Source organism: Peromyscus leucopus, chromosome 4 (assembly GCF_004664715.2).
Source record: "Peromyscus leucopus breed LL Stock chromosome 4, UCI_PerLeu_2.1, whole genome shotgun sequence".
Lineage (NCBI taxonomy): Eukaryota > Metazoa > Chordata > Mammalia > Rodentia > Cricetidae > Peromyscus > Peromyscus leucopus.
Genome location: NC_051066.1, coordinates 51,304,756 through 51,376,844, shown reverse-complemented (window position 1 = coordinate 51,376,844; position 72,089 = coordinate 51,304,756).

Genomic DNA, 72,089 nt, shown 5'->3' with positions numbered 1-72,089 from the left:
GAAGTGTGGGCATTTTATTCTTAAGAAGAATGCTTGACTGTGATAATCACAAATGTTTCCCTGAAGATATTTAGATTTTGTTCAGTGACTTTCATTTTGTTAGATGGCAGGATCCCAATTATTTAAGTGGTTGGCATCCTTGTTTGTAAGGCTGCCTAGGATGAAAGCTTGCTTACTCATTAGGAATAAAACAGGACCATGCCAACACCCCAAAGTGCTTATCATTCCATGGCATTTCTTATATGATTTTTTATTAGAATGGTATTTTACTTATGACAAGAGTACATCAGGTCTTCAGCTACATAAAGTACATTTCCTGTTTTCCTTTCCCAGCTCAGTTTTCTTACTTTTTTTACAGCTGATCTTGTACCTCATTGAGATAGTTTCCCAACTGGATAGTCACAGGCATTTCAGATGCAGTCTAGTTACACCCAAATCCACCATCTTCTCCTCCAAACTTTCCCCCACCATGTAATGAGTTACACAAGCCACAAAATAACCCTGAACATCATCTTTGATTCCTCATTCTGGTCTTCAGGACAACAGATCAGTCAGCCGAGTGAACTCAACTTTCCTTTACCAGAACCCTTTGCACCTTCTCTGTCTTAAGACATCATCATTCCCCCTGGATTACTGAACCTGGTCACCTGGAGTTCACAGATGCATCCACACTGGACATTGCTGCTGTGTGTCACCTCCCCATTCCTCCCCACTTAGAAATCTAGGTTGAAATTGTCCATATGCTTAGCGGGACTGTTGACACTTCCTCTTTGGCATGTTCCTATTGCCCAGCATGCTCCATCAATCACATCTATTGAGTGTGCATAATGTGAAAGAACCACTCTCTTAGGGCTAGTAATGTGTAAAACGTTGTGATCTCTGCTCCAGGACATCTAAACAATCTAGATGGCTTTTGTGGCAGGTGTGTGGGAATGGGAATGGAAGGACTATCATGCCTCAGCCACCAAAGTAGCATTCCTACACTCACACTCTTGTTAGAGAAAATATAAAAAGAGCTAATAGCTTTTGAAAACTCCCCAATTGTAATGCCTCCCACACAATAGTATTCTCCAACATAAATTTTGGTCTTTGAAATCAGGATCTCAACAGAAGGTTGCCTTTGACTTCAATGAACATCCAAAGGCCAGTCCTAATACTCAAATTGTTTCATCTGTGTTCTGAGGTCTGGTGTTTATAACTCTCCACCTCATATTACTTCCTCCTTGACGTTATGAGGACTTAGTAATACAGATGTGCTAGAGCAGGATTCTGGGTTACCTCTTGCATAATTCCATCCTTCCTAGATACCTTTACTGTAACAGTGGATTTTCCTAATGGAGCACACACACACCACCAGGTTTTTGGTAGTGTCTCTTCCAGATGGTTTCCAAGTCATTAGTGAGTATCCCAACCCCAACGTCATGAGATCTACATTGCCTCTCCTGCACCCCACTGCCTTCAGACCCTTCCCTGTCCACTCTGTACCCAGGATTCCAGGAGTGAGACAGCAGCATTCCCAGTAAACAAGAACAGATAACTCAGACAGAATCTGCACAGCAAATCGGCTCTCAGCACCTGGTTCAGTTCTTTTAATGAAGCCCCTTTTCTCTCCATGATACGGCTCCATTAGACACTGAGAAGCTGGAGTATGTAAAATATTTTGTTTATCTGGCCTTTCTCAGAGGTACTGTCTGTCATCGTAGATGTCTGCAGTAAATATAGCAATGGCATCACTGGGTGTGTGAAGCGATTAGATTTACGAGGCACATAAACTGCAAAGCTTCTAATAACCATAATTCCTTACTTCAATCATAATACCAGCATTAGTGTCATGTTTTCCAGAGGATTTTATGTTTCTAAAAATATCTTAATTGTGGTTACCATCTTTACCCTGTAATTCCTTTAATTTGAAAGTGAAAGGCTGTGCCAGAGATGCAGCTGGAGAAACAGCCCCCACCCCAACACCCGCATTGTCTATGTGGGTAGCAGGCAAGATTGATTGCCCATCTTGCAGGTTTTGCAATTAAATTAGATAAATTTTTCTTGGAAAAAAAGAGGGTTCACACTAATAAGAAACAACTGATGGCCAAGTCAAATGTGGGGGTGGGGAGTGAAGGGAAGAACCTTTGTTCCCCCCCTTCTTCCCCTCCCCGCTTCTTCCCCTCCCCCCTCTTCCTCTCCTCCCCTGCCTATGCCCAGGGTGATTCTGCCTGAATGCGTCTCACATCTTGTCCTAACCATTGGCATTATTTGAAAAGCCTTTGGAAAGATGCCAACTACCAGACAATTTTCCTTTTGACCCTTATCCCAAATGTTAGTTCAGGTGCTTGAGATAGGATGCTTGGCTTGTGGAATTTCTCTGACTTTTAAGGATAAAAGGAAGACAATTCCCTGTGAGTCAGTGCACACACACACACACACAGACACACACACAGAGAGAGAGAGAGAGAGAGAGAGAGAGAGAGAGAGAGAGAGAGAGAGAGAGAGAGAGAGAGATGAGAAAGAGGGAGAGGCTCAGAGGAAAAGTCTATTGGCATTAGTCTGCACAAGAATTTGTCCTTGGGCCCCACTGTTTACAATGCAACTTGTTTAGGTTACTGCAAGAACTACTGGGGTTAAATGGATGTTTTATTGTATCTGTTTTAGAATTGGAGATACTTGAAGTACCCTAGTGTGGTGATATTGAGTCCCCCAATATATTGTGCACCCTAATAAACTTATCTGGGATCAGAGAACAGAACAGCCACTAGATAGACATAGAGGCCAGAAAATGGTGGCACACACGCCTTTAATCCTAGCTTTCTGGAGGCAGAGATCCATCTGGATCTCTTTGAGTTCAAGGCCACACTGGAAAAAACCAGGCATGATGACACACATCTTTAATTCCAGCACTTGAGAGCTCATGTCTTGCTTGGAAAAGACACATGTCTTTAATCCCGGGAAATGATGGCAGGAAGCAGAAAGGTATATAAGGCTTGAGGACCAGGAACTAGAAGCTTTTTAAGCTTTTAAACTTTTAAGCTTTTAGGTTTTGAGCAGCACAGTTCAGCTGAGAGCCATTCAAATGAGGACTCAGAGGCTTCCAGTCTGAGGAAATAGGATCAGCTGAGAAGTTATCGAGGTGAGGTTAGTTCTGCTGTGGCTTGTTCTGCTTCTCCGATCTTTACCCCAATATCTGCCTCCGGGTTTGTTTTTATTAAATAAGACCATTTAAGATTTGTGCTACACCCCAGCGTTAGCCACTAGAAGAGGATTGTAAAAGAACATCACTGAATTTACAGCCATGACAGACAGACGATATGGTAGACCCTAGCTAAAGACAGAGAAGAAGGGGGAACTTCCCTAAGGGATGTTTCTTAGTGAATATTAAAAAATGGTTCTTGTTTATTCTTTGAGAATATCCTACTATTTTTATCATATTCTTTCCCCTCCAACTCTGCTCAGATCTTCCGCCATCTCCCTGACCACCCAACCTCAGGTTCTTGCTCTCTCTTAGAAAATGAAACCCACAAAGATACATGGAGTCCCATTTGCATTGGCTAACTACAACTGAGCATGGATGGAGCCTGTCCTGGAGCGTGGTGGATGTAGCCAGCGTCACTTCATTAGAGAAAACTGATTGTTTTCTTTACCAGCAGCTACCAATTGCTAGTAGTTGCTTAGACAGTGGTGGGTCTTCCTGCCCACTTTCTCTCCCCAGTGCCCCAGCTTGAACCTGTGAAGGTCTTGTGCATGCTGCCATAGCCTCTGTGAGTTCACATGTCTAACAGCCCATCGTGTGTAGAAAACATTGTTTCCTTGAAGCCACCCATCACCACTTCTGGTTCTTAGAATCTCTCTTTCCCACTACTGAGTATTTTTTTTTAAAACACTGCCCTGGGAATAGACACAGATGTAAGCTTAGCACAGAACACACAAGTGATAGAGCTCTGTAAGGTCTGCACATGGTTCCATCCTGTGATGAGCACCACGGTTAGCAGCTTTGCTCATCGCTGCAGATTCTTTTCTATTCACATCCAAATATAATACTTCCCAGAAATATAATTGTGCTACACGTGCTATTTGTGGGCAGCTTTTTAACCCAATATATTGTGGACGCTCTTCTGGAGGAGGAAATCCACATTTGTCTCAACCTATTTAATGCTTCTTTGGCATTCTATAGTAGAGTTGGAGCCTAGGCTACTTAACTGCTCCTGTACTGATTTAAAAGGTCTTTAGTATTTTGTTCTTTCAAAGAATAAATGTTTCTAAGGACATCTTGGCCATATATCTTCAGATGCTCATGATCATATTTTGCTGGACAGATTCTTAAAAACTGATATTAAAAGTTGTATTAACTACTGGACAGATCAATAGGTATTGGGAATTGTTTTTTTTTTTTTTAACTGTGTGACACTTTTCAGTTTTCCCAATAATAAATGAAAGAACTATTCCTATAGTGCAGTGTGGGCGCCAGCCATTGCCTCTAAGGCAAACCTAGGGTTCAGATGAGGCACTTTCATTCTCTTCATTTGCTGTTTCTCAAGTCAATCATGTCATTGACCTTTTTTTTCCGTATAGGTATATGTGTTCTTTGCTTTTTCCTATTAGAGTTTTTTCTTTTCTATAAAAAATATAAGGCAAGTGTTACATTATTATGTTTGTATTAGATGTTGGAAATAATTTTCTAAAAGTATTGCACTGTTTCTTATTGTATGATATGCTCTATCTTATATAAATTATAATTTTGGTAAAATCCTGAAGTCTTTTTGCACATAATGGTAAATATATTTTCCTTATTTATTTCTATTATTTGTTTTTTGAGATATTTAATAACTCATTGTGCTGTTTGGGTGGTTTACTAGTACACAAGAAATTAACTTGGAAAGGGATGACTATGAGGCAATGGTGTCTAAGGACACACAGGGCAGCTGCTCTTATGAACTCACAGTGGCTGTGACAGCATGGGTGAGATCCACGTGTAGTAGAATATTGTAAGGTGTGTTACTTTTGTTTATGTTGCATTTGTTTAACTCTGTGAAGCTGTGTTACTGGGCCTGTCTAAAACACCTGATGGTCTAATAAAGAACTGGCCAATAGCAAGGCAGGAGAAAGGATAGGCAGGGCTGGTAGGCAGAGAGTATACATAGAAGGAGAAATCTGGGAGAGGGAGCTAAGATCTAGAAGCAGCCAGAGAAGGAGGAGGACTCCAGGGGCCAGCCACCCAGACACCCAGCAAAGCCATGAATAAGAGTAAGATACCGAAGTAAGAGAACAGGAAAAGCCCAAGGCAAAAGGTAGAGAAGATAAGTTAAGGAAAGCTGACTAGAAACTAAGCAAGCTAAGGTTGGGCATTCATAAGTAAGAAAAAGCCTCCGTGAATGAATTTATTTGGGAGCTGAGTGGCAGACCCCCAAAAGAGCCAAAAAAAAAAAAAAAAAAAAAACCCAACACACCCATGCATGCGCATACCAGCCCACGTCCCAACATAGAAAGGGGAAGTGGGCACAAAGACTCCCCGCCAACTGCAGAGCTGCTGGCAATTGACAGCTGCTGGGGCAGGGGAGTCTGTTCTCTTAGGAGTGTGGCCTCTGTTAAGTTACCACGTTCAGTGGAAGACCCCACACCCAAGAATATATGGGCAGCACACATTTTCTATGGGTTCAAAAAAGGACATAAAGTTGGATGGCGAGGGAACAGGGCTGGGTCTAGAGGAGTCGGGGAATGGCCCGACTGTGCTCAAAGCACGTGGTACAAAATTCTCAAAGAGCTAATGTGTGTTGTAGAAAAGAATTTAACTTCTCTCCAAATGTGTGTTAATGACATCTGCAATATTTAACAAGCCAGCTCTCTTTTCCTTATTAATTTTAAATGCTTTATTTAGAAATCGCAGAATACCTGTATTCTCATGGGTCTATTCCTTCCCTCTCTGTTCCATAGATCTAGCCATGCCATATTATATTGGTTTAGAGACAGTTCCTATAAAACACATTTGAATCTGGTAGTGGTCGTGCAAATTTTCTTCAGAATATATTTATTTTTCAGCAATGTCTCAAGTATCCTAATCATCTGTTCTTTCAGATTAACACAATTATCAATTTTTAAGAATTGATGGAATTAAATATTATGAATGTATCGTTTTCTTTGAGAATTGTCGTTTTGGTGTGTCTTGCTGAGTGTGTTGAGTGTGCTCACTGCTCTTCTCAAATGTCATAAAAACATATAGATAGTAGACATATAGATAATGTGGGCTAAGAATGGCTTTCCAGACTAGTTAGGCAATGACAGAAAAGTCAATATAAACTATCAGAAATCAGAAAGGGTTGCAGACAGAGGGAAGAAAGTATGTACTGTATATGGAAGGTAAGTGTGTACAGAGAATGTGAGACCATGAGCATGGCTGATTGAAGTGCAGGATAAAGACATTGGTTTGTTACCGACTGAGCAGAGAAAGGCAGGAGACAGGGTCTGGGGTGGATTTCAGTCTCATTTTTGAAGGAATGGGGCTAAGGTAGAGTGTGAGCTTGGGAATATAGAGTCTAGCTATGTCTAGACTGCTTGGATAGAAAGATTTTGAAGTCACTCAGCACAGAGGGAAATAAGGTCCAGGTAAGGGGAAAATGGTAAGACCAGCAAATAAGGAAACTCAAACCATAGCTGATGTAATTCCAGCATTTGTGATGTCCAGACAGAATTATCCCTTGAGTTTGACACCTGAGTGAGTTCAAGGCCAGCCTGGGCTACATAGCAAAATCCTGTCTTAAACAACGAAACAAAATAAAAATAAAATGTTCAGACCAGAAACCAGGGTAGAGAGCTCTGGAAAGGAGAAGGGGCTACTAAAGACAGAAGTTTAGTTAGAAACGTTACTGGCCATGAGGACCTTGTCAAATGCCTTTGCCATCTTCCAGCCTCCTTACATACCATTTTCTGGAGCCTTCTGCAAGGTATTCATGTGTATATGGTACAATTGTGTAAATCCTAGAAATACCTGATACAACCAAAGCTTGGCTGCTCACTCACCTTCTTGGATGAGGTGGAACTGGAATAGATAAAAACGGATGTATCCTTCCATCTTCAAGCAATTCCATATATATAGAAAGCACAGAACAGAAAAAGCTTACTTTCTGAGACCTGGAACACTCTACTTTAAACCCAGTGGGGTTCTCCTGTCACCCCTTGTCTTTTGTACAAATGTGGACCAAACTGGGCTTTGCTGCACTGAGTCTTAGAGGTCTTACTTGGTACCCAAACTAAGGAAGATGAACTGCTGAAGCTGTGGACTTCCTTAAGTAACAACCCAAGACTGACATTAAAGCATGTGGACATTGTTGGTGGAATTCTACAGTCCTGAGATTCAAGGCCACAGAAACCTGTCACCTTGAGAGAGAATTGCTTAACTTTCTGGAAGGTTTTCAGAAAGTGTAAAACAGAGCAGCCATGCTTCCTTTGCTGTTCTTTCCATATAGGGATTTTTTTTTTTTTGAGATATATGGTAGGGGCCAGGTGTACAGGTAGAATGCAAAATGCTATTTCCATGGAAGTTGTTATTGTATTATGTCACTATGCTCTCAGGGACAACATGCATAGAAGCATGTTGGCCAATTGAAGTATGATCATACATGATGTGGAAGGGTAGCATAAGACAAGCATGGTAAGGCTAGGATCTTATGCTAGCCGTCTTAGTAGCACAACCCAGGTAGGGATTTTCTGTGTGTGTGTGTGTGTGTGTGTGTGTGTGTGTGTGTGTGTGTGTGTTTCAATAGGAATGGTGCCCATCAGCACAACATACAAGATCATGGCTAGGAACTCTAAATGTGTGTCACCTGGTGGTCCCCGTGGCAGGGTTGCATCTGAAGAGCATGCCCTTTCATGCTTGCAATGCTGGAGGTAGAGGGGAACATTGGTTAAACATAAAAACAACCCTCAACTTGGGGAATTCTCCAGGCAGCTTTGTCACAGCTGTGTTGTGCAAACCTTTGGGAAAAGGCTGAAAACACTAGGAAAAGCCTGGTTCTGGCTGGTACCCAAAGGCACGCACCCCATAAACTGTGTCAGCACCCCATAAACATGCCACTTTTAATGGCAAGTGCATGTCCCTATTCACCACCACCGTTTATTCTACCACAAAGTCTCCAAGAACTTGGTTTCCAGAATTCCTTTTATCTTAACCATTAAACCAGCCTTGGAGAGATATTGGGGTCAGCTGTCCTGGACCTGAGTCATAGCTCCCCTGACCTCACCTGAGCAGTAATCTAACTAGCGACAAAGACTGTTGAGTAATGAGAACAGCCTTGTGGCAGGCTTCCTGATGGGCCAGCCATATTCGGAAAGCTAAACCCATCAATCGTCCAATAATGGTTTATGAATGTTCACTGTGGAATAGGAGCACTCTAAAACATCTGCTATGGTGAGATAATGAACATGGGTAGGTGCCTGGGAGTGGGAAGGTATATTAAAGAGACACGCAGGAAGACAGTCACATGGCCAAGCATTCACACAAAATGTCAAGAGAGATGCTGTGTGATTTTATCAGGAAGACCAAAGAGGGGATGAGACTAGCATGGGAAACCTGACTGAATCAAATAGTAACTTACCTGGTCCCCAAGAAAACAGAACAAACAAAGAAAAGAAAAGAAGGCTCTTTCAGAGTCGGAAGACCCACTTCCCATTCCAGGTCAAAGAGTCTTGTGCTCTGAGGCTCCCATGGCTATAAGGAGAAGGGTCGCCAACAGGAAAGCCCGAGAGGAACAGAGCTATAGTTGTAATTGCCACGAGGGGACAGGAAGTCAGAGCATGTATGGGCTATTCCAGCCCAAAGTGAACACAAGGCTCTAGAGGGAGACAGTCAGCAGGTGTGAGGTTGGAGATAACAGACTCATCAGCCAGTTTTGAGAAGTCATGGAAGACGAAAAGGTGTCAAAGATTGCAGGAAAAGTCTGTCTTAATTTTGACATACACAGTGTGTGTGTGTGTGTGTGTGTGTGTGTGTGTGTGATGTTTGGATCTCCTGCCTAAATTCAGAACAGTTTCTAATATAGTGTGTGTGAGCTGCTAGAAGTAGACAGAGTCTTGTTTACTTCATCAAAGGACTGACTGGTTAGTTAATTGTCAATCGGACAGAAACTAGAGTCATCTGGGAAGAAGAAACCTTAATTGAGGTATTGCTTTGATTAGAATGGCCTGTAGGAAGTTTGGGGGACATTTACTTGATTAATGATTGATGTGGAAGAGACTAGCTCACCGTGGGAGGTGGTGCCCTGGGCAAATGGTCCTAGATGGTATCAGAAAGCAAGCTGAGCAAGCCGTGGAGAGCAAGCCGGTAAGCAACATTCTTTTGTGGTTTCTGCCTCAGTTCCTGCTTTCCAGATTACTGTCCTGCTTGAGTCCCTGCCTTGGTTTCCCCAAGTGATGAACTGAGATCAGAATGTATAAGCCAAATAAACTCTTCCCTCCCCAAGTTGTGTTTGGCCAGTGTTTTCTCATAGCAACAGAAACCAAACTTGGGCCCTTAATAACTATGCGGCTCATAGGAACAACTCACTTCAATGCAAATGAACCTCTTCTTTGCTTCCTTATCTCTCTCCTTTACATTAGAATTTGTACAGACAAGGACATTCTGTAAATAAAATCAATTCTTATTTTCTTTAAAAGAAATTTGTTATTTCTTATTTTGTGAAGACAGAAAAGTGTGAGAAATATATTTAAATAAAATTATGTAACTAGGTTAAATCATATAATATTGTGACTTATTCAATAAATAACATATATTACTAGTATGTATCAGAATATTTTTGATATAGTGTGATTAGTTTTTAACTATAGATTAATATTATCATGTATTATATTAGAATATTATATATTATATTAAATATGGGTATAGAAATAGAAAATATGCAAATAAGATGGGATGGATGCATGTATTTAAGTAGCAAAAGAGCTGGTCAATAGATTAATGCCATCCAAAGGATGTAGAATGGTAGATCCCAGGATTTTGTGGAACCGTCTCATTAAAGCTAGCTAGAAGTGCAAATGTCGCCCACTTCAGAGTGACTGTGATGGAATCATCACTGGCAGAAGCCAGGAACTGCCATTTTAAACCCTTCCTCAGATGATTCTCCATCGTGCTCACAAGTCTTTATATTTAGACTTGGCTTCTCCTTGGAGCTCTATATTTGTATACCCAGCATCCTTCTCAACATCTCTACTTGCATAACTCCACAAGAATCCTCAACTTAATTTGTTCCTGGCAGAATTTTTTTTTTTCCGATACAGGGTTTCTCTGAGTAGCTTTGCGCCTTTCCTGGGACTCACTTGGTAGCCCAGGCTGGCCTCGAACTCACAGAGATCTGCCTGGCTCTGCCTCCCGAGTGCTGGGATTAAAGATGTGCGCCACCAACGCCCAGCCCTGGCAGAATTCTTTATCCCCTCAAAACTCTTTCTTCCTTCAATAAATGATACCACCATCCTTTGCTTGGGGAAAACCCAGTCACCCTTCTTTCTTTAAGAGCTTATACTGCCTTTCCCTCTTGTATGAAAATTCTGAAATGACCCCCAGAATCTCATATATTGAAGACTTGGTCCTAGATACTGGTGTTATTGAGAGGAGGTAGGACTTAAGGAGATGTGGCCTAATTATATTAATATGTCATAGGGGGCATGTTCTTCAGGTATATGTTGGGACTCTGTCATCCTGCCCCCTAATGGATCTATCTCTTCCTCTCATCTACTTCTTGAATTCCATGGCATGAGCAGCCAGCTCTGCCATGCGCTCCCCACTGTGATTTTCTGTCTGGTCACAAGCTTCTGAGACCTCTGATATCTTTCCGTTTCTGACTTTGTTGATGCAATCAATCATCCTTCTGATACCATGTGCCACATTTCCCAAGAATTAACCTTCCTTATAATCTTTTTTCTCTCCTCAAGGCGTGGTGTGATTGTGTGACACTGGGGGAGATATATTGTTCACAAGCTGGGACAACCAGCAACACACACAGTCATCCTCAACTGTAAAGTCATCAAGAAAACTAAATCAACACCAATGGTAGGTAACTACAATGGAGTGGACAGAAGGGAGAACAGTGATTATCAGGTCCTGGAGGGAAAGACGAAGGGAAATTATTCTAGAATGGGTATGGTGTTTCAAGTGGAGAAAGGGGAAAAGCTCTGTAAATGGATTCTGGTAATGGCTGAACAATGTTGAAAAGGTCTTAATGTCACAGAACTGTATAGTTAAGTATGATTAGAGTGATCAATTTTATGTTGCATCTATTTTAATTACAAAATGAAAATAAAAACAAAAACTATCATTTCTCAAACTCATCAGCATTTGTATGAGGACAGGGCTTGAGTGCCAGTAAGTTTTCAAATTGCCCAGAAGTTACACCAAAGCTTCCCTCCGCTGTCTTCCACAGCTGTTCTCTGTTTGTGATTCCTTCCACCCACAACCATCCTGCATTTTAGCCACTAGTTCTCATGATCACATCTGGAGTCATCTCCCCGGGGCACTTGAAGCCAGCTTCTTATCTACACATTCCCTCACAATCACTTTGCTCCTCTTGGACGTTGAATTCTCCAAATTTCAAAATATTTTCTCCACATTCTCACCAACAATTGCCGTATTCTGCTTTATTTTGTATAGTATCTATGAAATTGTATGAGTCTACATAGTTTTAGAGTTTATTAGTTAGTAGTAGGGAAAATGAGTTTGCTTAAGACCTCAATGAAGTTGACTTTACTGAGAAGGCTCAGAGCCAAAGCATGCCTGTGTTTGTAGAACCCTGGCCTGGATTGCTTAATCACATAGAATCATTAAAAAGTAATCATTCTGGCAAGAACTAACACAGATATTTTCGTTAGTAAGCACCAGGTAAAGATTCACCCATCCCACAACAGTAGAAACTTGGGTGACTCATTTATACATTATCTATTTTTTGCAGATACATGCATTTCTGGTTAAGTTTATCCCAGGGGCTATAAAATAACATGTTGACTATATTTATGGGTTGGTCTCTCATGACAACTCAGTTCTTCTCAACCTCTTTTTTTCCTATTTCTATCGTCAAGAAGAACTTGTGATCAAAGGACCCTCTTGGTTGTTGCTAAGGTTGTTGTGTTGGAGCTGAATGGAGTAGTGGACAATGGTAATTTCCTACTGAGAATACCAGCCCAGAGCTTACTTCAAGAGAAACTAGGCATCCTATTTCCTGCCTTTCAGGGGCTTTTGCTCTTGCCAGCATGTAACAGAGCCTAGCCTTAGGGCTGACAAACACCCCGCAAAAATGTTAGTTACATCTGGTAGAGTCACAGCGGCCTCTCTGTGCTAGCCATCTTGCACATAGACTACTAGAGTCTGCTCTGAGACCTGCTTACAAGGGAATTTAACAAAGGAAAGGTGCCCAAAGGAGAAAACCGGAGGGTTAAGTCTAGACCAGTTGAAGGTACAGATGGTATTTTGATTGGACTGGTTCTCTCTGGGGAGGAAGAGGAAGGAAGTGATCAGTAAGAAATGGCTTCAGGATTTTTAAGGGACCATGGAGTATAAGAAATTATTTGCAATGAAAGTAGTGTGGAAACAAATGAGTAAAACTCACAGGGATAGTGTTTAGGGTGTTTATTAGCATATGCTAATTATATAAAATGGTGGGCATTATTCTGGCATCTTCACATATGTATGTAATGTATTTGGGGCATATTCACCTTCCCTTACCCTCTTGTGACCTTCTCCTGCTGATCTTTCCAGCAGTCCTCTTGGCTACTTTCATGTCTATTTATTTATTGACCCAGTGAGTTTAATTAGGGCTATTTACTGAAGCATGGGTGTCTTAGTTACTTTTCAAAAGTTGTAACTAAACACCATGACCAAAGCAACTTATAAAAGAAAACATTTAATTATAGTTGTAGAGGGCTAGAGTCCATGACCATCATGACAGAAGCGTGGCAGCAGGCTAGCTGGCACCACACTGGAGCAGGAACTTGGAGCTTCCAGGAGGCAGAGAGAGATCACTGGCAATGATGTGGGCCTTTGCAACCTCAAAGTCCACCCCATTGACACGCCTTCTCTAATAAGACCACACCTCCTAATGCTTCCCAAACAGTTCCACCTATGGGGACCCAAGTGTTCCAGTATATGAGCCTATGGGTGCCATTGTCATCCAAGCCACCACAATGGGCACCTTGCCAGTGGCTACGCCACAGAAGAAAATATCTCTCTTTCCTCCAGAAACCATCAACTACCTTTATTTTGTGCCAGGGAAAGCCTTTTGAAGCCATAGACAGAAAGTAGAGCTGCCTCAGAAGTTTGCTGCCCCCAGAATTGTTGAAGACTAAATGACCATTAGGCAGGGAAGCAGTGTACGATTTAATATTCCGAGGACCAGAAGAATTGTGTTCGTCAACTTCCTGTCACTGTGACAGACAGTGTGACGCAATCAACTTAAAGACAGGAAGCATTTATTTGGATCGATAATTTCAGAGCCTCTGTCCATTTCACCTGTTGTTTTGCACCTATGGTGAATCATGAGGGCGTGATTAGGAAAGCGACTTACTTGATGGTTGCCAAGCAACCAAGAGAAAGGCGGTGCCAGCACTCCTTCAAGGGCACGCACCTGTATGATCAGAAGACTAGAAGGCCCAACTCTTAAAAGTTCCGCCTCCTCCCAATAGTGCTATGGGCTGGGGACTAAGACTTGAAGCCACGGGCCATTATGAGACACTTGTTCAAACCAGAGCAACAATTATACCCTATGGAACAAGGAGAAGAAGTGAGGTGGTGGGCTTCTTAACTGCTGCTAAGGAAAAGGGTGCATTTAGTGGCATTTCACACTGCACCCTGCCTCACTGATCCCACACAGGGAAGAGAAGCTATTTTCAGTGTTTATTGCAAACAAAACATTACCCTTTCCACACAAGGGACCAAGCATTTATTGACACAACTAAGACGGTTGGGGCCAGAGTCTCTAGAAACTGCTGACCTAAGAGAAAGATCTAGACATAGAAAATATAGCCTCAGCCCCATGGGCAGAAGAGGCCAAATAGAAATCTGGTTTGTTCTCGGTTGGAAACTTCCATGGGAATATCTGAGAGGGCCTGATCCTGGAGGTTGCATTTCTCTAGTCCACAGGTCTAGCTGGAGACTTAGCAACAGTAGCTCTTCCTAAATATATAGACATCTCCCTGCAAAGAATGCGTGATGAGAGTCATCCTCTTTCTGCATGTGGTCTTCCTGTGGGGATGATTCATGCGCTGCAACATCTTCAGGCACGTGGCAGAAGTGCCCATACTAAAACCTACAGTAAAAAGTACACAGATTTGCTTCAAAATCTTTGGAGAAGGGCCAGAACTTATGGAATTTTGGACACCAGTTTTATTTTTTCCCCACAAAACATCATCAGAACTCACCATAGCAATTTGCTAGGCATAGCCATGGCCAGGCCTCAGCTTTTGCTCTCCTTGTTGGAGTCTCGAGACAGCTGACTGCTTTGTTAAGGAGGGTAGTGCTGTACAAGGAGTGGGTTGTAACTAATTACCTGTGGGTCTGCTTAGGTGAGCTGCAACGATTCTATTTTCTCACCCCTTCCTTCATGGCAAAAAAATCACTAATGAGGCCGTTAAAGGAGATGACATGTCTGCGCCTCCGATGCAGCGGTATGTGGAAAGGGAAAAGCAGAAGCCTTTGTTGTGAGTTCTTACTGGCTACTTTGTCAGGGCTGATTGTTAATTACTGTCATATAATACTTTGGGTGATTAATTGACCTTTCCTGGCAGAAACAAAGGCCACTTACTAATATAGCAGGAAGCAGGGTCCGTGCTTTGTTGCGTGGCTGCTTCTCCGGGGGGTGACTCTCCATCTGAACCCCTCCTTCTATAAGCATTCCCTCCCTTTTGTGGGTCTTTACCCATCAGGCTTCCTGTCTATTGGCAAATGTTGCTTTCAGGGTCACCAAGACAGGCTATTTTATTCTGAAATGATACGAAAACAATCAAACAAGCAAAAACAAGAAACGATGCACACACAGGAAGTAGCTTTCTTTTTTTTTTCTACTTCTAACATTTTAGTTGCCCCGATTGCAGCTTGGGCTTGGTGAACTTGGTGTCAGAGCTGAAGCTATTTCCTTACCGCTGCTAAAAACTCGTGTCTTCCTTGCACAGTCTTGGTGCAGTGGGAAGGGGCTTGGACCTGCCTAGGCTCAGTGTGCTGGGCTCTGCTGACTCCCCATGGGAGACCTCGATTTGGGGGATGTGGGGTTGCAGGGTGGCTTGGGAAAGAGGGCTGGGGGTGGGAAGAGGGAGGAGGGGGGTCTGTGGATAGCATGTGGAGTGAGTAGAAATTTTCTTAATAAAGAAAAATGAAAAAAAAAAACCTCATATCTTATCTGCAACTATGGAGCACTTTCTTTAAGCCAAACACTGTAAGATATTGAAGAATGAATCATGTGGATTTGATCCTTCAGAAACTCACTATGTAGCCAGTGAGACAGATACACATGCCAGGCTTATTCAGGCTGTCCAGTCCCCCTGCCCTGTAGACACACACTGCGGCGGCCTCCCTTCGAGTGGGTAACTCCTGCTGCAGTTCTTCTCCTGAGCTCCGCGCTGGTGGACCCCCTTCTCTCCCGTGGCCATCCTTCAGGTACTGCCAGTAGATCATATCCAATGGAACTCATGTATGTGTTCCCACCAAAACTGCTCCTTTCTCCTGAATTCTCTTCTTTGGGTTATATAGAGCTACTGGGATATCTGAAGTCTCCTCCTTCAATAATGTGGTTGAATTTATCTCTGGTTCTGTTACATTTTGTTTTTTATAGCTTCTGTCCTTCCTTTCTTCTCCACCTCCCATCACTCACCCCAACAACCATCCATTGCCTGTCTAAAGTTTTGCAACAATCCCTAACAGATTTCTTGCTCTCCGACTTCTCATGTCCTCAAGAGTGGTTTCTTTAAATGGAAAAATCTGATTCTGTTGCTTTGTGACTCCATATAATCTTTCAGTGAGTGAAAGTCCCTGAGCTGGGCATGTGATTCCTTCCAGATCCGGCCCATACCCACTTGTGTGGAACTTTTGGAGATTTGTGTTTGCCTCTGTGCCTGCCTCTTTCTATCCACAGCTCTCTTCCCCCCTGCCCCTCCCCACCCTCCCGTCTCCTACCCTCTTACCTTTCCCATTCCCACTCAACGGCTTAATACATTTTTCATTTAAAATTCTCTTACACATGGCTTCCCAAATGAGTATTTTAATGGGGCACAGATAGACTTGGCCTTTTATGGTGCCCCTTTGTCATCCTGGACTTGTTTTCCTATTATACCCTAGCATCACATGACTCTTACTTATGAAGAGTGCCACACTCTCAGGATCTTGTGAAGTCCATTTGGATAGGGTTTGACTTAACGTTTTATTCCATCACTTAGCATAGTCTCTGCTCCTAATGAGTTCAATTAATTATTATGGAGTACATAAACAAACTAACAACATTCCACAGGGGTCAGCCTTTTGATAATTATTTTATATCACTATTTATTTATTTATGTCCATGTGAGTGTGGATATGTGGAAGTCAGAGGATAACCCATGGGGGTCAGTTCTCTCTTTCCACCATGTGGGCCCGAGACAATGAACTCAGTTATCAGGCTTGGTAGCCAGCACCTTCACGGGGGTCCTGAGCCATCCCTCTTGCCCAGGACAATTCTTTAATAAAATTTCCTCCTCTTTTTATGTTTCTTCTCGTCTTCCTTTGAATCTATTTTTTTCTGCTTACGTATTGTTTCTCCATCTCCTATGGCATGCTGTGATGTTAGCAGACAAAGAATGAACTAAACTCTAAATAAGGCGATGCCAGAGAATTAAGATTTTACAAAATGCTGATGTAAAGGCTTCATGTGCAGACAACTGAGTGTTTGTGTGCCCAAAATGACATGTCTGGGTTTGGAATGAAGCCCATCCTTCAGTGCATTGACCTTAAACGTCCTGGTCTCTGAACTATGAAAACCACATGTGTATTGTGTAATGAAGCCAGCCTAGGGTATTTTGTATGACAGTCCAACCAGACTACAGTAAAATACAGTATTTCAATGGTACAATTTCACATATTGGGGCAGACTGATGGGAAAACCTACTTTATAAGAGCTCATCTCTCTGTCAATCATATCATCTACAGAAATCTTTTGTCTTTCTCAAATGTTATCTGACAGGATATTTGTTATAATTACTAAATATGGCCAAGTCTAAGAAAAAGTCAAACACATACTCACAGTTCTATACATCCCTAGGGTGGACTTCCTCATTGTGACCCTAGACACTGTAGGACATGCAACTCAGCCCTTGCTACTTCTTTTCAAGTTGCCTCAAGGACAGTAACCTTACTGACATCGACACCTCCACCCTTCTCCTGCCAATAAGCTGGGTTGAGATCAGGTAATGGAGGGGAGGAAGGCACGGGTTGTAGTCTGAGATGTCCTTTTGTACTTCAGTGTGAGCCAGAATGGTATTTCAAAGCCAAGTAAGGCCACAGGGGATCAGCCTGTCTTCCCTGAAACAATAATAAAGAAATATTTGGTGCCAGATAAACAATTATATCTTGAGTTTCTACCTTCAATGCATGGGTGTCTATTCTATTTTAATGCCAGGGTCTCAATGCCATCCATTCTTGTTCTCTTTTGATTTGATCTTCCTTTGGTTTGAAAAAGAATTTATCTCTGTATTTGTTGGTCCGGAGAGGGCCCCATGTTTCCAGTATTGCTAGGTAATGAGTACATAACACATTACACATAAGCACATGCGCCCACAGGTCTGTGATATACTTTCAGTAAATCTATAAGCTGGAACCAGCAAGAATTACATACACAACACTATTGAGCATCACTGCAAGCAAGCCACTCTTATCTCGACTTTTCAGCCAGTGCAGTCTGTGCTGAAGGACTGTCAATAACAACACACAGCATCTGGGTGTCGAGTCCTTCATAACATTTAATACAAATGAATTGTTTAGAAAAGGAAAAGCAAATGTGTATGCAAGATGGACACTTTTATTAAGTCATGTGAGCAAGCCTCAAGACAGAAGCCACCTTCAAGGTCAAGGTGGCAGCAAGGTAGCTTTCATTCTGAAGCCTTTTGACCTTGCACTTCTTAGCTCCAGAGTTACAAAAAATAAATGTGTTTTGTGTACTTAAACCAGCCTAGTGCATTGTCAAGCATATATACATATGCATATGCATACAGATCTACATACATATATTAAATGACTCTCCATTTCTGAGTAAATAGACATTTACTTTTATTTTTAGTAGTGTAGAATGATTATTGAATAAACCAATCCACAGGCCTATTTCTTGGCCCCACCATTAGGGTGCTTTCTTGGAATTGCCCAGAAGGTTCTGGTTCATTAGAGCCTGGGGGCTTTTTCTGTAAGCCCCTAACTTCCAGACTCCCTCTTCCATGGGAGAGCAGGAGACATGGTTCCAGCTGAAGTGACCTGTGGGGGCTCTTTATTCCAGATCCTAATTTAATCAAAAAGGCAAGCTTGCGGTGGCTAATGAGCAGCCAGCTCCCCCAGAAATAACTGTGGCAGGGGCAGTACGATACTCGTGTCTGTTTTCTTCCAAAATAACTTCCTTATGTATTAAAGGCCTTTCAAAATAAAAACCAAAACACATAGGAAGGGTAAAAACACCAACAGATAGTAGCTGCAGGGTATGAGCGTTGTTTGCATGTGGTCTTCTGAGACCAAGACAGTCAAGTAGCAGAGAGAGAGTTCCAGAAGACAGGACAGAGGCGAGAGGCGAGAGAGACTCTGAGAGCTCCTCCCAGCGTTGATTTTGTTAGTAAGAGCTTGGCATCTGCTCTTTAATAGTTACCTCAGTGGTAGGTTATGGTGATATTTGTGCTGAAATGTGATTTTATTTGTATGTTAATAAATAAAGTTGCCTGGGAGTCAGAGCTAATAGCACGCCATAGCAGAAGTCGAGTGGTGGTGGCACATGCCCTTAATTCTGATCACATGACAGGCAGATCTCTGTGTGTTCAAGGATGCAGCCAGCATGGAGACATGCTCCTTTAATCTCAACACCAACCATAGAGACCTAGAGGTCTGTATAGACAGGCAGTGACAAGGAGGTCATGTGGTTGGGTTTACTATCAATAAGAAGGCAGAACAGAAAGTCAATAAAAAGACAGATACACAGGAAGTAGGCCTCTTTCTGAGGGGAAGGACAGCAGCAGCAGGAAGAGTAAGAAGGCAGTTTTAAGTCTCAGCTCTTAGCTACTGCTCTGACCTCTTGGGCTTTTAACTTTGCATTTGGCTCTGTGTTTCTTATTTAATAAGACTGTAATATCTGTAGTAGGTGGAGATAGAGCTCCCAAAATAGTCCTTCACCCACTGCTGCATAAGACCAGAGTTGGTAATACCAATCATCTCCAGATTCTGGAAAATGAGAAGATATGCATTGTGTAGCCCTTTAAAACAAAACCAAACAAGGTTATTTCTACAATTCAGTTATCTATCATTTATTGATAAACTGCCTCCCTCAATTCTCTTGTTTTCAATTTAGTCAGCACATTTTTCTGAACAATTCCCAATATTTCTGTCTAGCAATTTCTATCTGTATCATATTACTATTGGGATAGCATTACTTTTTCACCTATCTAGTCAACTACATTTTGTGTGTGTGTGTGTGTGTGTGTGTCACTTGGGACTGAATCCAGGACCTCACACGTGCTTACATGCTAGGCAAGTGCTCTACCACTAAACTACAGCCCCAACCTTGAGTCAGAAATTCTCTGTGCTGAGGTCCTCTAGTGGTTATTAATCTTCAGTGTGGAAGAAGCCACAACAATCTCTCTGTTTGTGAGAGTAGACTTGTTGAACAGTTACAGCTGATGTTTACTTTTGAAACTCAGAAAACCACAATGTGCTTATGGCAGGCTGAAAGTGAAAGCAATCGGAGATCACCTGAGCTCTTTCCTTAGGCTGAAAGGTCTGTCTACTATCTAGTATTGTATGTAAGCTCTGATGGAGTGGTCAGGGAACTGTTTCTTCAGTGTCTCTCAGAAGCAGTTTGCTAAACGAGCTCGAGATTGCTTTACAGGCACCATCAATGCAAAGATCTGGCAGATGAAAGAGCTGGGTGAAGCATGCCTCACTTGAACATTCAGTTTCGGTCTGGGAGTATAGCTCTGTGGTAGAGCGCTTTCCCAGCATGCTTGAGGCCTTTTCAATCCCTGGGGCAGGGATGGGGTGGGAGGAACATGTGTCTAAATTTGCCCCAACTCGACCCTTTTCAGATGAGAGCCATGGTGCTCTCATCTATGAAGTGCTGCATGTGATGAGCTCTAACCTGAAGGAAGGGACAGAAGCATTTTTACTTAATGCAGTCATTAGCCCCCCCCAAAGATGAGCTTAACAGAAGCAGAAATGAATGAATAGAAATTTCTAAATACACACTTTCTACATTGTTATTTGTACACAATGGATGCTCAGTGTGTGTGAATTATTTGGTTTATCTGCCGATGGAAATGTTAATTTCATCTAAAGCACTCAAGTGTAAACAGCTTGAACTACACTTGACCATATATTTAGGTACTCTGTTGTCAAGGCAACACATTAAAACTAACCATCGCAAGTTGGTAGTATGGCTGAGCACTCTAAAATTAGCCATCTCGAGGTCATATTAAAGCTTGTGGGCACTTAATCACACAACGACATTTACAAGTTATAAATACTCTGAGCTATCTGAGGAAGGTCACATTTCTATCGTGTCTGTGTGTGGTAGTCTTGGAAGAAGATAGGTAAAGGCTGATAAACATAGGAGGACATAAATGAAGCAAGGCCCCAGTGCCTGGACAAGCAGAGATCAAGCCTTGAATCCATGACAGTGCCCTCTCTCCCAAGATAGGCTCTCAAAAGGTAAAGGCCAAATTCTACAGCCTGGCACAGCAATGTCTTCTCAGCTGGACTCCGAGTCTGTTGTTTTGGTCTCCTTCTTGATTCTTTGTTTCTGAGCTGCCCGCCACGCGCCATTTACTTCTTCAGCCAATATATAGTAAGTCCCCCTGTGCGCTAGGCACCATGTGCAAGGACAACTAAAGTATTGGACATCTGGTTCTGTCCACACAGCTCTCCTGCTCTGCCTTTCTGAAATGAACTCTCCCCCTTCCTCTTAAATCCCTTTAAGGATCACCTTAAGCATCTAACTACTGTCACCTCTTCCAAACATGAACATAATCATTTTTGGTGCAATTCACTTGGAAGTAGTGGCAGGTCAATATTTTATCTTAAATTACCAAGATATTTTGTTTTGACTTTCCCCCTTTTACATATTTCAGGTTTCTTTTATCTCTCCAGCTGGATTATATTCTAGTATCTTGGTGATCTTCATGCATGCTTTCAAAATAAGCATGTGATATTTGCTGTCTCTACTTGAAATCTTCGCTAGAGATAATAGGGGGGAAGTTAAGGGACAGCTCCCATCCCTTTTACAGTGGCAGATACCTAGATGTGGAATTGAGACAACTTGGGAATTGTGCAGGACCACTTGGGAAGTATCTACCTCTAATGAAAAAAAAAATGGTTTACTCAGGTCAACACGAATGTGATTTCCAAGTGCATTTCACAGCACTGAGAAATGAACAGCAGCCTCTAGCAGACAAGGCAGAGTCCCAGAAAGCAGGGCCTGATTGAACTTCACTCTGTGGTCCTTTTTAGAATCAGTGGTTTTTAATCGTAAGAAAGGTAGAAGCTGGTGTCTAGAGGGACTTTAGTATCTAGGCAAAACTCAAATATTGAACAGAGTGAAAGGAAGGAGACACATTATCCTCCTGTTTTCCTGCCCCATTATCTGACATCTTTGTAATTTCACTTCCTAGTTACCAATGATAATTCATTTCCCAGTGCCGGACACTTAAGCTTAGGCAAACTGCTATGCAAGAGGAGAGTAAACAGCGTCAGTAACAAAGCCAGGCATCAATTTTTCATTTCCAGTCTGATCACTAAACTTGCAGCCGAAACTGCAAGTGATACATTGTAGGTGTCCTTAAACATCAATAAAATTGATTTAAACGAGTTGAATCAAACCCACAATTACGGAGAAATTGGCCACACTAATATGTGTTAATGATAGGTGGGCCACCTTAATTTTGAGAAACAGTAACAATTAGAACGCTCCTGTTGAGCTTATTAGTGAGCTTAACCTCGCTCTGGGCTTTGGCGGAAGCCAGCACAAGTTTGGTTAAAGGAGTCGCATGGGTTTAAACTCAGTATTCAGCTACTGTTCAAGACCATTCTGTTCCACAGACCTTTCTGGCCAAGCAAACATGCCCTTCACCTCTGATCTGGTTAGCTGCCTCTTCTTCCCATGATCATTTCCACACGCTTGCCAGCAGCCAGAGCAAGTCACGTGCCTACTCAAGAGGCTGCTGGTGTAGACGGACTTCTCCCAAAAGCAGAAACGCCATGGGGCGCATGGCTAGTGATTGGAGATGTACTTCCCTGGTACTGCACTTACCTAGCATGGAAAAGGCCCTGGTTTCAATCTCCAGCACTTCTAGAAAAAAGGACAGAAATAGATGTTAGCTTACGTTTTTATTTTCTTTTGAAGATCCTTCTACTATGCACTATTCACACACTGCGTCTAACGCTGTGGCCCAGAGCATACCATCCTTTGATAGACAGAGGCGGGCCACACCTTAAATATTATGAAGTCAACACAAAACACAATTCTTTTCCCTCCCATCAACCCTTCAAATGCTCTCTAAAAAAAATGTTTTCTAGTTAAACATCTTCTATTCCTTTCATTGTCCCCCAAGACATCCCCCTTTTCCATTCTCTGATGCAATTTCACTTGCATTTTGCTGGACTATTAGGCTTGTAGCAATCCCAGGACTTTATCTGTTTAGTTCCCGCCAGCTCCCCAAAGCCAAGCATAACATCTAGCACCTGGAATACACTAGACACCCATTTATCAGATGCACAAAATGCACTGAGTGCAAATTGACACCTTCATTATGGTTGTGTTATGTCGTTAATGTAGCTTAGAATCATATCTGCTGCATAGTACCCTATCAACTTGTTCTGATTCTAGTGTGAAATTTTTCCTATGTTTTCTTAAACATTGTCTTCTTTATGTTTTATTGTTTGAGCATCCTCATTTATTATTTTTTTTAATTTAAATCCAAAATGTTCCAAAATTCAGAATTTTTCTGACGTGATAATGCAGGTGGAAAATCCCACACTTGTAATCATGTGATGCACACTCAAATGCAGAGAGACTGTAACTACTGTACATTCCGGATTATACACATAAGGAACATAAATGAATTTCATGTTTGGAACTGAGTCCTAAGATATCTTAAAGATATCTCCTTGTATAGATGTATGTTTTCCAAAATCAGAAAAAAAAAAAGTTGAAACCTGAGACATTTCTGATTCCATGTCTATTGTATAAGGGATATTTAACCTGTGTTATATGGTCTATTTCTTTTTTTAAACATAATTTTTTATTGATTCTTTGGGAATTTCACATCATGCACCCCAGTCCCATTCATTTCCCAGTTCCTTTGTATCCACCTTCATGTCCCCCCCAAAAGAAAACTTTAAAAGAAATAATAAAAATAAAATACAAATAAGAGTAATAGTTAAAAACAATAACAATCGAAAAAGCAAACAAACAAATAAACACCCACCTTGCTCCTCCATCTTTCCTGCCTCTCCATCCTCTTCATCATCTCAGTGGCACTGGGAGCTGCCGTGTGTCACGCAGGAGACCCTCTTGTCCAAACAGCTTTACTTGCAAATGTTCATTGTGTCGTGTGTTGTTGGTCTGGTTCAAGGCCTCTGGCCTCTGGTACATCGTCAATTCTGGATCCTCATCGAATCTCCTCTCCAATAGCCCGGAGGCACGGAGATCCTGTGGATGTGGTTCTGCAGGACCAGTCCCTTCAAGCACTCCAACAGGTCACAGATGGGGTAGATGTTGGGGAGTACCAACTCAAAGCCCTGGATGTGGACCTGACTGGTATCTGAGTTGGTCAGTCCAGGCTGCTGGAACCACCCCTCTCAGATGAAGGGCAGAGCCAGCTCTCCCACACCCGTGGGACCAGCTTTCCCAAGTGAGGGAGGCAGCTCTACTATGAGGGGTGGGGCCAGCAGGGGGCAGGGTCAGCTCTGTGTGTGTGGGGGGGGGTTCCCCAGCCAGTGAGGGGCGGAGCCAGCTCTGCACCTTCGTGGTTTAACATATGGTTCGCATGGGCCCCTGTGGTAACACTGGCAACAGACATCAATGCAGACCCCAGCTGCATCAGGACCACAGACCCAAACATGGCCATCAGCAGCATCTTGGGTCCAGTTGTCACTGTGGCCCTGGGTGGCAGCACAGACCTCTCAGGTTAGAGTGAGCCTAGCAGTAATGTGGTCCCCAGACTCCAACATGACCCCTGGCAGCTGCACAACCTTTAGTAGAAAAAGGAGCCACAGGCTTCAACACAGACGCTGGCTGTGGAGGGACCATGGATGGAGACATAGTCCCTAGCAGCAGCCCAGGCTCGGATGTAACCATGGCCCTGTGTGGCAGCCCAGGCCACTCAGATTGACATTGCCCCAGCTGCAGGAGAGTCCACCAACATGGCCCCAGGTGTCCCAGGCCCTGGGCGTGTCCATTGCCCTTGATGGTGACAGGTGCCATGGATATTAACATGGACCCTGACTGCGGTAAGGCCACAGACCCAGACATGACCCTCAGCTGTAGCTTTGGCCTGGATACCTCCATGCCCCAGGTGGCAGTGCAGGCCACTAAGATCAGGGTGATTTCCTGCGGTGGCATGGCCCTGGGGCACCAACGTGGCACATGCGGTGGCCCAGACTCCGGGCATCCTCACTGCCTTCGGTGATAACAGGGGCCTCAGACATCAACACAGACCCCAGCTGGGGCAAGCAGGCCTCCCATATCAGCCCGTTCCTTCCTGCCGACGTCGCCTCTTGAGATTTGTCTATCTCCATAACAGGACCCGAGCCATTCTGCTCCCCCTCTCTCCCATACTCTGGGTGGGCATGTGAATGTCCTTCATTTGCTGGGCCCCTCTATGGTCTATTTCTTGAACCCGGATATAGACCTCAACTCCCATCTCTTTTCTCCAGCTTTCAGGATTTTTAGGAATCCCAGTCTTTATTGCCCTGTGTATTTATGATCCATTTCATATATACCATATGCAAACTAGAAGATCTGCTTCCATGGCTTTGTTCAGACCTCTAAGAAGGTGGAGCGAGGACATCTTCCAAGAAATGTCACAGGACATGCTACCTTCCAGCCTGCCACTTCACTATTACTGGAAATTTAGTGCTTACGGGCTGTCCCAGACAAGCCTATCTGACTACCGTGTGGTGCTTCAGCAAGCTTCTCCAGGTAGACTCACTTCTTAGTACAACTTACACATTGTTGAGGCTGCTTTTCTCTGTGAAATGATGGTCTTGGAGAGGGTAAGTTGGGATTCATTATACAGTGTACGTACAGTGCTTACCTCCGTACATCTGGTGTCTGGTAAGTACCTGACACATGATGTCTTCTGTTTAGGTTAAGTAGTCACTCCTCCTGTTCTCTTGTCACTGGGTTCAGAATTAGAAGATAAATTCACCAATCCTTTGATTCAGGTATATATTCCCCATACCTGGAATCCCCACTTTTGACCATTGGAACGTGATATAATTCCATTCCCTAAAGTAATCATTTTCAGGCAGCCAAGAACTTGGAGAAGTCACCAAACTCATATTTATAAAAGCACATAGACAATCTTCAAGTTCCCCCAAATCAATATGCTAACTAATTTTAACGGTACTTTTGGGGCCCATTTTTTTTTTTTTAGCATATTCTCCCACTTAATTGTGCTTACTCAGGAACATCCAAGCCAGCCTGAGCCAAGTAACAGAGGGAGACACCAAAGGAATTCATCACTGAAAACCCACAATGTGGAAAACCTGCTTTTACCTAATAAAAAGAAGCTTAGAGGAGAAATGCCAGGATACAAGGGATTTTAGGATGTTTCTCTCCTCTCAGTCTTGCCTGTCAAGCTCATGTTAACCTCAGCTTCAGACACATTTTTACTAGGGAAATACCTACATATGTTCTCAGGATCAAACTGGAATGTTGAGTTTATGATTTAGCCAAGAGTCTTTTCTTCAGCTAGACACAGATGCATACCCAAATTTTAGGACATCAAGGATGTTTGCATGCCGTTTAATGTGAAATCACAGTTTTATCTGTGATAAATTGTTCAGTCATTACACCAGTTAAGAGGCTTATTCAGATGGGGCTCAAACTCCATGCCCTGGTCCAAGGACTCAGAGCCACCTGGGTCCTAGGGCTAAAGGCTCTTCAAACTGCTTTCAGGGTGACAGTTACCCAACAGTGTGAACATGCTAACTTTACTGAACTGAACACTTAGAAGTGATTAAAATAGTAAATTTACTTTACATATACATACATAATAAATATGTATATGCTAGATAAGTAAATCAGGAGATAAAAGTCTACAAAAGAGTTTTTTTTTTCAAGGATTTTAGGACAGTTGATAAACTTGAATACAAACAATGAAGTCACATTAAAAATGTATAGCAGCAATAAGTTAGTATCAAGTTATTTAATAATTCTAAAAACCAAACTTAAGAAATGCATTGATAGAAGGATCTACCTAACATGTAGATTTAGACAAAAGCATTTCTAGTTGACAAAAAAGTTCAGGGCCTGAAAGGGCTGGGCCTGTGATCACCCCTCTGGAAGGGAATCTCAGGCTGAGAAGGGTTAAAAGCTGAGGTGATGGCCTCTGGAGGCCTGGGGTAACAATTGTAAAGTAAATCACGTGACTGATGTGTCTGCTTATCAGTTATTTGCTATTCTGTTCTTTGTGCCTAGTTTTAATGAATCTCAATTTCCTTCCTATACTTCACAAGAACTATCTGTGTTAATTGATGGTTCTTTTTGTGAATATGATAATTTTCTGATGGGCAAAACACAGAGTAGAAATATCTCTGAGCAACTTTTTAAAAAGTGGAAGTAATTTAGAATTGCTTGAAAATATATTTTATGAGAGTTGAATTTTATGAATTTGGACCCTAGCAACTCAAAATTTATGAAAGTAAGGGCATGGATTTTTATAGTTTATTTTGCATTTGAAGAAAGAAAGCTGATCTGTGAGTATTTTAGAAGTGAAAAATTACTCACAAAATTGTTATTATGCTAATTAAAACTATCTATTCATCACAATAAGTCTGCAAATATTCTTAGTTCCAATGATTTGCATGCCTCTGTCCTTTACTGGGTATAACAGTTTTTATTTTATGGGCTATTTCTTTTTAAATATTTCATAATTCTAACTGGGTTATCCCTCATTAGCCCAAATTGTTAAATATTTTATCTTAGCCTAAATGTCTATTATGTGGCTTATGAAAAGACTATTTTCAAAGTTTTCCAGCATGTAGCCTTTTTTTTTTTGATGTAAGAAATTCATCTGGTATGGAAATTATTCAGAGATGTTAAGGGACTATATTAAGGAAAATTCGTCAGAGGTGAAAAAAATAGAACAAAATAAGAAGTAACTTGTATAGAGGAGACCAAAGCAAGCCTGTGGGAGATGGGGAGAAACCATATATTCTGCTTATTTTGGTAACTTAAGAATGTAAGAGTGGAAAGGAGACAAAATAACACACAAGAATGAAAAGAATAGTGTCTCCTGCCTTCTGCCAGAGAGCATTTCAGGGGAAAGTACTTAGTCACATTCTTGGCTCCTCTCTGAGATATCACATTGCAGGCTCCATGTTCAGCCTGGGCAGCAGAGCACAGAACAGTGGTGGTGTCGGTGACAAGGGATGGAGAGAATTATATAATGCTCGCTACTGAAAATCTCAGTGCAGAGATGTGTTCCATTGGAACAGCTCCCCTGCTAGAGGCCAAGAAAGTCAAGATGAATTCACACTCAAGTGCTCAAGCTGATACAGTGTTGGATAAGCTGACAGATTTCAAAGCCCTGCTGGACCTCACTGTGTGAACTATGTGGGATGAAATCAGGACCAGTGGTTCCATGACCAGGGTCTCTGCTCCTTGAGAATGTGTGTGCAAACACACACACACACACACACACACACACACACACACACACACACACACACACACATACACACACATCGATTATATAAGAATATATATAGTTATGCCAGAAATTTCATATTATTAACATGATATAAGAAGAATTTTTAAAAATGTAACTGTTTACACTTGGGAGACTGTTACTTTATGCTAGACTCTCGTCTCCCTCTCCCCTTGTCCCACAGGAGTTTACTGGTAACATATATCCTGCCTCGTGGCTGTCCCTCTAACCATACTACAGAAATACAGGTGCCCAATGTGAAAAGGAGCTCTCTCTGGGCCTCACTGATACCATTCATGATTCACTGATAGTTGAGTGTCAGCATACTTAGAATTACCTTGCATTGCCTAAATAATGAGTGTACAGTGAATGTTATATAATATACCCGCCAGGCCTGTTTTTATTTAATTGAATAAAGATTAACTACTTTGTTTGGCTGGTATATATTAAATTATTATATGAAAAAATATATAGTTATAGTGATGGCATAGATAGAACACGAGGAAGAATCATGACTTTCATGATTTCAAACTTTTACAAAGTAAAGAACAGGAAAATTAACTCCCATGTACTTCCCCAAACTCCCAACTTCTTTCTTTCATAATGATCCATGTTCATTCCCTTTAATTTTGAAATATAGCATACATAAAATATCAAAAAGTCTGTATTACTTTGACAAACATATATACCTATCTAACCCCTGTAACAAATTCATTTTAGCCTCTCCGGGTTTCTCTGGGGCTCTGAAGGGGATTTAAATCAAGTGGGTCCCATTTTAAGTGCTAGAATGACTGACACCGTGCTAGTGCTTTCGATTAGTGTCGGCTGGTCGTGGTTCTGTTGAAGAGTGGTGGGGGAAGATAAAGGGATAAAACCACACACACACACACACACACACACACACACACACACACACACACACCCCGCCAGGGTTTGGATGTGTCCTCCAAAGACTGTTGTGCTAAAAGCTTGTTCCTGAACACAAGCCACTCCTGGAAGGTGGTAGAACCATGAGAAGGGAAGACTAGTGAGAGGTTCTTGAGCAACTTGGGGTGGAGTGTGCTGTTGAAAGGGATTGTAGGACTGTGGCTTCTTCCTTTTTCTTTTCTTTTCTTCTTCTTTTGCTTACTAGAGATTTGTTCCACCATGTGCTCTCCACCACTGCCATTCAGAGTACCCAGAGACCGAGTCTACCCCATCTTAGACTGAAGTATCTAAAACTGAAACTTGGAAACTCTTTTCTCTTTGCAAGTTGATTACACCAGCTATTTTATTACAGTGACAGAAAGGTGGCTGACACAGGATCTGAGGGACAGAAAGGGGAAAGAAATGCATTCAGAGGTAAAGGATTTGGACCTGGAACAGTCTATAAAAAATATAGACATAGATAGAGAGGAGAGAGAGACAGAGACAGAGATAGCAGGAAGGAGAGAGAAAGGCAGACAGACAGATCAGGTAGTTTGAATGTAACTAGCCACCATAATCTCATAGGAAGTGGCACTATTAGGAGGTGTGTCTTTGTTAGAGTGGGTATGGCCTTGTTGGAGGAAGTGTGCCACTGTGAGGGCAGGCTTTGAGGTTTCATATACTCAGGATACCATCCAGTGTGATAGTCAACTTACTGTTGCCTGCAAGATGTAGGGCTCTCAGCTATTTCTCCAGCACCATGTGTGCCTGCACACCATGCTCCCCATCATGATGATAAAGGACTGAACCTCTGAAACTGTAAGCAAGTCATCCCAATTAAATGTTTCTTCATAAGATTTGTCATGGTCATGGTATCTCTTCACAGCAATAAAACCTCTAAGACAGAAGATGGCACCAGGGACTGGGATGTTGTTGTGATAGGCCTAATCATGCTTTTGTTTGGAGGAATTTGGACTTTGGTACTTTGGGTTTGGAAAGCAGTGGAATGTTTTAAGCACTGCTTAATGGGGCACACCAGTAGGAACACAGAAGACAGAGGTGCTAAGAGTTATTTGAACTTTTGGGAGCTCACTCAAGAGGTTTCAGAGGAGAAGAATTTTAGTATGTTGTCTAGAGATTGTTCTTGTGATATTTTGGTGAAGAAAGTAGCTGCCTTTTCCCCTTGTCCAAAGAGTCTGCCTGAGGCTAAAGTGAAGAGTTTTTTATTAATTCCATTGGCAGAAGAAATCTCAAAATAGCCTAGTATAGACTCTGTTGCATGGATATTGGTAACTCTAATGAAGATTTATAATGAAAAGGAGTAAGCTGATCAGGGTAAATCACAAAAAGTAAATTTTGAGGATAAAAAGTGTCAGGAAGTAGAATGGAGCTATATTCTGTGTTCAAAGAAATAAATGGATTAAGAAATGGAATAAAGGCAGTGGTGACCTCAGGGCAAGATCCCACTCAGCTAAGTTTCCACCTTGTGTAAAGAAACTAAAGAAAAAAACTTAGAGCTAGGTGTGGTGGGGCACACCTTTAATCTCAGCACTGGGGAAGGCAGAGGCTGGTGGATCTCTGAGTCTGAGGCCAACCTGATCTACAGAGCAAGTTTTAGAACAGCCAAGCTTAGGGCAATGAAATACAGAAAAATGGTGAAGATGTAATTGAATGAGGAGTCATGTTCCAGCCCCAGTAAGCAGCAGAATGTGGTAGCTTTGGCCATGTGGTTCTGGCTTTAGAGTTAAGGATAGAATAAATGGGTTATGGAATTTGCCTCCACACCTAAAGAAAGCCACTGAGGTCAGGCATATGTCAGGGGTGTCCCTGAATGGAGGCCTAGTAGAGAGGCCATTGCATGAAGCTGTGAAGTTGAAGCCTAGATTGCCTTGGAGAACCCAAGATGTTGGAGACCCCAGAATCATGGGATAACTGCAGAGGAAAGTTGCTAACAGGGAGTGGAACCAGGCCAAGAGAAAGAAGTGTGTTGCAGTCAACAAAGCTGAATGGAACTCGAGAGCTTTTTGACATCAGACATGCAGGAGCTGAGTTTGGAGCTTGCCCAGGTGGGTTTTGGTGTTGTTTTGGTCCAGTATTTCCTCACTATGCTCCCTTCCCTGCATTTTGGAATGGTAATGTATATCCCATGCCATTATATGTTGGAAATATGTGGTCTGTTTTTTTATTTTGATTTTACATGGGATGACAGTTAAGAGATTGCATGAATCTCAGAAGAGACTTTGAACTTTGGACTTTTAAACATTGTTGAAACTGTGATAGACTATGGGGACTTTTGAAGTTGGACTAAATGCATTTTGCTTTATGATATTGTTATAAGCTTATGGGGGGCCAGGGAGTAGAATATGGTAGTTTGAATGTAATTGGCCACCATAATCTTATAGGGAGTGACACTATTAGGAGGTGTGGCTTTGTTGGAGGAAGTGTGTCACTATGAGGGCAGGCTTTGAGGGTTCATATGCTCAGGATATTGCCCAATGTGTCAGTTGACTTCCTGTTGCCTGCAAGATGTAGGACTCTCAGCTATTCCAGCATCACAGCTGCCTGAATGCTGACATGCTCCCCACCATGATAATGGATTGAACCTCTAAAACTGTAAATGAGCCACCCCAATTAAATGTTTTCCTTATAAGAGTTGCTGTGGTCATGGTGTCTCTTTACAGCAATAAAAACTCTAAGACAGATAGACAGACAGACACAAAGAGACAGAGGCAGACAGAGAGACAGAGAGGGAGAGTCACAACTTCATAGACTCCAGGAGGAGGAAGTGATTTCCTCCCTCTTGGCTTTACATAACTATCAGTTTCCAAACGATGAGTCAGAGTCTAGCTCCATCATTAGACTTCTAAAGCTCCTTCTCTGTCTGTTGAAAAGACCATGACTGAATTTTGCTCACGCTTCACAGAAGGTCTTCTGTGCATGTCTCCTCTCCATCTTGTCTCTTCTCTTTTCTCACTGGTATCCTGACTATTCTCAGAGTGGCTTCCTGTCTAGGCATGCTGTCGATCATTGCTGACATTCCCATTGCCCTTTGGATCTTACATATGTCGAGAGAATAAGGCAGCAAGGGAAGAATGGCCCAGTCATATGCACACTCTAAAAGACCCTTCCCTAAATTGTCCTCCAAGTTTCTTCCTTGACCTGTTCTATCTTCAGGCCATGTCTCTCAGGCACGACTGACTTCTATTAGACAGTGTAGCCAAAGCACAGCCTTGGGGAGTCCATTTCCTAGGGGATCTACTACCCTGTCTTTTCTCTGGATCTCACCTACACTGTCCACATGGTTTCTTCATCTCCATCCTGATGACTGACCTCAGTAGCATGGTGCGGCATGACTCTAGAATTCCCTTCCAGATGGCCTCTTGAGCTCCTCCCCCCCCCCAACCCAACCACAGCTCTGGATTGGTGGTGTGCACTGAAAAACAGCTTCAACCAAAAGCAGAGCATATGCCTTCAAGATGAGATAGCAAGTTTAAGAATACGAGACAAGGCCATTTTTCTGTTGATAGATTCAGTTTATTTTATTCTTTACCTAAGGATGTTATCTAATCAGCCTTAGATATTGTGTTTATTGACCTGAGAGATGGCCCAGTGATAAAGAGCACTCACTGCTCTTACATAGAACTTAAGTTTGGTCCCCAGCACCCATGTCATGTGGCTCACAACAGCCTGGAACTCTAGCTTCAAGGGATTGGATGTTGATGGCCTCCACCGGTACCTGCTCATGTTCATTGGAGATACACACACACACACACACACACACACACACACACACACGGGGATGAAGGGAGAAAGAGAGTTAAAGATAAAATTAATCTTTAGCAAATGTATTTCTTTATTTCTGTTTTATTTTTTATATAAAGTTCCAGAAGTTGCTTGATTGGTCAATCGATACTTATACTATTTACAAGGTTTTGCTTTTTGGTCTTTGGTCTATTTCTCTCCCCATCTCATTTCCCCTTGGCTTCCTGAGCAAGAAAGTCTAGCACGCTTTGGTCTATGTCCCCACAGAAACACGCCTAGTTCTTTGCCATTCTCTTTTCCGCTTTGTTATTCTCAATGAGTAACCTCGAGATTGATTTTGTTCTTTTCCTACTTTTCAAAACTACAATGGTTCTTTGTTGAATTTAAAACACTATCTTATGTTTTGTACTGTGGACGGATTTCTCTTTTTGTCCTCCACAATAGTGGACTTTCATGATTCTTGAACTTGACTATTGGTGATCTTTGTTTCCTCCTTTAAGAAGCCAACATACTAACCCCTGCCTCAGACTGCTAGAGGCTGGGTTGCCGACAGCTTTACAGAAACGCACAGTTCTGAAGCACTTTTGAATTGTGTATGAAATCCATGTCCACTTGTTTGTTTGTTTGTTTTAATATTTTGCCAGCCACATGCCTTTAAGAATCTGCCTTGCTTTTTTTCCCCTCCTGCAGCTGAGGACCAGTGTGGTTTACTTTGGATCTGGAGGAGCAAGTGGACCTTTGAGGGTGAAACTGGATGCCATTTGGTGCTGAGAGGCTTTCCTCCACTCCAGGTGCACTCCACACAAAGGATGAAAGCCTGGCGTTGGTCTAATCAGTGGAGATGAACTGCTGAGCTAGCCGAAGGCCGTGGCTCCAAACCCCATGACTAAAATACCCTCCTCATCGATTTTTTTTTTTTAAGCTGGATTCCTTCTTCCTTCCTCATCACAAAAGCCATCTTCACAGTGTGCAGAGGCATTGGTCACTTGTATGTGATATGCCAAATCAGAATCTGTCCAGGCAATTGTCACTCATAGGATAAAGTAGACACGTGCTAGCAGTATTAAAGTCAGTCATTCTTTATGTTCAACAGCAACAGAGCTCTTACTGCTCTGTTTCTAGTTTAGGGTTATCCACAAAAGCACAAGTTATGATTCAAGTCTCGGGTTTCTCATCATCTAAGGAATTTCTCTTGATTGTATTGCATAGACTGGCTAGCAAGAGGATTCTTTAATTCTTACCGTATGCTCCTAAGACAAAGCTGCTTCCCTCCAGAGAAAACCTTTGTTCTTTTCTTGGGAGGTAGTTCTTGGGGAGAAAATTGCTGAGAACTTGATGTTGTAGCAGACAAGTTTTCTTGTCCTCAGAAAAAGGGACCATACTGGTTTCCAGTTCCCTGGAGGGGCTGGAATGGCTCCAAGAAGGCTCCAAGATCCCTCCTAGCCTGGGTAGTGAGGAAAACTGTTCTTCCAGACTCTCAATTGCAGAAGCTGAGGTTTCTGCCCAGGCTCCCAAACACCATCCCTTTAAGGGCTGGCGATACGTTTTCCTCAGCACCAATGACACTATTTTTTCTTTGACAACAGAAACTGGAAGGCACGGAGCAAAGCATCATTCTCTCCCCCCCTCCCTTTAAATAGTATACCCTGGAGAAACTGTTTGAGGACTATTTATCCTTAACCTTTCACCCTCGGGTGCTATCCAATGCAAGGTCATGTGTTACTTAGTTTATCAGCTCCAGAAACATGGTTCGGTCATGTCAAAGCCCCAGGAAGGACTTTGAACCATTGTGCACAGCTTTGTGAATGTGGGGGAGCCTGTAAAAGCTGAGTGCAAAGGAGGCTGCTGAAAGCTCAGCCCCTCCCTTTCATTCAGCTCAAACGACTTCCTGTGAGGTGTGCAGACCAGTGTGGAGCTGGTTGACACTGACCAGGGCAGTTGTGGACTTCCATTCATGTTCCATTAACTTCCCTGGGCCATGCTCAGGGTCTTTCCCTACATTTGTGTCATTTGTTACTGTCGCCTGGGGTCTAAACTTGATACACTTTGGTTATGTTTATTGCTGGAGCTGCTCAAGACTGTACTACTCAAAGCTCCTTGGCCTTCTTCCAGAAGCTTCTTTACTGCCTTCACAATAACATGGAACAAGCTCCCAGAACACCAAATATTTTAAATCAAACAACTGCACCAGGTCTTTGTTAGCTTCTGCCTTTCTATTGCAGGAGACACCAGTGGATGGAGGATCTTCTCTGGTGGGGGGTCCAAGTAAAACCCTGCATGATTGACAGAGGCCCACACAGGGTCACTCAGGCTACACTTGACATCCGATCAGGTGAAAATTCAGCTCCAGAAACTTGGAGAGGATTTTGGCTGCAGAAACCATTTTCAAAGAAAATTAAACTTTCTAGATGGTTTAAACACATGTTTTTAATACTTATTAAATATCTTTTCTTTCTGGAAAAGACATGCTTTGAGAAAATGGAGAAAAAGATAAATACTAGGCAAAACAATCTTTTCTGCAAATGCTCCAGGGTAAAAGCAAATGAAAAATGTGCTTACTATCAAGGTAGACTCTGTCCTTGTTTTGGTATTTGTTTTTCTCTTCCCTCTCTTTACTGTGTGTATAAGAGTTCAGTTCATATGACTTCTTAATTAAATATTTAAGAGCATATAATGGTGGAGAATGGGTGATGTTAGGCTGTGTTTTATTGCAGCAGCTTACTGTGGGTGTTCCTACTTCACAAGATAGTTTAAACCCCCCAGAGGACTCCTTCCAAGCGGAGAGTTGAAGGTCATCTCACAGAGAGCCCTAGGAGCTCAAATACCTCCACTAGTGTCAATACTGAGGCTTCTATTATGTTCAGTTCAGGCCCTGAGCAGGACTTCCTTTTTCCTTTGTTGCTCTCACCTGTTCAGAAAGTCTGCGTTATTGGAATATACAGTAGAAGAGGGCACAGAGCTAGGGAGCAGTCTAATGGCCAGTGAAAGGAAAATCGCCACTCTCTGTTCCCCAAGACCCAATCCCTCAGCCTCCTCCCTAACACTACAACAGAATACCAGCTGATGCCTCTTTCCTCTCGTGCCTCCCACATCTCCTGTGGATCTCACAGACCATCTCCTCCTGGCCCCCCTCCCCTGACTCATAGCTGTGTTCTATTTTGCAATTCAAGTGGACATATCCTGCGTAACCACAGGTCATGCCCTCCTCCGCCCCCGCCCAAAACAAAACAACAACAACATCAACCAACAGGAGGGCTACTAGCAGACCTTCTTCACTCTTTCTGTTCCTCTGGACCCATTCCTCAGTCTCCTCCCTAGCCCTGCAACAGACCACCAGCTGCAGGCTCTCTTCCCCCCTGCCCATGTCTTCCATGGATCCCATGGATCATCACCTCCTCACCACCCCCGACTCTCTGCATCCCAGCCTCCAACAACAACAGACATTCCCTGTGAACACATCATCCAAGCAGACCAGTAAAACCGGCAACACTCACCATTACATGCTTTGAAAATCCAGAGAGAAAACAGGAACCAAGGAACAGAACACTTACCCCAAAATGACAAACCCAGAAATTAGCACCTAGATCTATGATCACCCCAAACTCAGATGCCTAGATGCTATCATAAGAACACAACCAATAACAGCCAGGACAATATGTCTCCACTAGAGCCCAGCTAATCTACCACAGCAGGTGCTGGGTGTTCCAACAGAGCTGAAACACAGAAAAAAAAAAATTAATGCCAACTATATGAAGATGATAGAGGTCCTTAAAGAGGAAATGGATAAATTCTTTGAACAAAGTGAGAAAAACACAAAGAAACAACTGGAGGAAATGAATAAATTCCTTAAAGAAAGCCAAGAAAAAAACAAACAGTTAAAGAAAATGAGTAAAATCATTTAAGACCTGAAAATGGAAATAGAAACAATAAAGAAAACATAAACTAAGGGAATTCTGGAAATGAAAAATTTAGGATTTCAAGCAGGAAAAGAGAAGCAAACTTTGCCAATGGAATATAAGAGATGGAAGTGAAAACCTCAGGAGTGGAAGATACAATAGAAGAGATAGACACATCAGTCAAAGAAAATGTTATTTCTGAAAATTTCCTGACACAAAACATTTAGGAAATCTGGGATGCTATGAAAAGGCCAAACTAAAGAATAATAGGAATACAACAAGGAGAAGAATCCCAGCCCAAAGGCCCAGAAAATATTTTCAATAAAATTGTAGAAGAAAATTTTAATGACCCAAAAAATGGAGATGCATATAAAGGTACAAGAAGCATACTAAACACCAAATAGATTAAACCCCCAAAGTAAGTCCCCTTGCCATATAATAATCAAAACACTAAACATAATAGAATGAAGAAAGAATATTAAAGGCTGCAAGGGGAAAAAATGAAGTAACATATAAAGGCAGATTTATTAGAATTACATCTGACTTCTCAATGGAGCTCTAAAACCCAGAAGGGCCTGGACAGTTGTGCTGCAGACCCTAGGAGACCACAGATACCAATCCAGACTACAATACCTAGGAAAACTTTCTATGACTATAGATGGAAGAAATAAGATAGCTCATGATAAAGTCAAATTTACACAATATCTATCTACAAATCCAGAAAGTGCTAGAAAGAAAACTCTAACCCAAAGAAGTTAAATAAACCCTTGAAAACACAGTAAATAAATGTCACATTAGCAAAACCAAAAGTAGGGAATCATAACACACACACACACACACACACACACACACACACACACACACACACACACACACTGCCACCACCACCACTACCACCACCAACAGGAATCTGAAGCAATTATTTATATTGTTCTATTATTAAATAAAACTTGGGAGTCAGATAAAACCTGATTGATCAGAGAAGCCATGAGAAGTGATCTATGATATCCTCTCTCTCTTCTTCCTTGATCCAAAGGGCCTGAGAATCTTTCTAAGCTTGTCCTGTATCTCTATATGTCCTGGGTCTCCCAAAACATCTAATGGCTAATTCTAGTCGGCCAGTAGCTAGCTGGCTGATTAAAGATAAACTTTATTGGCAGTCTCAGGAGTGTCAGAGTGTGAACAAAATACTCCACAATATTTCCCCCTTTTTGTTTAAATAAAAAGAGAATGTTTTAAATATAACACAGTAAAACTATATATAATAAGAACAATTATCAGGTATTGTCTAGATAAAAAAATGTACTATATGAACAATTATCAAGTAAAAATTATCACAATGTCCAGTCCATTTGCATTTGGCAAATTCAGAGAAAATACTCCATCATCTATCCTGTACTGCTGAGTCTAAAGTTTTGTACCCAATTCTCTTTCTATCCTAACTTGTATTACCAACCCTAAACTATCTTTCTAGATCTCAAAACATTTTCTTAGATAAACAACTTAAGCTATTATGTCTCTCAATCTTATACACTTTACATCTTTTATGTAAGTTTCTTTTCTGAATTTGGTAACAAGGAAAACTGTAGAACTACAACTACCTATTCTTCAACCCCATCAGAGACATGGGAAGGATATAATATTACCTGAGTAAACAAGAAGTACAAAGCAAGCAACTTTCAAAACTATAGAAATGAGAGAAACAGCTGGCTTCCTGGACAGTCAACCAAAGTTCCTCTACAATGTTGGGGCATCCATGTTCAGCCTACAGGCCTAGAATATCTGACAGACTTTTTTTGTGAAACAGAAATTTTGAAGGACTGTCCTACCTTGTCTTGGCAAAGTTTGGCAGTCACCTTCTTTTGTGTTCTGCTTGTCCAATTTGGACAGCATACTGTCAGTAGTTGAGGTAAGGGCAGTTTCTTTGCCCAGTGATTAATTTTGGCACAAAGAAAGCAAATTCCAAATGGGAGATTCTTCAATGCCAATCATCTTTTTTTTTTAAGTAAATTGGTGCTGCCAGGAGCAGACATGTATCATTGTCATGAAAAGCTTTATATTATTAAAACAACTTAAATGACATATTTTGTAGATCTCTGAAGTGTTTAAAGACCACCTATCTATATAAAATATATCTGTTTGACCTTGAAAACATACTTAGCATGACGACAAGTTTGATTGTTATAAATGATGACTAACCTGCATTTCTTAATTATCCTAAATAGTTCAAATTAATAGCTTTAAAGGACTAGAAATTTATATTACACTGTTAAATGAGCTGCATAGGTACAATACCTTGAATAAGAGTAGAAACATATATACAGTATAATAAAAATAACCTTAAATTTATATCAATATATAAAAATCCATACCAATGTAAAATATTTAAGACTAGTAGTCACTTTTTAGTTTAAAAGTACACCCTTTTTCCTATCATTCCTATATCCCTACTTTTTTTCTTTTCAGAATGTGATCCCTGAATCTAATCTCCTCTCCTTACTTTTTTCCTAGACCATGACCAGTAACAACTTGCAACCAACCCCTAAACAATAACAAATATCCATAACCCACCTAATGATCTAAAACTACACCTCACCTATTGGGATTTTGGGTTTTGTGTTTTTAAAATTACTTCCTGTTGTCTGGGGGTGATGGCATCTTTGGGGGACCCTGAGAAAATTGGGATAATGATCAAATCCTGGGAGAGCTAGCTGTTGTCCAGTCTTGGTGTGGTGGGAAAGTGCAAGGCTTATCTGAAGTCCTGACTAGAGTAGTCTATGAAGCTGGACCATTGTAGCTAACTGCCTTGAAATTTTACTGAACAGTTTGTCCAAAGCTGATCTTTGGGTGGTGTTTGTCAGCATAGTGGCATTATCACAATCCAGATGGAATTGTTGTTGTGGGGCCCCACCATCCTTTTGGAGATTTTACAGGTCACTGTTAGGAATGGTCATGGGACACTGCAGAAAACTTAAACATTTTAAATGTCATAAGCAACAAATCTTGGAGAGGTTAGGACCACAATCTATTAAATACATCCAGGATATACAAACTCAATTCCTAGTTACCTGCTTCAGATTCAAGCCCCAAACCACATACAGAGAGCTAGATGAAGCCTATTTCTAGAATTAGTTAGTACTCTATATGACCATTAATATTATGACAGAAAGTTTTAATATATGTATGTGTATATATATACACACATATATATGTATATATATATGTATGTATATATATAATCTTATAAATTTTGAGGTACTATTTATACCTTAAGAAAAGTTTTAAATAATCGAAATAAAACCAAAGAATTATGAGATTAGTGGCAATATAATAGTCTCTTAATTTTGATTTTTCTTCTGTCCGATAACCAACAGGCTCTTCTGACATGAAACAGAGACTTTGGATTTTTCTTCAACAAGCATCCTTGGATTTAGAGAAGGAGAGAGACATATTCCAACTCCAAAGCCAGCTTTAATTTTTAATTGAATCAGGACACAAAAAGACCATTTGCTTTATATGTCTGTAGAGAACAGCAGAAACAAACATTTGGGAAGATTTATGAAATTTTATCCTGTTGGAAGTGTGCTGCTATACCATTAGGCCAATTTATTCTTTTCTTGGGATATTTTCTCTGGATGATTTGTCCTTTTTCTTCAGAGGTCTCATTTGTTCAGTGTCCTTCAGATTCCTTAGTTGGATGCTTTTATTCTCCTGAAAAGACAAAAACAAAATCCTGCCCCACCTCTAATTTTTTCCATTTTGGGCAGATTATGTCTGATCAAATGAAAGGCATTTTTAGTCTTATAAGTTAAATTAGAGTGAATGGCCACACTATTTGATAAACTATCACCTCTTCTAATCAAGAGGTCTCTCCTGTTTGAATCTAATCTTTATCAATTTTGATGATATCCATAGCATTTCTTCTCCTATGAAAACAAAAGCAAAACCTCTTCCCCAATGTAACACATATCCTGGTTTCCATTCTGAGGTCAACACATCCTTAAAGTATACAGGGTGATTTAATTCAGCAGTTTTTCTACTGTGCAATGCTTCTCTGCAACGGTCAATCCTTTCTCATTATCATTTAAAAATTTAAAGATAATAGAGTACTGTGTAATCTATCTCTGAGGCTCTTTATTTCCCCTTTCTGTTTATTAAGCATATCTTTTAAAGTGCAATGAGATCTTTCTATGACTGCTTGTCCTGTAGGATTGTGTGGTATACCTGTAATATGCTTTATACAAAAGTTGTTTCATTTTACTAGAGACATATGCTGGAACATTGTCAGTCTTAATTTGTACAAGTATTCCCATAATGGCCATAACTTCTGATGAATGTATAATTATAGAGTCAGCCTTTTCAGAACTCAAAGCAGTTGTCCATTGAGATCCTGAATATGTATCTATGGTATGCACATACTTTATGTATCTATGGAGCACATATTTTAATTTTCCAAACTCCACAAAATGAAACACATCCATTCGCCAAATTCCATTTCTTTGAGTAATGGAGTAATGGTTATACAAAGAACAAGTAGGACATTTCCTTATAATTTCCTTAGTTTGTTGTCAAGTGATAGAAAAAAAATCTTTCTTCATGCCTTTGCTAATAACATGGTGTTTCTTATGAAATTCTGAGGCTTCTAGCACATTTCCTACCAATAGCTGATCAATTTCATTATTACCTTGTGCTAGAGGGCCTGGTACACCCATATGGGATCTGATATGTGTTAAAATGTTTTACATTTCTGATCATTTTTTTTGTAATTGAATAAATATCAAAGTTAATTCTGAATCATCTGGAATAAGTTCAACAGTTTCAATATGTAAAACAACTCTTTCTGCATATTGAGAGTCAGTAACTATATTAAGAGGTTCAAGAAAATCTAATAATACCATGAGAATAGCAAATAATTCTGACTTTTGGACAGAATCATAAGGACTTTGAGCCACTTTACTTAAATTTCCTGACATAATCTGCCTTTCCTGATTTATTTGCATCAGTATAGAATGTATAGGCTCCAGAAATTGGTATTCCCCGTACCATGTGAGGAAGGATCCAATTAGTTCTCTTTATAAACTGAAGTCTCTTGTTTTGGGGGATATTTGTTTCTAATCTTTCCCAAAAAATTACTGCAATCTCTTTGCCAATGTTCATTTTCTGTCCATAATGAGGCAATTTCAGCATTAGTAAAAGGCACCACAATTTCTGCTGGATTTATTCTTGCTAATTGATGAAGTCTTAATTTTCCTTTCAGAATCAATTCAGAAATATTTTGTACATAGATCTTTAATTTTTCATTCTGTGTAGCAAAAATATTCATTCTAAAATATTACCTTTTCTCTGCATAAGAATTCCTGAGGGAGAATGTGTAGAATGTAAAATAATGAATGTAATCAAGCTCTGGATCCAAACAATCCACATATGCATCCTGTAAAATCTTTTCTAGCAAAGCCAGTTCTCTCTCAGCCTCAGCTGATAATTTTCTTGGGAGATTTAAGTCCTTATTACCTTGTAAGGTTTGAAATAAATTACTTAGTTCTTCAGTTGCCAATCTCAGGTATGGGCCATAGTCAGTTAATATCACCCAGCAATTTTTGAAAATTATTGAGTTTGTAATTCATCTCTTCTGATTTGTACTTTCTGTGGTTCAATTTTTTGTAAACCTATCTTATTTACTAGATAATTAATAGAATCTCCTCTTTGTATTTTTTTCAGGAGCAATTTGTAATACCCAACAAGATAAATTTTTCTTTACTTCTTCAAACAGTTTTTCTAAGATATCTGCATTTGAATGAGCTAGTAAGATATCATCCACATAATGATGAATTACAGATTAAGGAAACTGTTTATGAATTATTTCCAATGACTGTTGTACAAAATATTGACACAAGGTAGGGCTGTTGTGGAAGAACTTCCCACTGATACTTTTTAACAGGCTGCAAATTACTATAAGTAGGCACTGTGAAGGCAAATTTTTTTCTATCCTGTTCTTGTAAAGGTATAGCAAAAAAAGCAGTCTTTTAAATCACTCACTGTAATAGATTGTCCTTTAGGTAATAAAGAAGGCAAGAGAATTCCAAGCTATAAAGAGCCCATTGACTGGAACACCTTTTTAATAGTCTTTTGATCTGTTACCATTCTCCATTTTCCAGATTTCTTTTTAACAACAAATATACCAGAATTCCAAGGACTGATCAATTCTTCAATATACTGAGCACTTAGATGCTCTTGCACCAGCTGTTCTAAGGCCTGTAATTTTCTGATGTCAACGGCCATTGTTCCACATAGACAGGTTTGTCAGTTAACCATTTTAAAGGTAGGGATGTTGGTACCTTTGAAAGATCAGCAGCTATTGTCCCTTGCTTATGTACATCCTGAACTGTCAGGGGCTATTCTTGATAATACCTTTTAATATTTCTCTCAGAAGCATTCTTTATTTTATGGTTTGTTTCTAAGTTTAGAGGAATATTAATGTTGGTTTTCCATTGTTGTAACAAATCACATCCCCATAAATTCATTGCTATGTCAGTCACATATGGCTTTAATTTCCCTACCTGTCCTTCTGGCCCTATACACTTGACTCACTTTGTACTTTGTTTTACCCGAGATAAAATTCCAATCCCTAGAAGCTGATTATTTGTCTCCTGAAGAGGCCAATCTGGATGCCAAGATGTTGGTGAAACTACTGTTACATCCACACCTATGTCTAGTAAACCTTCAATTGCAATGCCATTTATTTATATTTTTAGCTTTGGTCTTTGATCATTTATAGAAGTTCATCAAAATACTAGTTTTATGCTTTCTCCTGAAAATTTTGTTTTATCTAGTGAAACTGTTCTATCTTCCAGAGCAGTATGGTTTTACAACAGGCATTAAGTCTTTTAATTGCTCTGTGGAGGAGTTTCCCCAATGCTGACAGGGGATGGTTGAACCAAATTTGACATATTGGGTCTGCAAGAGGCCCCCTAAGGCCTTTGGTGGCAAAGGGTTATCTTGCCTGTCCCATGTTGATCTGCATTCATTAGTCCAATGCCGGCCTTTGCCACACTTTCTGCATGTTCCAGAAGGCTGAGGCCTAATGTTTGGATTATCTCTAGAAAAAGCATTATTTCTAGGAATGCTTTGTCTATAATCCCTTTTCAGATGACCTTGTTTACCACAATTAAAACATCTGACCTTCTGATTTTTCTTAATTTTTTTAGAAATCATTTCTCCTATCCAAGTGTCTTCATAAGCATGAGATCCAACATCAGCTGTATTTCAAATCCATTCATCTACGGGTGTTGATCTTGCCTTTAAAGGCCTAATCACCCTTTTGCATTTTGAATTAGCATTTTCAAAAGCTAAAGATTCAATTAGTATTTGTCTAACTTCTGGATCTTGATACTATACAGCTGAAGTCAATCTTTGTTTAAAAAAAAAAAATCAGTGAAGGCTTCTTTTGGGCTTTGTATAAATTTAGTAAATGACTCAGTCCTGTTTTCTGATTCTTCAACCCTGTCCCAAGCATTGTATCTGTTGTATGGCATGGGGCCAAGGTGTGATCATCAAATCTAAACTGTCTTTGCAAATCAGCATAGTGGCCCTCACCAAGGAGCTGGTCTTGAGAAATGTCAATACCTCTAGCCCTGATTCATTGATTTTTTTTTTTCATTTCCAAGCCATCCATTATGGAACCGTACTAACTCCTTGCCTCATAATATTGTTCCCTATTCTTATATTTTTGGTTGTGAGCCTAGCCTTCAACAGCTGAGCCATCTCTCCAGCCCTTGTTCCCTATTCCTAATGTGAGAAAGACTTTAAAAACAAAACCAAACCAAACCCTAATTCCCCCTTAAGAATTCCCAGGAGTCTCATCAGAGCTGCTGACAGTAACAGTGAAGGCAGAGTTGTGCAAGGATGGCCAGCTGCAGCAGCAGCGCTCGGCTGTAGGGGGCAGTGGGGGAGGGGTGCAAGGCTGGCTGTTGCATCGCCACATGGCTTGCAGAGAATGCAGGCAGTGCATGGCTGGGCCAAGGGCAGCTGCAGCCGCTCAAGTATAGCTGGGGGCTGAGGATGTGGGAGGTGGCAGCATCAGGAAAGCCTGAGTGGGTGTGAGTGGGTGTGAGTGAGTGTGAGTGAGTGGGTGTCGAGGAGGCTGACCTGGCATGGTGGTGGCCCGAGGAGGGGGTCCAGGGAAAGCCTGAAACCTGAAGGGAGAGGAAGTGAGCCACCTGAAAGGTGGACCTGGGGATGGGCAGAACCCACGTGGTAGGAAGCAGGGGCATGGGGCTGCCTGAATGACAGATCTGGCCATGAGTGGTTACTCTGGCAGCTACAAAGCTGGTGGCGAGTGGCTGCCTTGTGATCTCGTGCCCTGAGTTGGATGCCAGATGAAGTGATTATTTACATTGCTTTATTATTAAATAAAATGTTGCAGTCAGATATTGGGGTAAAACCTGATTGATTAGGGGAGCAACAGAGAAGTGACCAGTGACCTCCTCTCTCTCTCCTTCTTCAATCCAAAAGGTCTGCAACTCTTTCTAAGCTGCCTCCTTCTACTTCTTGTGTCTCTCTATGTGTCCTGGGTCCTCCAAAACATCTAATGTCTAATTCTGGTCAGCTAGTAGCTAACTCCACTCTTTCATTGAAGGTTAGCTTTATTGACAGTCTCAGGAGTATCAGAGTGTGATCAAAATATCCCACAGCAGGAATCAATAATAGTCATTGGCCATTGATATCTCTCAATATTAATTGTCTCAAATCCCTAATTAAAAGGTGAAGACTAACAGAATGGATGTGAAAATAGGATCCATCTTTCTGTTGCATCCAGAAACACACCTCAACATCAAGGATAGACATTAACTCAGGTAAAGGGTTGGAAATAGAATTCCAAGCAAATGGACCTAAGAAGCAAGCTGGTGTAGCCATTTTAATACTGAACAAAATAGACTTCAAACCAAAAACAATCAAAAGAGATGGGGAAGGACACTACATACTCACCAAAGGAAAAATCCACCAAAATGACATTTCAATTCTTAACATCTATGCCCCAAATACAAGGGCACCTACTTTTGTAAAAGAAACACTACTACAACTTATATCACATATTGCTCACACACTGATAGTGGAATACTTCAAAACCCCACTCTCACCAATGGACAGATCATTCAGACAAAAACTAAACAAAGAAATATTGGAGCTAACAGAAGTTATAAACCAAATGGATCTAACATATTTACAGAACATTTCACCCGAACACAAAAGAATATACCTTCTTCTCAGCACATCATGAAACTTTCTGCAAAATTGGCCACATGCTGGGAAACAATGCTAGTCTCAACAGATACAAGAAAATTGAAATAGCTGCTGCATCCTATCAAATCATGATGGATTAAAGCTGGATATCAACAACAAAAGAAACAGCAGAAAGCTTTCAAACTCATGGAAACGGAACAACTCTCTGCTGAATGAAAAATAGGTCAGGACAAAAAGGAAGAAAGAAATTAAAGACTTTATAGAATTCAATGAAAATGAATATACAACATAGCCAAACTTATGGGACACAAAGTGGTCCTAAGAGTAAAGTTCATAGCACTAAGTGCCTCCATAAACAATTTAGAGAGATCTCATACTCGAAATTTAATAGCACACCTGAAAGCTCTAAAACAACAACAACAACAAATAAGCACACCCAAGAGGAGTAAATGGCAAGAAATAATCAAACTGAGGGCTGAAATCAATAAAAGAGAAACAAAGAGAACAATATACAAAAATCAATGAAACAAAGAGTTGGTTTGTTGCAGGAGAATTGTTCCCAGTATGCTGTGCCAATAAAGTTTAACCTTGAATCAAAGGACAGAGTCAGCAATTGGCTGACTAGAATTAGTCATAGAGATGTTGGAGGACTGAGAAAGTCGGATAGAGAGAGACAGGAAGAGAGAAGGAGGGGCTGGAGGAGATTTTTTTTGGGCTTTTGGATCTGGAAAACATGGAGAGTAGGGTTAGTTGATTGTCCCTCCCCTGTTCTTTGGATTTATCAGGTTTTTAATCTCAATTTCTGACTCCTGAGTTTTTATTAATATTAGAACAATTAAAGTAAACATATTATTGGTTCTTTGAGAAAAATCAACAAAATAGACATACCCTTATCCAAATGAACTAAAAGACACAGAGAGAATATTTAAATTAACAAAATCAGAAATGAAAAGGGGCACATAACAACAGATACCAAGGAAATCCAAAGAATCCTAAGAGAATACTTTAAAAACTTATACTTTACTAAGTTGGAAAATATAAAAGAAATGGATCATTTTTCTCAATAGGTACCACTTACCAAAATTAAATCAAGATCAGATAAACAATTTAAATAAACCTTTAACCTCTAGTGAAATAGAAGTAGTCATTAAAAGTCTCCCAACCAAAAAAAAGCCCAGGGCCAGGTGGTTTTTGTGCAAAATTCTACCAAACTTTCAAGAACAGTTAAAGTCAATACTTCTCAAATTATTCCCCAAAACAGAAACAGAAGGAACATGGCCAAATTCATTTTATGAGACCACAGTCACTTTAATACCCAAAACACATAAAAATACAACAAAGAAAGAGCATTACAGACCAATTTCTCTTATGAACATATATGTAAAAATACTCAATAAAATACTTGCAAACTGAATCCAAGGGATACATCAAAAATATCATTCACCATGAGCAAGTAGGCTTCACCCTAGAGATGCAGGAACAGTTCAATATGTGAAAATCAGTAAATGCAACCCTGAAATGAACTGAAAGAAAAAAATACATTAGATGAATAAAAGGCCTTTGACAAAATCTAACACCCCTTCATGATAAAAGTCCTGGAAAGATTAGTGATACAAAGGACATACTTAAACCTAATAAAGGCAATTTATGGCAAGCCTATAGCAAGCACTAAATTAAATGGAGAGAATCTCAAAGCAATTCCACTAAAAAATGGAACAAGACAAGGCTGTCCATTCTTTCCATATCGATTCAATATAGTATTTGAGGTTCTATGTAGAGGAATAAGACAACTGAAGGAAATTAAGGGGATACAAAATTGAAAGGAAGAAATCAAAGCATTGTTACTTGAAGATGACATGATACTATACATAAACGTGACCCCAACCATTCCACTAGGGGATGCCTACAGATGATGAACACTTTCATCAAAGTGACTGGATACAAGATTAACTTTAAAAATATCAGTAGCCCTCCTATATACAAATGACAAAGGGATCAAGAAAGAAATCAGGGAAATAACACTCTTTACAATAGCCTCAAATAATATAAAACATCTTGAGGGTAACTCTAGTCAAGCAAGTGAAAAAAATGTATGATAAAAATGTTAGGTTTTTGAAAAATGAAACTGGTAAAGATATCAGAAGATGGAAATATCTCCCATGCTCATGGACAGGTAGGATTAACATAGTAAAAATAGCCATCCTACTAAAAGCAATCTACAGATTCAACACAGTCCCCATAAAAATTCCAACACAATTCTTTACAGACCTTGAAAGGACAATTCTTCACATGGAAAAATAAAAAAGACCCAGGCTTGCTAAAGCAATCCTGAACAATAAAAGAACATCCAGAGGTATCACCATCCCTGATTTTAAGTTGTGTTATAGAGATATAGTAATAAAAACTGCATGGTGTTGGCATAAAAACATACAGGTTGATCAATAGAATTGAACTGAAGACCCAGACATAAATCCACACAGCTATAAACACCTGATTTTTTTTATAAAGCCAGAAATACACACTGGAAAAAGGAAAGCATCTTCAACAAACAGTACTGGTCAAACTGAATGTCAGCATGTAGAAGAATACAAATAGATCCATACTTTTCACCCTGCATAAAACTCAAATCCAAGTGGAATAAAGACCTCAATGTAAAATCAGATACACTGAACCAGATAGAAGAGAAAGTGGGAATAGCCTTGAATGCAATGGCACAGGAAATGATTTTCTGAACAGAACACCAATAATGTACTAAGATTAGCAATTAATAAGACCTCAAGAAAATGAAAAGCTTCTATAAGGCAAATGACACCATCAATCAAACGAAGTGGCAGCCTACAGAATGAGAAAAGACTTTTACAAACTCCACTTCTGATAGAGGACTGATATCCAAAACATATGAAAAAAAAGAAAAACCAAGAAACTAGCCATCAACAAACCAAATAATCCAATTAAAAATGGGATACAGATCTAAACAGAAAATTTTCCATTAGAGGAATCTCAAATGGCTGAGAAACACTTAAGGAGATGTTCAACATCCTTAGCCATCAGGGAAATACAAATCAAACTACACTGAGATTCTATCTTACACTTGTCAGAATAGCTAAGATCAAAACCACAAATGACAGCTTTTGTTGTCAAGAATGTGGAGTAGGGGGAACACTCCTCCATTGCCGGTAGGAGTGCAAACATGTACAGTCACTGTGGAAATCAATATGGCAGTCCCTCAGAAAACTGATCTACTTCAAGATCCAGCTAAACCATTCTTGGGCATATAACCAAGGGAAACTTTGTTCTACAGCAAGGACCCTTGCTCAACTATGTTCAGTGAGGCTTCATTCATAATAGTCAGAGACTGGAAACAACCTAGATGTCCCTCAACAGAAGAATGGATAAACAATATGTGGTACATTTGCACATTTGACTATTACTCAGCTATTAAAAAAATCATGAAATTTGCAGGCAAATGTATGGAACTAGAAAAATCATCCTGAATGAGGTAACGCAGATCCAGAAAGACAAATATGGTATGCATTCAGTTGTAAGTGGATATTAGCCATTAAGTCAATGATAACCAAACTACAATCCATAGACCCAAAGAGGTTAGGTAAAGTTGAGGAGTCTGGGGAGGGGGTACATAGATCCCCCTGGGAAGGGGAAATAAAATAGATTTTGCATGTGAACTGGGGGCAGATGGAGATGGGAGTGGGAGGGATCAGGCTGGGAGGGAGATGGGATGGAGGGAGAGAGCATGGGGGAGAGCTGGCTGGAATTGGGGAGCATTTGGTGGGTCATGTGGAAAACTAGTGCAGTGGAAACTTCTTGGAATTTATGAGGGTGATCTTAGTGAGGACTCTTAGTAATGACGGATATGGAGTCTGAACTGGTCATCTCTTATAGTCAGGCAAGACTTCCAGTGGCAGGAATGGGTTACATTCTGTTGAATTTTTGGTGGGGGAGAGGGGCCATGGAGATCCTCGAACAATTGAGGCTGTGTTGTTCTCTACAAACTGATAGCAGGGCCCCATTGCTGAGGACAACATCCACACAGCTCAATGAACATGGAGAAGTTGAGCTGGTGCCTGCATGGAGCCTTCACTCTTATATTCTAGTCTCTTTGGTGCAGGAAGGTACTCTGCAGGCTTCTGAAAGAGAAGGGTGGGTACCAACATTTCACCAAGTCTGTCCTGCCTACAAGATGTGCTGGGTTAATGGTGGCACAGAACTTTTGGGGTTGGCCAATCAACATCTGATTTAACTTGAGGCTCACTCCATGAGAGGGAGCTCATGCCTGGCCCTGCTTGGATAGTCAGGAACCAGAGATGAATGGTCTTTTAAAAAAAATCAATGAAATGATTCCTAGTGACATTCTGCTATACTCATAGATCAGTGCCTTGTCCAGTCATCATCAGAGTGGCTTCCTCCAATAGCAGGTGGAAACATACAAGACCTACAGCCAGATATTATGCAGAGAGCGTCTAAATTGGAGGTCTCCATTGAGCTCTTCCCCTTGGAGTCTGAGGAATCCTGTGGAAGACGGGGAGGAAAGACTGTAGGAATCAGAAAGGATGGAGGACACCAGGAGAACATGGCCCACTGAATCAATTAAGCAGGGCTCACATAGACTCACCAAGATTGAAGTGGAAAGCATGGGGCCTGTACGGTCTTCACCAAGTATGTGTGATGGCTGTTAGCTTGGGTTTTTTGTGGGACTCCTTGCTATGGGAGCAGGTGTGTGTTTGACTCTTGCCTGTTCTTGGGACTCTTTTCCTCCTGTTAGGTTGCCTTGTCCAGCTTCAGCATGAGGGCTTTTGCCTTGTCTTGTGTTTTGCTTTGTCATGTTTGGTTGTTGTTTCTTGGAGGCCTGCTCTTTTCTGATGGGAGACAGTGGGGGAGTGGATGGGTCAGAGGGGAGGTGGAGGTGAGCTAGGAGGAGTGGAGGGAGCGGACACTGTGGTCAGGAAGTATCGGTGAGTGAAGAATCTGTTTTCATAAAGAAATAAGAGGATAGATAGTCTATTGCCACTAAGAAATTGCATCATGTGACACTGCAAAACAGAAAAATCTCATGATGAATAAAATTAATCATTTGTAGGCTTTCAGATAATTGAAATGTTTAACAATTGAATGAATGAACGATCTTGCTCATTTGCCTTCTAGATTGTTCATGTAATTTATTTAGGAATTTTATCATTGTACCAATCCTGGTTAGCACATGATTTTACACTCTTTACTAGATACTCCATTGACTGGCTGTCTTATGATTGATTACTTCTGTTATTGTAAAAGTATTTTTGGCCTCAATAAATTATTTTCTATTTATATTCCTGTAAAATGGGGGAGTGGCAATTGCCTACTGGCAAAGGGAAATAGTCATTGACCAAGTAAGAGTCAGAAAGTGGCCTGCCACTTTGAGAAGGACTTGGCAATCTGACACGTGAGGTTGTGAGGTTGTCAAAGGATGAAAGGCCAAAGGTCTCATCGGCACAGAGGATTAAGAAGCATGTTATCGGAGAGCTGTTTGGTTCAAAGGTGAGTTGTTGGGGTTGGGATTCTCCTAACTGCAGGTGAGTGCTTGCATTAGTAGAGCTTGTCACAAATAGGGGGCTTGTGACAAGAGCAAACAGGGGACATCATGAGTGTTGATGAGAGAACCATGTATGAAGTGAGGGTGCCTCATTTGGTGACTTTTTACCAAAGTCTACCTCCAGAGCTCCTAAATCTATTTAGGTCATGCATGGACCCCTTGGGGTTATGATCAATGCTTGATACTGATTCCCACCCTTAACTCTGAACTATAAACATACAGGGGCTAGTCAATTCTTTGTTATGGGATGTCTCCTGGGTGTGCATTGTAGACTGTTTATCTACATTGTTGGCCTCTGGATGGCAGCCTCCCCTCCCCCAAGATGTTCTAAACAAAGATGTCTACAGGCGTTGCCAAATGTCCCTGTAGGGCAAAATTGATCCCAGTTTGAAATTTATTCCTCTGTAAGTATGTAAAGACACACAACATTTACAAGGGGTGTGAATTAGCTACTTCATGAAACCTATTCATAAGCCCCACCAAAGTCAGGAGCATTAACGTTAGCTGAGGCCCTCCTGTTCTGACTTCTCACCACCAGTTTTAGGAAAGATATGGTTACCTATATCTGGTCATACTTAAAAATCTTACCTATGATGTCACACCCCCATCCGTCTCTTAGGACAGTTATATCTCTAGTGCTTCTAGCACGTGAGACCCAGCTGAGGCCATGGTGGCTGAGGAACACATCATTACAGCCCATGGCTTCTCTCTCTCCCCTCCCCGCCCCTCTCCTCCTTCCCTCTTACAAACTTGAGAAGCGTTTTTCTCATCACTGTTTGGAATGCTCCTGTTGCTTTGGGCAAACTGGTATATCAGACACCTTGGGTTCCCTTTTTCATTCTGTTTTTACAAAAAGTCTGTTCTTATTCAGGCCTGGGATAAGTAGGCAGATGTCTAAGTGTCCTTCTTGTTAACTTAGTCCACAGGGGCAAGCATTGACCCCAAGGAAAAGGCCTGTCTCTAAGTTAGTTAAGGACACATAACCTGTTACTAGAATCAAAACAATAAAGCAGGTCAATAACATCATCTTCCTTGGAATTTGATCTCAGTGCAAAGGGAAGTGACCTATTGGTACCGACTAAGAAAGATCAGTTGCCACTGAATTACAATTATGTCAGCCAATTACAATTATGTCATGCAGAGGATAAGGACTCCAGGGTAAGTCTACATATAGCCTCAGGGAGGATCGGTAATTAATCCCTGTAATTCATTGGTCTGTGTCATTAGACATCTCCTTCATTGTCCCCTATAATAAACTCCAATTAGACTCATCCTAGCTCAGATAGAGCCAAGGAAGGCCTTCACATGTAGGTACCTTGCCACCAGATATACCTACAAATGGTAGCTAGGAGTGAACAGAACTTTGAAGGAATTATCAGGCTGTACTGTGTGCAGTCTTCCATGGCAGCACTTCCCACAGGAAAGGTGATCCCATTGCCAGGACATTGTCTGACACGCAGGTGAACAGAGATACCCAAGGCTGTTAATGAGTAGAATGGAGATCAGCTCTGGGGCTGTGGCGCCTGCCTTGTCATGGGAAGTCAAGTGTAGCCAAAGAGGAGGTTTACATGTGCTTCTTCAGGGTAAATGACAGGGGCCATGTAGTGTCTCTTTGGCTAAATGTATGATCCCTGATACACTGTGAGGAGCTGAACCCGTCACTGCACTAAAGCTTATATTGCTATTTTGTGCTATGGAGAGGTTTTCTCCAGATGGAGATTTCATTCACCTGGGATGCTGTGGGGTTCCCTTTAAGAGCATGGAAGCTACAGAGAGGTGTTCTCAATAGTCACTCTGCTACTAGGGCCAAGGAGCAGAGGCATTTTATAGCCAGGGGGTAATTGTGGTTGATAAAATAATTTTGAACACAACTTCTATTTTTCAATTTTGTGGTGATATTGTGTTCCCCAAAATATTGTGCACCCTAATAAACTTATCTGGGGTCAGAGAACAAAACAGCCACTAGATACAAAGGCCAGAAAAATGGTGGCACACACACCTTTAATACTATCACTTGGGAGGCAGAGATCCATTCGGATCTCTGTGAGTTCAAGATCACACTGGAAACAGCCAGGAATGGTGACTCACGCCTTTAATCCCAGGGAGTAATGGCAGGAGGCAGAAAGATATTTAAGGCATGAGGATGAGGAACTATAGCCTGGTTAACCTTTTAGGCTTCTGAGAAACAGTTCAGCTGAAAGGCAGCCAGTCTGAGAAAACAGGATCAGCTGAGGAATTGGCGAGGTGAGGTGGCTGTGGCCTGTTCTGCTTCTCTGATCTTCTAGCATTCACCCCAATTCCTGGCTCTGGGTTTGTTTTTATTAATAAGATTATTTAAGATTCATGCTACACAATTTTTAAATTTTTATTTATTTACTTTTTTGTCTTTATGTATATGTGCATGGTGTGGATGTGAGTGGTTATGCCCATGTGCACACATTTGGAAGCCAGGGAATTCTGGGTATCCTGTGCTACAAATCTCTACCTTATTCCCCTGAGACAATTTCGTTCACTGAACCTAGAGCTAGGCTGGCAGCCAGCGAGCCCCAACAAGCAATCCCCCTGTCTCTGCCCCTTCATAACATTGGGGTGAGGCAAATGCTGCCATGCCCAGAACTACCACAGCTAGTTTTTTACGTAGGCACATGTGTTCACACTTATATAGCCAGTGCTCTTATCCACTGAGCCATCTCCCCAGCCCCTCCGCTGTCATTTGTAAGCAATGGCCAGGAAGGCTCACACTGAAGATTTGTGCCATGCTCCACATGAATTTTGCATGTCTCACAAGATCAGGTATAATCACCCAAGTGTCAACCTTAATTCTGTTTAACATGGAAGCACAATGTAGTTTTGCTTGGTCTTATTAGTCACTGATAAATCTAGAAATGCATCATCTACCAGTTAATTAAAGGGTGATTGTCCTTTTTTTGGTCTGGAAATTTGACAAGAATTCTTCATTTTAGAAAATCATGTTGATAATTGCATATTCGAGTTGCCAAGATGCAATATATTTGTATCAGTATGCTACTGTAGTGGCTACAAACATGGTCATTCTCTCTGTGTTGATGCAGATATACAAGCGTGCATATGGGCAAACACATATATACATATGTGTGGTTATATGTGTATTTATGGCTTGCATTTGCAGTGGATGGACCATTATTTCAATGTAAACCTCCAGTGCTCTGAACCATCTTGAATAATGAGGAAGTGCTAAGGTTCTGACCGCAGAGTGATGTTTCACAGTGAAATGTTATCAACTTTACCTACTCAATCCACTGTGAATTTACATTCTCTCTAGGCATGTCAACCACATCTGACATCCAAACAGGGCACTCTAATGCTAAGGAAAGGGACAAGGGTCCCTCATCAGTACAGAAAACTCTGTGTCCTGCCTCACAGCTGAGAATATTCACATGTACATCTTCTCTTTCCCGTGGCCTTTTCCACTTACGGTCTTCACCAGAAAGCAGCAGACTGTTCATGTATGGAGGCCAGGTTCCCACAATTCTCATTTTACTTAAAATGACCCTTCCATGAACTGTTGCTTTAGGTTACTTTTCTCCATTTTAAGTTGCTTAAAGTCTGTGGCTATCTTCCATATTGTTCTCAGGGGAGCAGAAGTTCTTTGACTCCAGAGCATGAAGGCCTTTGCCAAGAATATCATCAACCCTTTCTTTATATCACATTCTCAGCCTACTTTTAGTGACATATTGGCATGATTAACCTCCCCTGAACTCAGTCTTGTCTATGACTTACAAGCAGAAGGGTCTGAATGAGATATGTTTGCCTGACGACTAATATTACCTTTACTTTTTTTGTTATTGGGAATGTCTTGTTTTATGGGGGACTTTCCTATGTGCCAGGCAGTGTTCCAAGTTCCATCTGTGCATTGTGTCATCTAATCCTCACACACGGCTGTGGGCGGTCGATCCTATTATTATCCCCATTTCATAGATGAGGAAGCTTGGAAAGGTTAAATAACTTGCCTAGGATTCCACAATTAATAAGTGTCCTTCTCTGTCCATCACACGTAAGTCATTTAATACCCTAAATAGAAAAACATCCCAGAGAAAAATAGAGAGAGCAGAAAACTAAATCCATCACCAAGACATTTCATCAGATTGTGCCGTGATACGCCTAGCTTTCCTCTAAATATTGGCTTGCAATCACAGTCTCATTACTCATATCTAAACTATATATAGTAACACTGTGTCATCCAGAGAAGAATGACTGTAGGGGTTGGTGCTAACACATTGCAGCGTGTGTCTCTGTTTCTGCTTTGACTAGTGTCTTATTTAATTGGTGGATTATTCCCAATCAGACAACTAAGAAGAATACATTTAAATGCAAGTTACTTAGCATCTCTGAGCCTGAGTATCTATTCATAAACATACACCTCCTTTCTGTGTATTCAAGGGCTAGAGGATGGAGAAGAGAAGATAGATGACTATTGCTGGAAATAAGGGTGGGGAAGACCATTGTTTTTAAACTCATGCGTGTCAATTATGTGTTCTCCGTGCTCATCACAAAATATGCTCTGAGCCTGGTGCTGAAGCATTGCCTCGAGAAACCAGGGCATAGAGGGAGCTCTTTGACTCTACTGAATTGGAAGGTGAACTGTGAACTGCAGGTTGATAGCTACTCAGCTGCCTTTGTGTCCCCTTCTATTCCTGCTCACCACAAGGATCAGAACTTCTAGCCAACCTAGTTCCGGTAGTTCCCCCAGCAAACAGGTACTCAGGTGAGCTTAGGGGTGGAAAGAAAGCAGAAGGACTCCGCTTCAGACAGCTGTGTTGGTGCAAATATGGCACAGGGTTGTTTGCTCTGTAGGCAGAAGCGCTGGCAACACTCACTGCCATGAGGGAGTTGATTGACCAAGAGTTACCCAGCGCCATCCTTTTGTTTCTCCTGTCCTAGTGCATTCATAATTATCAATCTTTGGGTAACCCTTTACCTCCCATTATTTTCTCTTATAGTTCCTCCTATTTTTTTTTTTTTAACCAATTCTCTAGAGTGGTTTCTATTTTCTGGTGTAGACACACCTAATAGGTCAAATGGGGTTTTTAATAGTTAACCACATCCCTTTTTTTAATCTATAAAAGGCAAATTTGATCTGCTGGATGATTTTATTCCAAAATGAGGAGACCATAGTTGAAGGTTTCTGATCGAAGGCAGACTCAGGCCTAATCAGGCACATATAAAACATTTCTCTAGCTCTACCGAATGAAAGCTTAAGAACAAAATGGCTTGTATAGAAGCAAAACAAACCAAGCCAAAGACCACCTCAAGATGTGTTTGGTAATAATATTGTAGATGAAAGTATTGATATTGACTTCTAAGATTCTTCTAATTGATCACACAGTAAACCAGATGAATACCTATGCTGGTGTTCCTCAGTGTGGGTCAGGTTGACCATCAGTAAAAGTCACAACTGTATTGGATTGTAGAACATGATATTATAATAGTAGCAGTGGTCACCTTTGAAGGATGCCAGAATACTAACTCAGTATTTGGAAATTGTTAAACACAGACGATGAATCATTCTTTATTCTGTCTTTCTTACACAAGGTATATCTCAGGACGATCAAATAATTGGTAGATGGATGTCTTCTCTGCAAAAGTCTTATAGACACAGAGGGAAGAAGGCACAATTTGAAGATTACCATCTATAATCCCTAATAAATTAATAGACCTGGGCCTTGATCACTAGTAGTTGCTAACATCACTCAAAGAGCATTGAGTGGCTAGTATGACAAAGTACGCGACACCATCTATATTATGCTACTGCCCAAAGGCTTAATCTGACTAATAAATTCATTAGAACACGTAAAAAAATATAGAGAAGAGGAAAATGTTAAACACAACAGATGAACTCAGCAAACCCCAAATGTTAGGTTTAAACACATAAATTTTAGAAAGAAAGAAGTTGATAGGGGGAGCTCACATATTAAAAGAGACTTGAAATATCAAATAATTATAATGTAGGGTTCTTACATGAAAACTGATGCAAACAAGATCATGAAACAATTGGGGATATTTCAACCCTGGCTGCATAATTGATCCTATAAGATACTATTAGTATTAATTTTCCTTTGGTTCAATAGTATTTTATAGTCATGTTTTAAAAAGAGCCATTATCTTTTACGGCTGCATATTGAAGTGTTTGTGGAGAAATGATGGCTTGAATTTGCTTCAAAATAACCTAGGGAGCAATGTGGACATTGAAGGATGAAAACTAGCCAGGAGTTGGTCATTATTGAAGCTAGGTGGCAGGAACATGAGGCCTCGTGTTATTTTATTCCCCATTTGTGTACATTCTAGAAACTTCCTAGAGTGGAAGAAGAGGGGAAAAGTGGAAGGCATGCCAGCAACCTATCAGCAGTCTGGTTCTGGGCAGTTAGAAGCCCCCAGTTCCCACTCATTGTTGCCTGTCCAGTTCCTCAGAAACACACAGGTGCAGGAACTCTAAATCAGGACTTAACTTGTAGAACCAACTTTGCGATCTTCAGCTTGAAAGACACGAAGATCTGGAAGAAATTAGATTCCTCAAAAGAGCACGCTTCGGTTGGCTTCTGAAACATCACACACTGCGTGACTCACAAAGACTAAATTTACTCTCTTCTAATTCTAGAGACCGAGCCATGAAAACATGGTGTCAGGAGGATGTGGCTTTTTTGTTTTTGTTTTTGTTTTTCTGAAAGCTCTGGAGAAACCTTCTTTGCCATCTCTGGATGGCCTCTGATATTTCCCAAGTACCCTCTACAGTTGTGTCCTATGAAGTTGGCCAACACTGATGAGAAGAAACACTGGGTTAGGTTCCTTCAAGCTTCTGGTCTTTAACCCATCAGCATATTGCCTTGTTCATGTTTTTTTCTGCTTAAAGAGAACTCATTAATGTACAGTGTTGATTCATTAGCATTGGCATTGTGGCTCAGAGCACCGTCACCCATGTCATAAGACACATCCAACTATTTTGCCCTTAAGAATATCAGGCACACCAAAAAAAAAAAAAAAAAAAAAAAAAATTTAAAGCCGGGCGTTGGTGGCACATGCCTTTAATCCCAGCACTCGGGAGACAGAGCTAGGCGGATCTCTGTGAGTTCGAGGCCATCCTGGGCTACCAAGTGAGCTCCAGGAAAGGCGCAAAGCTACACAGAGAAACCCTGTCTCGAAAAACCAAAAAAAAAAAAAAAAAAAAGAATATCAGGCACAACTTTAGCATGATATAGGTAGACTGTTTTAAACAATGAAGTCTCCTATGACAACAAAAAAGTAAACATGATGTGACAGTACCCCACCCCCCAAGACACTTGTTTACACTGAGAACTTAAACCAGAAGGAACAATACTGCTGTGTTTAACCTCCTCTAGGAATATGGACACTGGGCCATCCTGCCCTGTGCGTGTCCCAGAAGGGCCATGCAAGCATCACAGGAACTGATCGTGAAGATATAAATATATTTTTAATAAACAGACAATGTTGCAAACTCAGAGTTTGTAATAATGAGGATGACAACTTCCCAGGGAAGGGGTACATGGCTATTGCCCCTTCCAGTCCCCTCACACAGGGGTTCTCTTGGCTAAATCAGATGTAAGGGAATCTGGGAAACACAGCTGGAAAGCGAAGGATCAGTAACTTCTGCAGAGTCCACGACACCACAGGTTTAGAGGACTTGATGTCATGTGAATGCACTGAGAGACGCATTAGAGGGACTTCACACCCATAGACTTAGTGCCTGGATTTGAGCAGGTGGTGGTGAGGAAAGAATAATGACAGGCTGCTATTATTATTATTATTATTATTATTAATAATAATCCCCCCCAAGTCAGACTTAACTTTTAAATGTAAAGGAGCTATATACAGAAGGTGTGTGGAAATTCTACCTTTAGGAATGGAAAGATTTGAGAACATATTAGGAGGGAGGGATGTGGGCAACAGCATCCATCTCTTTGCTTCTGTTGGTGGCTGGACCACCTGGAGGAAGGCTCTGCTGTATGGGCCGAGCTGGCTCTCCCTGCACTTCTCAGTTTATGATTAGTATAACCTTGAACTCTGGAGGGTAGCACATTCCACTACAGTTGCCTATAGTCTTGGACTTCAGAGAGGAAAAAAAAAAAAAAAAACCAAAACTTATTGTAATAAAGAATGGTGAATTGAAAGCAAATCAACTGAAAGATCGTGTCAGCGCGGCGTTGGTGGCTCACTTGAGTAAGTTGGTGATTTACGACACAATGTTTTTATTTGATTTGGCATTACAGGGATAAATTATTGAGTGTTAATTGTATGTTGATAAGCTGTTCCTGCTTAAATTTATTCCTTCCTCGGTTTGTGTTAATTGGGGTGTGTTGGAACAGAAGGGAATTGCCCACTTAATGCCTGGTTTGGCTTAGGTGGTCGGTAATAAGCGTGGTTTTAATTGTGTCTTCACTTTTATTCATGCTAAGAGAATAAAGAACTCCTATGGTGGGATTCTCTCCTGGACATAATGCATTTTTTTTTTTAAATAAATGAATTGTTAAAAAGTGCCATTACTCCTGTTTACTTGTTCAAGTTTACCTAAGTGGCAGCAGAAGGTAGGGTCAGAGGTGGGCTGGCAGAAGCCTGGGGACATTTGAATGCATATTTTACCATTTGAAATTTAAATCCCCCTTAGATAAAGCTATCAAGGGGCTGTGAGTGGATTTACTTCTGAATCCTGTTTCTCTCCTCAGGCAGGAAAGGACTTGAGTGAGGATCCTGAGGAGCAGCATGGAGAACGTGTGTGTTCGTGTACAGATGTGGGTATGGGGACAGGTGTCGGGGAGGAAGCCACAAGATCGTGAGGATGCTGTTTCTCATGGGTCTAGGGTGATCAGTCGAGTATCCTTGATGTGAAAATCCAAAACCTGAAATGCTCCAAGATGCAAAAGTGCTTTGATTTTAAGATTCTGTTTTTAAGTATGTGTATATGTTGCCTGTCTGCACAAGGGGTGTGTGCACATGAGTGCAGTTCCTGTGGAGGCCAGAGATGTAGGGTCCTCTGGAACCGGAGTCACAGGTGGTTGTGAGCCACCCGACATGGTGCTGGGAATCAAACCCAGGTCCTCCAGCCCCAGTATTCAAAAATGTTAAGCACTGACCTGACATCACAAATGGAAAATTCCACACCATGCAGCACTGTTTCATGCACAAAAATATGTAAAACTGCCTTTAGGACATCAATCTATATATGAGACAAAGATTTTATGTTTAGGTTTGGGTCCTATCCCCAAGATATCTCATTTTATAGTCATACACACATACAAACATGCATGCACACACACACACACACACACACACACACACACACACACACACCACAAATCCAAAAATGCTGGCCTCAAGTGTTTTGGATTAGGGATATTTGATCTGTATTTTAATGTCCAACAAAGCCAGGTAAGTGCAAGTGTCAAGAATCAGTGCAGACACAAGGCCAAGTATGCTAGTGCACACCTGTCATTCCAGCCATCCAAGTGTGCCAGTGCACACCTGTCATTTGAGACATCTGAGTGTGCCAGTGCATACCTGTCATTCCAGCCATCTGAGTGTGCTGGTGCACACCTGTCATTCGAGACATCTGAGTGTGCCGGTGCACACCTGTCCTTCCAGCCACCCGAGTGTGCCGGTGCATACCTGTCCTTCCAGTCGTCCAGGAAACTGAAGCAGGAGAATCACAAGTTTGAGACCTGCTTGAGCCACATGGTAAGTTAGAGGTCAGCTATATAATTTAGTAAGACTTCATCTCATAATAAAGCATACAAAGGCCTGGGAGCGTAGCTCATCAGTAGAGCCCCTGACTAGCATACACCCTGGGTTCAATCCCCAGTCCTGGGGCAAGAAAAATAAACATATAGCCCAGGTTGCAGGTGGACAAGTATGGTCAAAATTAAAGGAAGTCAGCAAGAGGAAACTCCTAAGAGGCACACCAGTTTGGGGGCAAGAATGGCCACAGGAGCACCCCACTTAGGGCACAGCAGGGCTTGTAAATAGCACCTTGTCTTAAAGGCACACTCTCCCAGGGCTTAATGAGTTCTACTAGATTTGGCAGGTGTGGTGAGGGGTGGGTCCTGCGGGTGCCAGAACTTTTGAGCATGGAGCAACCTAGGTGCATGTTCCTGGGTATCCTCTTCCTGGGACTCAGTGAGTCTTTCCTCCTCTTCATGCTCCCCTGCAACTTTCCTCCACCTCTCAGCCTTGCTTTGAGCTGGCATGTGTGATCTTTCTCCAAGCAAAACTCCAAGCAAGAGTTCCTCCGGAGCCATTGTTCACAGTTTCCCTGGTCAAAGAAGAAAGAACTTTGCTGGCTCCTGGATGGAGGGCACAACTGAAGGTTGGAAAGTGTTTTGATCTACACCAAAGAGCACATGGTGAATTCCTTGCAACTTTGAGTTTTTGCCCTTGAAATTGCCCTAGAGGCACAGATGGGTGACAAAAGTATGTTGAGATCTCTTATAAATGTATAAAGTCATTTTTATGTGTGTGCATGTGTGCACTGTGTGTGTATGTGTGTGTGTGCACTGTGTGTGTGCACTGTGTGTGTGTATGTACTGTGTGTGTGTATGTGTGTGTGTATGTGTGTGTGTGTGTGTGTGCACTGTGTGTGTGTATGTGTGTGTGTATGTGTGTGTGTGGTGTGTGTGTGTGTGTGTGTGTGTGTGTGTGTGTGTGTGTGTGTGTGTAGGTCAGAGGACAGACTGGGGAGTCAGTTCTCTCCTTCCACCGTTCAGATTCTAGGCTGGATCTCAGGTCATCAGGCTCGGTGACAACACTTTCATCCACTGAATCATCCTGCAGGCCCACAAAGTCACTTTGGCTATTTATTTCAAACAGGGGTCATAGCTAGAAGGAGATTAGTTAGCATGTCACTGTCATTGAAGTACTACTTCCTGAAGGAATGAGAGCCATCTAAGTGAGGGCAATCCTGGTGTCCCTGTTGCTTTTTCCTTCACAGGTATGTCCAACTGACCAAGGCTAGCTGTGAGTGTTCCCAAACACAAAGCCATAAAACTTAAACTATTAGGAGACAGTTTGGTGACTTTGGGGGCGGGGTGGGAGTGCTAAGGTGATAGTGTGGTTCTTGAGTGGGGACTTTGTAGAGGACAACACTGTGTCACAATGCTATAAGACTGACCATGCTTCGTGTCCTCAGGCCAGTGAGGTGTTCCTGACAGTCTCCTGAAAACAGTGGGAAGCAAGAAGAAGAGCAGGAGAAAGAGGGAACACCGCTCCTGCCTCAGCCATGCAATGGACAGCGAGGCCTAAGTGAAGAGGGGTCCATCAGGAAGCTGGGGCTTCTCAGGACCGCCTGGGGGTGTCGAGGTCTAGAGAGGAAACCAAGACAACACAGAGGAAAATCAGTTTCTAGTCCCATACTTAGGGGCCACCCAAAACCCCTGGGTAGAGACATTGCCACGGGCTCAGTGTACACATGGCCAACTTTGAGTCCCAGATCCTGATTTGAACCAGTGACAACGGCAGTTTGAAATTGAAAGTAGAAGACTAGAGCTAGAGGAGGCTTAGAGCCCAGACAATTTAACTCCAAGCCGTGGAAGGCCTTGTCCAGGGCTACCCTGCTGGATGTGGCACCAATGATTGTACCACGTGTGTAAACTCCTGCGAATGATTTTGGGGTTATAGCCTCTCTAGCTCACCTTCAACACCCAGGTCCTCTCTGACCTTGGGGGAAGAAAGAGATGCTGAAAAATGTGCCTGATCAATGAAATAGAAAAGCTAGAAACTAAAATGGGGTCCAGTGAACTCTATATTAAACCTCTTTCCCAAGTTTTAACTTCGTCTGGTAAACATTATAGATGATGAGTTGGGAAAATGACTCAGGGGATGAAGTGTTGGCTGTTCAAGCATAAGATCTGGAGTTTGGATCTGCAGAATCCATGTGAAGCTGGACGTAACAACAGGGATCTGTAATCTCAGTGCACCCACAGGGAAATGGGAGAAGATGGGCCAGCAACAAATAGTCAAAACCTCTGTGAAGGCAAGCTGTTCTCTGACCTCCATGTATGTGCTATGTCACTTACATGACTGCACACATACATACAACACACCACACACACAAACCATACATACACACATAAAAACGAATTATAGTTAATGTCGATAAAAACATTGAGGGAAATAGAACCCATGTTGGGAAGGTCAGAGGTAATGATGAGTAAATCCAGAGAAAAGATTTTGGCTAAAAAGACTGACCTTATGTGATCTTGGGTAGGCCTCACCACCATCTATCTGTGTTATACTGGACAGACTCCATGGAACTCGGAGTCAGCAGCAAAACAAACTGATTTAGTTTTCTTGGGAATCTTCACCTTGATTTGATTTCTATCCCATGTTTTGTCAGGATTGATCCCTGGCAATTAGAAGCTGGCCCTTCCTCGTTTCTCAGAGATGCTCAGGTCAGTGGCATCAGCTTCACTGGAGAACTGTTAAGAAATGCAGATTTGTGGGTCCCATTCCAGTCCTATGGAATCAGAATCTTGGGGGATGGGCCTGGGAATCTGTGTCGCAACAAGGCCATGTTGCATATTACCACGCTGTCACTCTGGTTGGACTTTGGAACTTGAAGGGAGGCAATCTTGTGAGCACTTTTGATAATGGACCTACTCAGCCCTGAGCCCTACGACAAGATAACAAGCCAGAGTTAAAACCATGTTTGATCTTACTTTATGCTTTGAGAAGCATGTTGCTTTGGTTTTCCAATGCTGTGATAAAACATGACCAGAAGCAACTTGAAGAGAAAAGGGTTTGTTTCACCTCACAACTCCTACCTATCACTAACCGTCTCACTAAGGGAAGCCAGGGCAGGGACCTGGAGGCAGGCACTGAAGCAGAGGCCATGGAAGAATGCTATTTACTGGCGTGCTCCTCATGGTGTGTATAGCTTGTTTTCTTATGAAACTCAAGACCACTTGCTCAGAGGTGGCATGATCTGGGTCCTCCCATATCAATCCTTAATTAAGAGGATAAGGAAATGCTCACAGATTTATCCACAGGCAATCTGATGGAAGCATTTTCCCTTAAGATGCCCTCTTTTCAGACATGTATAGGCTTGTGAAAACCAACTAAATCAATGACCTCAGTAGGCCTGGATAATTAGCTAGGCTTCTAGTACTAGGCATGATTTTCCTCTTGTTGACCCTTCTGAGTCAAAGGTCAAGCCACAACCATGTGAGCTTCCTTAGTTGGTGAGAAGGTCCAGATCTCCACAATGGGAAAGTCCTCAGACATCCAAAGTATCTGGCCACACCAAGTCAGATGGTTCTACCTAGGGGTTCTTTTTGGCTACTGTTATCAGGGTCCTCATAGCCACTCTGAGCAAGAAGTGGTCCCCATTCCTGAGCTGCTTGTGGACCCTCTCTCCGGCCTCTGTGTAGAATACATAGGCAGAGTGGCAGGTTGGAGCGGCAGCTGTTACCACCTCCCTCTGGGCCACCATAATGCATCCCAGAGGGCCAGTCCAAGCTTGGATGAGCCTCAGAAAATTATCAAGCAATTCTGACTTGTTTAATTTTTCTCTCCCAAGAACTTGAACGACGTGTCCTCTTAATCATCCTATGAGAGCAAAGACAAAAGAAAAGAAAGACATTCAGGAAAACAGAGCAATTAATCTGCTCATTCATGTTCAGCGGATGTCTCTGTGTTCTGAGTGCTCTCATTCCTCGAACTGATGGGCACACAGAGCCTGAAGGCAGCACTGGAGACACCAGGTGAGTCAAGAACATGGCTGCACTTGAGAATGTGGGAAGCCAGTGGAGAAGAGGAGAGATGGAGCCTGCACTGGTAGGCGTTTCCTGTGTGCCAGACTCTGGGCTAAGAGATAAATGTCATCATGAGCTTTGTGAGATCCACAGTCTTTAAACAATTTTAAGATTGTATTTATTTACTTTTTAACATTTTTCTTCTTTTTCAAAATTAAAATATAATTATTATTATTTCCCCCTTTCCTTTCCTTCCCCAATCTTTCCCATAACCCTTCTGTTTTCTGTCAAATTCATGGCCTATTTTTTCTTTAATTGTTGGTTGCCGGTATGTATATAATATAAATTATATTCTAAGTTATAAATATATAAATATAACCCCTCAGTCTGTATAATGTTATTTGCATATATGTGATTTCAGGGCTGGACACTTGTTATTGAATAATTAGTTGGGGGTAATATTTCCTGGGGGAGATGATTTCTCTCACTCTTAGCAACTCATCCTTAGTTGCCTATAGTTCTTCGTCTAGGGTTGGTGTTGGCATGTCTACTGACATTGTCCTTGTTCAGATCTTGTTCAGGCAGCCATGTGGATGAGACTTCATGGGTACAGCCCTTTCTGACATTCCTAAGAGATGCAATCTCACAGCAGACTTCCTAGTCTTCCAATCTTTCTGGGCCCCTTTCCTCATGTTCTCTGAGCTTTAGGTACAGAAGTTGTGTTGTACAATGTCAGTTGGGGTGGAGCAACCCAGGGCCACTCATCATCTGTCTTTTGACCCATTATAGTTTTCTGTGATGGTGTCTTTCTGTTATAAAGAGAAGTTTCCTTGATGACGGGGGAGAACTATACTTCTATGTGGATTTAAGGATAAAGATTTCAAACACAGTTAGGAATTATGCTGATTTAGTAAAGTGACGGTAGTAGGTTCTCCTCCAACATCCATGCCATCACTAATTCCAGATAGTTAGCTTGGTTTATAGTACCAGGATGATTTATCTCTCTTTTGTTGGCCTGAAGTCCAATTAGGGAGCTGGTGGTTACCACCAAGATACAGTTACCACCATTGTACCCTGAGGGTCATTGTTCCATGCTGGTCATTGCTGTAGTTCATAGCTGCTCCCTCCCTTTGAAGCTTCCATTCACTTTCTGATGACCTGTAAGCTACTTCTTGGGGAGGAGGCTTTCAGGTCAGATCCAGCCCAGGTCCTCTGTGCCTTTTGTCCCACTGTGTGGTGTCTTTATCTATAGGACTTACCTTCCACCTCTGGGAGGCGACTGAGAGCAACAGGAATAGCCTAGAATGTTCTGGGAGTCTCTTGTAGTCCACTAACCTATAGCTCAAAAGGGCAGTTTGGTACCTGGTGTTAGGGGTTTTGTTAGTCTACAGCTTTTCAGGGGAGCAATACCAGGTCAGGTGGGAAATTTTCATTTAAACAATATTTGAATACATATGGACATATATGTATTATATGTAATTTTAGGTAAATAAATAATATTATTCTTGTGTCTTTTTCAGATACACTGTTATTTTATTCTCCTTCTGGGTTGATCTCCCCCCATCTCTAATTAAAGACCCCCTCCCACCTGTTTTTCCTTCTCCCTTTGCAAATCACATGGACTCAGCTATTTCCCTCTCTACTTCCCATCTCCATGACTCTTTTTTCCTTTCCTGGTCTCTGCAGTTACTCCAGGTTGTATACACACATCTGAAGATTTGGAGGAAGAAGCCATGGATGAGAGGAGCATGTGGCATTTGTCTTTCTGGATCAGGATTACCTCACTCAAGATGATCTTTTCCAGATCCACCCAATTTCCTGCAAAGTTCCTTTTTATTTACAGCTTAGTAGCATCCCATAATGTAGATGTACCACGTTTTCATTATCTATTTACCAGTTCAAGGACATTTTGGGTTGTTTCCTTTTCCTGGTTGTTGTGAGTAGAGCAGCAGTGAACATGGCTGAGCAAGTATCTGTGGAATAGGAGGTCAAGTCTTTTGGGTATATGTCAAGAGGTGATCTACCTGAGTCATATGGTAGATTTATTTTGCCTTTTTGGGAGTTCTCCACACTGATGCATAGTTCAGGGGTTAAAATGCTTACTGCAGTTTATTCTAGTACCAGTGAAGTTAGAACTGAGCTAGTATTTTTCACAATATTATTGGATCAAAACTAGAATCAGATAAAAATGTTTCAAAAATAAAAGGAGTCTGCTTTAAGGAATTCTTGTTGCCTCTTGGGCAAATGAAGATCAGTGTGTGTAAATGTATAGTATTTGGTAGTAGGAACTCGAAAACAAACTCAAAATTTCAAAAGTTGCATTTTGTCCCAAGTTGGCAACCAGTGTTGCCATGCACATGAGAAAAGTACTCTTTTGATACATTGGGGTTTAGTAGTTTATTTCAGTATGATAGAAAATTGAGTCAGTTTCTCTTGCTAGTAAGCCATGGGACTAATCTGAAACAATGACTGAGGAGTATACCAGAGGTTAGGTACACAGAGGGAACGGAGTGGGAGGCGGGGAGGAGAGGTGTGAAGCTCTTCTTAAAATTCATGTTTCAAAGCTGGTCTGTTTTCCCAAAGAGAAGCCCCGAGTGTACAAAGAGCACCAAATATTTCCTTTCACCTCCTCGATCCATAAGGACCTCCCCTTCCTTCTGCCTCTGCCCCACTTCATATTAACTAGCAGGGTCATCGATTGGTGCCCCAGATGCCAGGGTGAGCTTTAATTCAATGCCATCAGGTAGTCTTAACTTGGGACAATTTGTCTGCCTGTAGCATCCCATGGAATGAACTTTCTTAGCGCTTGTTAACTTCCAGGGCAGAGTTCACCACAAAACATCCTCACTGCGGATCTGTGAACAGGGAGCTGTGGAAGTCCCGTGCATACAAACACGTTAGCCTGTGCTCAAAATATGCTTATGGGGCAGATTCAGATATGATTAATGTCGGCACCAATGAGCATACATTAGTGGGATTTGCATATCTATAAATTTGAATAATGTTCAAGGACATCAAATGATTTCAGACTTAATAATTATAATAGCAAATATTTATTGAAATATCATGTACCTGACAGTGCTGTAGCAGACCTTTCACATACTGATTTAACTACTCTCCATAACAGCTGTGTGATTTAGATTCTGTTATCGTAGCCATGTGACAGATAAAGCAATCAAGGCACAAAAACATTTAGTACCTTAGTACCTTGTCCAAGTCCAGCAGATGAGCTCTTAGGAACAGAGCTGATAGTCTAGCTCTAGAGTCTGCACTCTTATCCTCTGTCTGTGTAGCCCTAGATGTTAACCACACTGAGCCATTGCCTTGTTTGGGGAGTTGGGAACTTATACGGGAAACTAAAAGCTAAATAAATGCATTATCTCAGACTTGGCTTCAGGACACTCATGCTCATTCCGAAGTATCCCTTGCTGATCAAAGATGTGAATGAAGTGTCCTCCTGTAAGACTAGGGTCCTGAGTCTTTCCCTCTGTAACTTCAAAGGCACTGAGACATGTATGCTGGTAGACATCCAATACATGTGACCAAAGGCAGCATGCTGGGTCTCAGAGTTGCAGTGACAAGTGAGACAGTCTCTCTTTCCATGAAAATAGTGGTTGGGGGACACGTCTAATAGCCCTGGGAGTGGAAACTGGAGCTGGATAGTTTGGAGAGGAGCCTGGGGTTGAATTTCCAGAGAAGGGGCATCAGAACTGAAAGTGGATGACAAATGGAATTTCACCCTTGTGGAAGGTGGGAAGTGTTAGCCACAGAGCGAAGGGCAGCACTGTTCTTGGCTAAGCATAAGAGAATGTAGTGTTGATTGACAAATCTTGAGGTTGGGTTTGAACTCAGTCTTCAGAGGATACACCAGGGTCAGCTCTGAAGACAGTTCTCCAATGATCTTGCTTTTTTGATTTTCTTTTCAAAATGGGGCAGGTAGATGTGTTTACCTGGAACGTGGGTAATTGTGAAGAGTATGTATCACTCTAGGAACCACGTTTTGCTAACATGGAGTTAAGTGTCCTCTGGATACAACAGTCCCTCCTCCCAGTCACACATTTGTTATCTGTTTGCTGACACCTGGAAACTCTAGGGTTAGATTTATTTGTTTTCATTATATGTAGGATATTGAGTTTTGTAAGTTATGTAAACTTGACCACACAAAGTGTATAAACAGTCTTCTTGAGGGTAAATTTTGATAAGATATAGTGGAAAGCGAGAAAGAATGAGGATAACACAGGGTGAGGGCACTTGGAAGAAACGAAGCAGTGATCCAAATATGGTTTAAGACTCCATTACATGAAGGGTAATGTGCTTAGGGTCCAACGGGCAATGATGTAGGTTTCCAGAGATATTGTGCACAAAGGTCCACTGGACAAGCTTCATCATCTGCTTCTGGTGCTGCCTACAGGTTACCCAGGACAAAAGAGAGCACCGAGCTGTGCCAACAGAACTTTGGCTGGATATTTGAAGTGTACATCCTTTAAATTCTTCCTTGTATACTAGTCAAGAGCAAATGCATAAGAACAATGAATCACTCAGCTTAAAAACAAGGTTTGTGCCTTAGTTGGAGACTTATGGAGTCTCCCCCTTTATCTGTGTCTTTTTAAAATGTCATTTCTGTCATCCTCTCCAAAGCTGCTTAGAAATAATACAGGCAAGTATTTCAAAAGTACATTATGTAACAAATAGTTCTAAGGACATACTTGCTTAGATGTCTGAAAGTGAAGCTGTAGTTATGGCAATACATTTCGTCTTGATTGCACAGCAGCTCAGGCAGAGGAGCATTCCATGTGACCATGGTGACAGGCATTCATTCATAATTTGATGACTTCTCCACCTAGAATCTAGCAGCCTGACAGTCAGCACCTGCTCAATGCAAGCGATGAGTGAGGAGTCCCTCAGCAGTGAAGGAAGGATGTGGCATAAGGACACGTTGTATCATTCAATATTCTTTTTTGTCTTGTTGTCCAAGCATGTAAAATTTAGGCTAAAACCTTTAGGTTGACCATAAAAACGACTCAAGGACCTCATCATTTTGTGCAAAGCTCCTGGAGTTGCCTAGAGAAGCCATTTGTTTTCTGCAGCTTTGCAGAGGTATAAAATGAATAGGTTGTAAAGAACAATAACAATTTATTGTTACAGTATCTGTAAAATTTTCAATGTGCAAATTCACTGTGGAGGAATCTACCCTACAAAACTAAAAGCATCATTCTGTAAGGATGCATACACAGAGATGCGTTTACTTCAGTTTTATTTGGAGTGTGTTTTTTGGGGGGGATCCTGAATGTTAATAGAGGAATGGTTGGATATATTTTGGCACACTCTTATTGTGAACTATTATGTATACATTTCAAAGAAGGTTTAGGATTGGGAGGTGGTTTGCTGCACAAGTATGTGAACCTGAGTCTGAGTCTCTATCATCCAGGTAGGGTAGTATAATCCCAGTCCTGGGGAGGCAGAGGCAGGTGGATCCCAGGAACTCACTAGGTAGACAGTCCAGCTGAATTGGAGAGATCCTGTCTCAAAAATAAGGTGGAAGGTGATTGAGGAAGTCACTGGATGTTTACCTCTGGTCACCACACACACATATATGTACTATCACACACAAGTGCATGTGTACACACACCCACACATCCACAAACACTCACGTGCAAGAAGGTTTAGATCTGTGCATATTGATGTAGAAGAGTACCTATTCATATTGTTATGTTTTAAAAAACATTTGACAAAAATTATTGTATAAACACATCTGTATTTTATATATATTTATATATTTTGTATATATTTATGTATTTGTATTTTCTGTGTGAGATTTGAGACACCTAGGGAGGAGTTCAAGCCAATTTCTCACTTTTGCTAAATAAAGGTTAATATGGGAAGGATTGTGTGACTTGTTATAGCAAGCATATATGTATGAAATAAAACACTGAAAAAGAATAACCTACTTAAACACTTAAGATTTGTTGAGGATTAAATAAGGCAATGTTTGTGGATGCTTATTACAGTCTCTGATATCTAGTAAGCTTCTAGGAAATGCAGCTTGTGTTTGATTGATTTTTCCCCTGTGCTGATATTGCACAGCAGTCTGGCCTCGCCTTCCTTTTTACTGGCTTTATTGCATTTTATGCTCCAGATGTCCAGGTGTCTCTGGATTCAGTGTGTTTTCTCCCTGTCACCCTCAGGCCTCAACACACACATTTCCCTGCCTCATCCCCAGTGCCCTATCTCTCTGGGTTCAGTTGTGCATCCATCAAGCTTGACCTGCCAATCAAAGCAGGACCTGTCCCTTCTGGGCTGTCCCATATTGTTATGTTCATTATCCTGGTGGGACAACCCCCAGGCATGTCTTTGCACCCTTGGCTACTAATCTGGGGCCATGGAATGGGGACTAAGGTTGGTGGAATAGCTGAGTGAGGAGTGTCCAATGTTCGTGTGGCTGTGTAGGAAGAGAAAGAATGCCCAGCTCCTCACAACAGCTGGGAGCCAAGAGGCACTGAGCAGCTACTGCGTTTCTATTTCAGTTCCTGCTTGGGTCATCTAGGTGTAGCCATTTTGTTTCTCAGGTTTTTGAAAATTGGAAATTGAGTAAGGTGCTGGTGGTTTTTGAGTGATTAATTTGTTCAGATTACCATATATTGCCCCTCTAATTTGGAAGTTATTAACTGGTGAGAACAGTTAATAATACTCTATTAGTTCTCTGCATAAGAACAGGAAACTCAGTGGAGCCAATGTCAGATAAAGCAATTGAGAAAACACTTTGCAGGCTGCAAAGGGCTTTGTTGATAGTGATCACAGCTGCAAAAATTATTAAAAAGTGACATATCCCTCCACAGCCAAGAACTCCAAGAAAGGGAAACTGGAATT